The 72089-nt window shown below is 40.0% G+C and overlaps 2 protein-coding genes across 3 annotated transcripts; one reads left to right on the forward strand and one right to left on the reverse strand.

Moving 5' to 3' along the window:
* Window positions 1-3179: 3179 nt before the first annotated feature.
* On the reverse strand, window positions 3180-24380 carry ABHD17B (abhydrolase domain containing 17B). Its single transcript, XM_030969139.1, has 4 exons — window positions 24190-24380; window positions 18029-18503; window positions 7293-7472; window positions 3180-6838 (listed from the first exon to the last, which is right to left on the reverse strand). Exons 2-4 carry the CDS (start codon window positions 18493-18495, stop codon window positions 6619-6621), a joined length of 867 nt encoding a protein of 288 aa, XP_030824999.1. The 5' UTR covers window positions 18496-18503; window positions 24190-24380; the 3' UTR covers window positions 3180-6618.
* Window positions 24381-24500: 120 nt separating this feature from the next.
* Window positions 24501-39354, forward strand: CZH9orf85 (chromosome Z C9orf85 homolog). 2 transcript variants are annotated; one of them, XM_030969394.1, is made up of 4 exons: window positions 24501-24627; window positions 34003-34109; window positions 36338-36451; window positions 37252-39354. In XM_030969394.1, the coding sequence occupies exons 1-4, from the start codon at window positions 24526-24528 to the stop codon at window positions 37427-37429; spliced, it is 501 nt and encodes a 166-aa protein (XP_030825254.1). In that variant the 5' UTR covers window positions 24501-24525; the 3' UTR covers window positions 37430-39354. The 2 variants fall into 2 exon arrangements, with proteins under 2 accessions (XP_030825254.1, XP_030825255.1); XM_030969395.1 differs by lacking the exons at window positions 36338-36451; window positions 37252-39354 and adding an exon at window positions 34726-35623 and having other exon boundaries at window positions 24503-24627.
* Window positions 39355-72089: the final 32735 nt, after the last annotated feature.

Below are 72089 nucleotides of genomic sequence, written 5' to 3' on the forward strand. Positions count from 1 at the left end.
GCTTACCTTATCTGTATTAATGTTTACCTTATCTGCATTATTCTGGAGTTGCCTCCGGGACTGCATATTCAGATTTGCCAGTCCTTGTGGTTTTATCATGCCTTGTGATGTCATATGCCTCTGAAGAACTCTAGTTACTGGCAAGTGAATCTCAACTTCTCCTTGAAACAGAACCCTCAAGATTTTGTGACTACAAAGAAACACATAAAATACAGCCTACATATCATCCTAACTTCTAGATTACTCAAATTGTCATCTGTAATCCAAAATGTTGTTGTATTCCAGATCTATTTGTACCCAAAATTGTTCCTGTCTCTTTCTGACCTGCAGCCAGGAAGCTGCGGTGTGAGGTGCTATTGGGCGCTTTTTAAGTTGGCTGTCACAAGCAGCTCATCCCCTCTTGCCGTGTGGGTTTTGGCTTGCTGACTTCCTGGTCTTTGCCCAGACAGAGACGTTTCCTTTTGGGATTCTCGTTCGTTTTTTTTTTTCTCTCGTGTTGGAGAGTCTGCAGTTGGTAGTTTTGAGCTCCATGGAAGAGAATTCCACACGTGTTGAGTGGAACAGGAACTCATACGTTTTTTCAAGTCTGCATTTTTTGTCTACCTTCCTGTTCTGGCTCTAAGCATGTGGTTTGTGTTCTAGCACTTCAGAGGACACAAAATCTCTGACAGGAAGAAACTTACATTAAATCTTGTTGCCAACTAGAAATGATACTACAACACAAAAAGAATTCTGATAGATACAACACAAACAGAATTCTGATAAGTAAGTCATACATCCCTTTGCTTTTCTCTATGCAGCGCAGTATGATACACTTGGCCAAATACATGAAAAAGAAGTAAAGTATATATTTAACTAGTACTATCTTGAGAAGCACAGACTTCTGAAAACTGAAATGCCTCATCAGCACTTAGATTTTTCCACCCAAATATTTTGTGAACATTTTTCTAATGGATTAAAGTGTTGCCTTGAATGTAAAAAAACAGCACCATCCTGGGAGGCTGTTTTAAACCAGAGACCAGATATTTCTGTTCCTGTTTTGAAGAGTGTGCAGCATCTACCAAATGGACCTAGCAAACTTTTTTAGGAAATATTTGGGGCAAAATCAGAATGCATCATATGTGTCTCCAAATCAGTAATGCTCTCATAAAGCTGCTGGTGATTTTTATACATACACTCCTTGCTCTCCTTAGAATGACTTACATAAATGTACAACATTTATGTTGAAAGTGTACTTATACCTTGAAAAGCAGATGAGTTGGCCAATCAAGTGCCTTTGCAATACTTCAGGTGCTGGATAAATAGTTGCAGTGCCATTATGTGCCCTTGAGCTACTAGATGAATTACTGATTAAATGACTTAAAATGCTGTTCTAGCTTTATTCGGATCGTTGGTTCAGTTCAGTTTTAGAATTTTAGTCAATCTACTATTTACCTGACTCCAGAAAAACACATCTGGCAAAAACTTTTGTGGCTTTGGAAAATTAAAAATGTCCCAGTATGACAGCCTGATCACATCCGTATTACATCCACCCAAAGCTCTAGGGGAGAAGGTACAGTTACCTACTTGAGGTGCGCACAGCTTCTAGCCTAATATGAAGCTATATTGACTGTCTCATCAACGTCTCTCTCATGTCTTCTGTGCAGTGCTCAATGAAAGTTAGAAAGCTATTTGCCCACTTTAAACCAAAAAATTTGAAAATTAAACATTAAAATGACAACCATTTGTATGATGCCTCCTTGACCAACCACAAAACCTCTTCTAAGCAACAAGACCATTTCAAGGTTTTCCCATTATTTCGAAAGATGTTATTAGACTAAGACAACCTACTAATGCCCCTGCGAAAAAGTTAATGCTGAGATAATTTTTTATGGCTGGCCCTTCCTCACTGGAAGATTAATCTGTTGTTAAGATCACGTCTTTTACAAAGTTGTCTTTCTTGAAACATTTTTCTTGGCATTTTACCAGAAGTTTGCAAAGATTATACTCCCTTTCACAGAAAGAAGACATCTTAACTGAGAAATAAATAAAAAAGGGAAGCAGATACAGTATAGAAATCATTATCATACAATAGAATTTATTAGGTAATCATTGTTTATTTTTATGCCTATTTTACAAGTTCAATATGTCAAGAGCTCTAAGGTAATGTCATGATAACATTTCAATCTGGTGGTACTCAAGCTGAATGGGTTTTCACACTACCTTATAACAATCAGAGTTATCTGAACTGTACCAGTGATGGTGAGCAAGTCTGACACAGAGTTACTAGCTCATGACAAACTTGCCCACAAACAATTTTTCATTTCATTAATCAGGTAAAGTAAAACCAACTTTATTACCCAATTTTATTGAAACAACCCAAAACAACTGTATCTCATAACTTAATAGTAGCTGTGAATGCAACACTTCCATCTTTGACAATGTTTAAGATATCTATCAAGCATTTTTTTCAGAATAGCATGCTTATACCTTACTTCTAGCTTTTCAACCTTCCATTTGTAGTACACTGTAGCAATCTGTGATCTTTGATGACACTGTCTGTGGTATAAAAGTTGGTATTAGTCTGACTCAGCAGCAGTGCATCAAACAATGATGGTCTCAGGACCAAGAGAAAAAGGGCTTTCTGTTGCTTTAAAATAAAGAGTCAAGAGTAGGGAACACCAAATGAAGATAATTCTTTTAAATAAATAAACACTCTCCACTTCTGAGCTGGTGTACACACAATGACAGATGTTGAAAGGAACCTTTTGAGAATATCTACTTGTGTGCTCAGAGCAGGCTCAGCTACAGCAGGTTACCTAAAGTTGTGTTCAGCTGAATTCTGACTATGTGTAAAGATGAGAACTACACAGTCAGTCCCAGTGTTCGATCTGCCTCACAAAAAAAATTACAACAAAACCAACCAACCAACCAACCAACCAAACAACAAAACAAAAACAAAAACAAAACCCCACAAACAAACAAACACACCCCCAAAAAAAAAAAACAAAAAAAAACCACCCCAAAAACTCAATTTGCTTTCTAATTTCAGATAACATTTTTTGGTATTTAGTGTGTAATCATAGGCTCTTGCCCTCTCAGAGGGTAGTACAGGGAAATGTTCAGCTCTCTCCACTCCCTCCCTCAGATATTCACACATAATAGTTAATATCCTGCCAAACTTCAAACTTTTTCTTCCCCAGGATGAACAGCCCCAGCTCTCTCAGCATCTCTTCCTATGCTGGATGGTCCAGTCCTTCAGTCATAGCTGTGGCCCTGCACTGGACTTCCTTCAATACATCCCAATCTTCCTCATGCAAAAGCCCAGAGTTAGACTCAGCATTTCACACACATCTGCACTCACAGAGCAGAGAGGAGAGGTAGGATCACTTCCCATGATCTGCTGGCAGGCCTCTGCCTATCAGGCCTGGAATGGTCTCGTTTGCCTTTGGCATAAGGGTGCACTGCTGGTTCATGTGCAGCCTGTTGCAGCAGGGTCCCCAACTCCTTTTCTGCAAAGTTTTCAACCAATCAGCCTCCTATTTACATACTATTTACCTTATTTGTGATGTTAAGGTATTAACAACGCCTACAGAGTAGTGAGAAAATTAGGACCTGTAGGACCTGGCATATTCCATATGAGCAGTACCTTGTTGCCCAATGTCACCCAATTAAAGGAGCCCAAAAATAAACATGCAATATTTTTCCCCAATTAAAAAAATCTTGAAAAGGAAAGTAAGTTTAGAATCAATCAATAAGAGTATCTAACTGAACATACACTAGAATTCTTTGGTGCCAGAAGTGGACAGTAAAGAGAGGGGAGTTTTATGGAGTTGTGAATGTAAAAGCAAAACATGTCCCAAATAGACCCCACCTTTAGAAGGTAATCACATATTTTACATATATGAAGTTGTTTTGAAAGCTGATTTGCCAAGGTTTCCAGAACTGAAAAAGACAGCTTACTGTCAAATACATCTCTTAAAAAAAACAAACCAGGAATGACACCATGAAGCTTACAAAACACTCTTTTCTTTTTCCCTAAAATACAGGCATTGTCTTTTCAATGAATGCTGAATCAACTTTGTTTATCAGGAGACAATTGCATCTGTAACATTAAACAACAGCCCATTGTCAATTTGACCAAAATGATGGTATAAGGACAAGACAATCAGCCTGTCAAATGTTTTCCTCATCGTTGCAACAGCTCAGAGTTGCTTTCTGTCACTAACAAGTTTGCTGCCATAATACAATCTGCACCACAGGCTAAGCTATGCCTAAAACCCATTTAAATTTCTTCACATATACAACTCATCTGTAAAAATACAAGTATAAAACATAAATCAGCACAAAACGGCAATAATTAACCACGCATAAATGGTGCAAGAGACCAGAATCTCCACTCACCAGTGCAATCCAGCACAGCTGCACATACTGAAGTCAAAACACTGTTAGTCAGGCCTTTCGTTCAGCTTCAACAAAATACAGAAACAAAAGGAGCAAAACTACTATGACACCTTTTCTGTCTTTTTCAATTACAGGGTGCCACAATATCCCCTGGCACAATCAGATAGTTCTTGTGGTGACAGTTGATCATTTGCCTGCAAGGGGCAGGCAACCAAACTGCAGCCAATATATATCACTTAACACTGCACTTCTACACTCCTTATTTCTGAATTCCTGAAGGTGAATCTCAAAACAGGCTCCATTCATCACAAAGAAAGCACTTAAACATTTAATGGCAAGGACATCCATTGGAGATAGTGGCTAGTGGCTACCTCCTTACTAAGGTAGTAAGAAAAGGAAATCAAACAACGTATTAAATACGATGTTAATAAAGCTGAGTTACACACCTGTATCCAAAAGCCTTGAACTAGGATGAAAATGCTTAAGTCTAATGTTGCTGTTTCTGAATATACTCTGAATTTCAGAACTCACTGAAACATCCTTGATCAAAAAATCACACAGAAACCTAGTTGCTTGGGAACAAATTTCTTTCTACTCAATTAACTCAACAGAGTGCAAAAGACAATAATTCATTTTAATTTCAAAGAAGGAGATAGTAGAATTCATTACAGAAAAAAAAGTTTACAAGCAGCTTTGCAGCAGAAAGCCCGTGTCCTGAATGGCAAATTGTAGTAAGGTGAGGCATGGGGATAGAAGGGTGATCAGAACAGTAGCTGCTGATCACCCTGATCACAGTAGCTAAGAAATGTACTGGGGATTCAGAACAATGAGTTATTGCTTTTGATGTCAGATTTCCTTGAATAAATGGGAAGTTGCTAAGTATTTTGATACTGCAAGCAACTGCTGCTATTACTTTGAATAAAAAGAAAAAACTGCAAGTTTGTGGAATATTGTTTACTGTTAATCAACACATCTTAACCAAAGTCTTCACAATACTCAAAGCTACATTTAAGTATACAATAGTCTCAATCACAAAAAACAAGCACAACAATTAAACTATGTAAGGCCTTAAAAGCACAGTGTGTATTGTTGGAATATTATTTTGTTCAAAATTAGGCTACATATAATTAAGTTTATTTTTCATAGTTTTATTCACGTAAAATGCATTCAAGGGAAAGGCAACATAAGTTTATTTTATGATGAATTAATAGAAAAATGTCAATATTCTCTTCTTGTCACTCCTCCCACCCCACACAGGCCCAATTAGTAAAATTTCCATACAATACTCAAAACCAATAGGCTTTTACACTAAACATCCAAAATTAGACTGATCAGACAACTGCTAAGTTGCAAACTCTTTATTACAATGTTGGATAAACTTCAAGGTTCTTCTTAATGACATGTTGTGGCTCTAAAAAATCAGTGTTTAAAACTACATGGTTCAAGAAGTCTTCTAGGTCTTAAGTCTGGTTTCAAAGAGGTATTTTGTGGCCTCAGTAGCAATCATGTGAATGATACTTGCATTACCACAATGATAATTTGTGGAATTATTCTGGCAAGATTAGGACTCCTGAGAACATGAGTGGATACATTTTATTATCCTGAAAGCTAAGAGACAATACAAGTACAAAATAACTAAAGGAAAACTAAGCCCAAAAGAAATAAAAAATATGGGAAAAGATATCTATTTTTCCTCCCTCTCCCTGTAACAGGGCATGACTAATTTCCAGTGACTGTTTATTCTCATTACATACATTAGTATTTGCTCAAATTTCATGGCTATTACATTTTTACAGAACAACAGTTTAGAAGTCAGTTTTTTAATTACACCTGTGCAACAGAGTAAGTCACAGTACACTTTGAGATGTTTAAAAAATATTTATAAACTTGGTTTTGATATGCTAAAGCACTTGGCAACACTTTTACAGCATTTGGTTTTATATAATTAAATTTTCTTACAGTACTCCTTGTGATTTTTTTTCTTTATATCTAAGAAGAAAAAACTCACACAAAGAAATACGAACTGCCAGTCTGACTGCATGATCATGTAATTCCAGTTTATAATGCTGACATTAAAACCTTCATTAATTATGTTGACAAATCATTACCTGTAGATTTAATGAAGGCAACCAAGATGATTTGAAAACACAACATTCAGGTTTTAAGTTATATATTTATCAAAGTGTGCAGTTCTGCAGTGAAATGAAAAAAAAACATGTAAATACACAATGAAAGTTACAAGTTCACCAGTTCCTGTGACACAAAATGTTTTAATCTTTCAAGGTACTGTCCATAGAGTTCCACATCATTATGGCCTGCTCCTTCTACCCACAGTGGTTCTACAGGTCTCTGGCAACGCTCAAATAATGCCAGGCCATGTGAAAAGTCAATTACTTCATCTTCAGTTCCATGGATTATTAAGACAGGAGATGTTATTTTAGAAATTTTGTCAATGCTGTAAAGAAAAAGATTATATCTATGAAAACAATAATATAGTTCTGAAATACAACAGAAATTTTCTTCAGTTAAGATTTACTTAGTTTTTCAGTCTTATAGAAACATATTGCAAATGACTTTGTTCACAGTTACCGAGACTAACAATTCACTGGACAGAACTACTTGTTAAAACTAGGGATTTACATGTTATATACAGGAAAATTAATTACTTCTTTACAGATATCCACTAAAATGATTAGAGATACAAAGTGCCTAGAAGGTTTACAAAGTTTTGTAAACTTCTTCAAATCAAGTGCTCCTCTTCAATGTTATTCACTGATTTTTCTCCAATTCTTTTATTAAACTTTTGAAAATAATTTCAGATAATATGCCAGACTACTTCTTTCTCTAGTTGAGAACTTCTGTTATAGAGAAAATGCATGCTGAAAAAAAATAAATATCCTACAACTTACTTTGGGAATGCATCAAAGCAGTAAGTCTTCTTTGTATCAGGAAAAGCTACTCGCATTCCTGAGGTCAGTGGAGAATGAAGAATTACAGCAGCACTTTCATACCTAGCAGCAAGATCCACAGACGGTACCGTTCCTATACTCTGGCCATATATAATCACATTTTCAGGGCGAATTCCATACCTAGAAAATTAGAAATGTTTAAAAAGTGGCATATAAAGTGAAACAGACACAAACTACAGAGCAAGGCAAAAAAAGCATTTCTGAAGACAAAAATTTTCACAAGGCTATCAACTATGAAATAGGAGCTGGTAGAAGAACAAGCAAGTTTGTTCTATGACATTCCTGACTAAAACACACAATTATTTATTTACTCTCTATTTGCAGTAATTTTTTCCCTATGCCTGAATGATATTGGAATAATGATTTAAATTTTTAAATATGGATTTGTGAATGCAGTGTGGCTAGTTAAAGTCTTTACTTTTAACTCCAGTGGACCTACAACAGAAAACTGATTAGAATCTTAATAACTCTTTGGTTATCATCACATGAAGCATAATCAAGCCTGCAAAAATTTGGTCAGCTTTACTCTTCTGCTATCTGATAAAACCTGCAAGCTGGTACATTGTTTATAAATTTAGTGAGACTTAAAGCTTGCACATACTGACAATGAGCAGTATAATGGTATTGATCATTCCACATAACAGCCAAGAAGCTTGTTCTTATCAAACTAATCCACAAGCAAGACAGCCCAGCAGGGAATATAGAACTGAAATCAAAGGCTTTCTCCTAGTAAGATGCAACTAATAGGGGCAAACAAAAGAAACATCTAGTTAACACTCATACAAGTAATTTTGATATATTTTTCAGCATTTGTGTGAATGCAAAAAGCAATTGCTACCCAAGTTACATGGGAAAAGCCTCTGAAGAGAACAATAATGTGGCCAAGAACAGTGCCTGCAAAAAAAGTGAACTGATCCACTGCCCTGTACCCCTAACCAGGTACTCTTAGCACAGGTCAGACTGCAGCAGTGTATCTAAACTTGGGAAAGGAAGTACCTTGAATAGGGAGGGATACCACATTGCACCCAAGAAAACCCCATACACAAAAAACCCCAAAACCAACAACTACCCTTCCCAAAACCCCCCAAAACCCCATTTCACACCAAACAAACAAACTCCTCCCCATCATCTCTAAAAAAAGTCCAAAGCCCCCAAACTAAACCAAAAAACCCAAACCCAAATCATTGTTCTCATGCATTATTAAAAACTTGTTCAATTTTTAAAGTAAGAGCAGCCTAGCCTAACATCACCGTGGAACAGCAGGAGGTAGGTTTGACATTTGCCACTTTAAAAGGAATGAAAATCAAGTGTAGGGAAGTGCACCTGTCACCTTGTCTACAATAAAGGCATGCGTATTTTCTGTAAACATCATATAACAACACACATAGCCACAAAGAAGTTATCCAATTTCTATATTTTGCATATCTCCAGTAAAGTCAGGGGAGCAGAAGTATGAAAGAAATTCACAAGTATCTTATAAACATGGGTAAATAACTGTATGGATAACCAAACACTAAAATCAGTAAAGTCTAAGAGACTAAAGATCAGGAACATTAGGAAAAAAAGTGTTTCATGTGTATCAAGACATTCAATTACCAACCAACAAAACAGCTCCCTCCAAATCCACAAGAACCTCTTAATAAGTCAGAAAAAATTTCTTCTAAGTTGCATTCATATATAATAAACAGTTAATAAAAAATATATATCAAGGGAGATTTCAAGATTGTAGTATTACCTACATGTTACCAGAACTCATTAGGCATGCCATTAACTTGCTAAATTCGGTCTAAACCCACTATTCACATCTATATAAACCCACTATTCACATCTATATTTGTCAATTTAATATTTGTCTGTTTATTTAAATTGAGTTCTGATAAAGTGAAATGTAAAAGGTTTGAAAGTATTAGCAAGAGGTAGACTCTGCCTGACACAGGAATCTTGCTGCCTCACGACTACTAAATCACTATCAGTGTTTCCTAGAAAGAGTTTCTAGTCATAATCAGATCAGATCAAATTAAGACTTCTAAAACTCTGAGTCTGCATCATCAGCCTGGAACTACTAACAGGCCCTTCATATCACAACAGTTCTCAAAGAAAAAGCAATTTCAAGCATTAACAAGATTTTCTGAAAATTCCAACACACATAAATAAAATAAATTAAAGCTTTGAAACAAAAGACAAATCTGAGGTCATCATTATTTCTGCATCTCTTCTGAAACACCTGAGAACATAGCACCTATCCTTTCAAAATTCATCTCTCAATTCACATCACATTTGTCTACTATGAAAGTACAGGACAGCCTTCCCTCCTTCCAACATAATCTGAACAAAACTTGCATTGCATTAATGCGTTGCATCACTAGTATAGCATGCAGTTTGCACAGCACATTATGATAAAACAGTTTTCAAATAATAAACCTTGCCAATTACCACACTTGCGTTTCCTTGAATGTTGACTTTTACAAGATACAGGCCATTACACAGGAATTCAAAGTACAACTTAAAACCTGTATTTCAGAACATATATTCTCCTCTTTCTCATTATCCTTTCCCATATTTTTTGATCAAATTCCTTCAGCCTGAAGATAGATAAATGACAGCTACAAAAAATAAGCCAAGAAAAGTGTTTACAATATCTGGATTAAAGTAATCCTTACTCCATCACAGTCAAATAGATTGCCTCACAGTGCCCACCAGAAAATACATGCTTTGCAATCAGTAAACTAAAGAAGTCAATAACCCAAAGCGGTAGTTCAAAGTACACTTCTGAATATTCTGGCTTGAATAGGATGGAAACCTAAATAATCAACCCCTCCCTCCCAAAGAAAAAACTCCAAGCAGCTTGGAAAACAGATTACATCTGCTCATTCCAGTCTTCCCTTTTCTCTTGAAAAGGTTTAGTGGGCTGATCCTGGTTGGGTGCCAAGCACCCACCAAAGCAGCTCTCTCTCTCATTCTGCTTCACAGCTGGACAGGGGAGAGAAAATTTAATGAAGGGATCATGGGCTGAGGTAAGGACTGGGAGAGATGGTTCATCAAATACCATCTCTGGATGTAGAGATATTAATTGAATTGATTACTAACAAAATCCGAGCAGGATAATGAGATGTAAAACACACCCTAAAAACACCTTTCCCCCACCCTCTCTCCTTCCCAGCTCTACCTCTCCCCCAGCAGCACAGGGACACAGGGAATGGGGGTTATGCTCAGTTCATCCCATGTTGTTTCTCTCGCTGCTCGGGGTGAGGAGTCCTTCCCCAGCTCACCATGGCATCCCCCTCATAGGAGGCGGTTCTCCATGAACTTCTCCGATATGAGTCTGTCCCACAGGCAACAGTCCCCCTCAAACTGCTGCAGGGTGGGTCGCTCTTCCATGGGGTGCAGTCCCTCAAGGACAGGCTGCTCCAGCGTGCGCTCCTCTCTCCACAGGTCTCCTATCAGGCATCCCCCCCTGCTCTGGTGTGGGGCTCCTCTGGTGCCTGGAGCACCTCCTGCCCCTCCTTCCCACTGACCCTGGTGTCTGCAGTGCTGTTCCCATCACATGTTCTCCTTTCACTCTTTTCTGGCTGAAATTACAACTGTGCAAGGATTTATTTTTCCCCTCTTCTTAAATATGCTATCCCAGAGGCACTACCATAATTTCTGATTGGCCCAGCCTTGGCCAGTGGCACAGCCATCTTTGGGGCTGACAGAGATTGGCTCTCCCAGAAATGGAGGAAGCCTCTGGCAGCTTCTCAGAGAAGGCACCCCTGTAGGCCCCTGCTACCAAAGCTTGGCCATGCAAGCCCAATGTAATAGGCTTCAGAAATATTTAGAAAAAAGAAAGAGACCAGCTGTCCCTCTGTTGCTATCTCTCAAAAGTACCACTTCAAAATCTACAACAGAAAAAATATTGAAAAGGTAACTGTTTCTAAGTTTCCTACTCATAAAATTTACTTCTTTTGACAGACTCATAGTCTGTTAAACTCCAAGAAGTTTTGTGTCAAATTATCAGATGACCATCTCTGGTCTCCCAAAGGAGGAGTGTCAGATCAAGAGAAAAAGTCGCAGTAACATTGTTCTCTTAACCAGTGCCTTATAAGTACAGGCCATCCTGAGGAAGAGGAACATGACACTTACAGAGACATATGCTTCAACTGGTTCCTCTGGTTACAAGAGGTCAAAGACATGCTGTAAAGACTGTTGCTATCTTTGAAAGCTCATTATGTTGATAATAGGACTAATGTAAACACTGTTGTCGACTCCAGTAATCTTAGATAACCTGTGTCAGCATAGACGGACCATCAATGTGCGGGTGAAGGTAATGAAGGGTGTTTTTAGGTTTGGGGATTTTTTTTTAAAGCCATAATCACCAAAAAGGACCTTGGAAGAAAACCTTAAAAGTAGCTATACATGTACCAGTGTGCTGGTTTTGCAGAGAAAGCACTATTCTTCATGGACAAGGTATTCTGGGCAGAACCTGGTACAAAACTTGATAGATATTTTCTGCAGTTTGAAGGCTGGCTGCAACATCTTTCTCTTTCCCAGGGCAACTGAGATTTCAATTCCTTTCAATACCCAATTCATCCTTTATGTTCACATACTTAAAGGTTACCTGCCTGGAAAGCAGAAGGAATCTAAAGAGGGGATTAGATTCAGACACAGAACCTGTAAGCTTCCTGACATCCTCACAGAGTGTCTGAGCACTCACTAATTTCTGCCTCATTGCCACACTAAAGGCACAGGTTAACGTCACTACAAAGCTAAGCTATAGCTGAACAGAAAAAACCACTTTCGTATTTGCAGCTTCAGCAATGCATTCCCCCTCATTAGGCTTTAACAGTTAATGAAAGGAACTGAATAAACCTTGTCTGGGAGTAGTGGAGCAATTGCTTTAGCGCTCCTTTGTGCTGCCTGTGTTCAGGGACAGGCAGGAAACAGCATGCCACTGTTGGGTGAGGAAGGAGCAAGCCAATAAGGAGTTGTAGCTGTGCCAGACTGTTCCAGTGCCTGGAACCAGGGCCCAAGATAACACTAATGAGGCCAGTATTCTTTCCTGTGGCCCTATATATGCTGACCAGATGTAGATGGTCTCCTGTAAAAGAGGTAATCCTAAATACTCCTGATCTGATCTTTTCAGCTTCTGGTAGGCGAAGAACTGCTAAACAATAATGAAATATTCTTTTTTCCCCTTGGTGATGAACTTCATGTGATTTAGCAGAAACTCTTTTCACCATTTCTTTGATATTTCTGTCTTTGTAGCAAGACCTTTCCTGCACTTAACTAAACACTTCTCTTACTGGTGGTCCACCTTTTCTCTGCCCCTCCATTCTCTTTTTCTCTTCATGGAATCATAGAGCAGTTTAGGTTGGAATGTAATATAGTCCACACCCTTGCCATAGGGAGGTAATATTTCACTGAATCAAGTTGCTCAAAGCACTGTCTGACCCCTAAACACTTTAATTGGATGTACATCACTTACATTGGATATTAACCTTATTTTATATTTTCACTCGGTATTTACCATATTACCATGATATGCAATAAGAAAACTACAAAATGCATGTCTGGCTGTGACAATGTAGGTAGAGGTTTTTTGTTTCTTTGGGTTTTTTCCTTTGTTTTTGGTTTTTAACTTCAGTTACCTTTAAGAAACAAATACCAGCAGAAATTACCATGCTACAGTGTCAGGCTCTTAAAAAATACCCGCCATTTTGATCTGGATATACATAAGGGAGACAAAGTAATTTATATTTACTTCTGAACTACTGCTCTTAATCTAGAAGACTTGATTGCTTTACAATAATGAAATAAAGTATTGACAAGATCAAGCTTAGAAGAGTACATTTTCCATAGCACCTCTTTAGGCTTACACTACATGCTGTAGAGAGGCTTCAGTTTGCAAAGCTATTGCAACACATACATTTAGAAACCTGACACAGTACCTGGGGCACATGAACAAGGGGGAACATACTGAGGGAATTTTCAGTGCACATTCAGAATCTTCTGTCATCATGGACATAACACATGAAATTACAGCTGCAAGTTGCAGAACATGAAGGGCATGAACCTCATCCACACCTGTAACTCTCAACATTTTAGGCCATGAATAAAATTAAGGAGCATACAGCTCTGCCTCAAATGATGTAGGCATCCCCCTGCATACAATATTTTACAAAGCGTCCACATTATACCAACAAACTGCACCTTCTCTGCCTCTCTCACAGTTTCGCCTTTCTAAATTTTAAAATGCTACCAGTACACTTGTTCTATTGTCAAGATTTCTCTTCCACAATAATTGAGCTACTTTTCCCTATCAATTTAAAGAAAACCTCAATTTCCCTCCAAATGTACAAACCTAGAGTACATCAACTTCTAGCTGAACTCCCCCCCTTCTACTTCTGAATGAAAAAAACCAAAAACAGTAGTATGTGAATCGTGAAATGAACACTTTTGGTCAACATCTGAAGACACAGTATTATTCCTATACCTGGCTGTTCAATTTATGGACATTCTGTCCACTTTGACACATTGTCTGATGGTGAGATTTACCCTTCAATTTTTCAATTATTATGCAGTCCATGATAAGTAACAATGAAAGGGCTATTTTGCTTCTTACAAGTAAATCTGGTCATGAGGCAACTCTGGCACATCTTCAGAGATTTCTGAATGAGTGCCACTTGCCCTGCATTTGCCTGGGGCTGGTTAAACCTTTCCACCCTTGCTAGGGTGTCATCAAAGGCCTTCAGAGACCAGAACGGCAGAAAATAGGCGTATCCCAAAATGACTCCTGGCATTTCAACACTTGTTAGTTATGACAGCTGGAAAAAGAATGTCCTTACTTGCAGCTTTTATACAGTCCCATGCACATGAATATGCAACAATGTACAACTTTTCCAAAATTGATGAAGGCAGTGAATCACACCACCTTCTTTCATGGCCATCATCGACTGCTTCCTATTAACATCTTCAAAGGAGGTAAAGAATATGGACACAACTCAGCATCTACATCTGCTGTTTACCTGTTCTGATAGGATGCCAAACTAGTTTTATGTATTCATTTCATGAATATTAATATTCACAGCAAAATCTCATCATCACCCTCTGTATGAGTTCCAGACTATTTCACTCCAGGTGTCCAGTCCCCACTGGACAGCTGTGCTGATTTACAGGAGAGTATGTGGATTGTCTTCCCAAGGCACAAAACTTAAGATTTGTATCTTAAGTTTTATCACTAGTATCTTAAATAAAGACTAGCAAGTCTTTACCACAAGTGGTTTTGTTGGCTGTAGAATTAAGTCTGTATCAGCATTTCAATTACCCCAGAAACACCTTTTAATGTTGAATTCTATGATTTCATATTTCACAACAGGGAGTGCAGGGAGCTATGGCTGTGATCAATCTCTGAAGGTAACTTCTCCATTCTTTTCTTCATCACATCACAAACTGGGAGGCAGAGTTTAAAACTTTCTGATCCTTTCTTATCTCATCAACAAGAATTTCCAAGGAGTTACAGCTATACTCACATTTATCCTGCAAACAAACCATTGAATTACTTTGTTTTTGCAGAATTAGTTAGAAATGTTAAAGAGTGTACCAATGTGAAACTGACAGGACAAGCTATGTTATGGAAGTGAATCAAGGCTGCAGCAAATGCTCAAAGGCTCTGCTCTGGTCCAGATATACATTCAGTATTTTAACACAGCTGAGCACTGTCTTAGGGCTCAAGAGAATGCCATAGCTGGATAACCAAACTGTGAGCTGGTATATCCAGAGTCAAGTGCTGAACTTCCCCCTGACACATCCAGCATTCAGATACAAGGATGAGACCAGGTCAGCCAATTGGAAAGCTGTTCTAAGTACTACAGGTATAACTGGTAATACCAACCTCTTTTTCAGCAGTAGACCAAATTCTGTTCACGCGTGTGAAATTCACAAGTGAGCAGACCAATGCAAGCTTTGTACACTCTACCGAATTACCTAATTGCTACAGGAGGTGAAATAATAATTAAAAAAAAAAAGCAGACAAAAAAAGGGACCAAGGTGAGGTCATTCTTGAACATAAGAATATCTTATAAGATATTTTAGAGGTGTCCCCAACAACGTCTGCTGACGAATGAGCACACTTATATGGGACATTACAATCAGAGAATAGTTTGGGTAAGGGACTTTTAAATACCCTGTAATTCTATCTTCCCTGCCATGGGCAGGGCTACTTTCCACTAGGCCAATCTGATGAAAGTTCCATTCAACCTGGCCTTGAACACTTCCTGGGATGGGGAAGTTGACCACAGTTTCTCTGGACAACTGGTTCTTCTCGTGGCAACTTCTCTGGCAACTTGTTCCTGTGCTTTATCATCCTCACAGAAAAGAATTTATTTCCTATATCTAATCTCAATCTACCCTCTTTCAGTTTAAAGCCATTAGCCTGTGTCCTATCAATTATGAACAATCTTATTTGTTTAGAGAAAATACACTTCATTGCTTAAGAATAGTGGTGAGAATTCAAATTGCAATTACATTTCCTTGCAGATTTTATATTCAGACATTCATTAAGAGGAAGAAGAAATAACAATTACAAATTAGTTTATAAAACAGAGCCTGTAAACTGACATAAAGTATTATGTTTCACCATCTAGCTCTCTTCCATTTTCTGTTACATTTAAATAGTTCAGACTGTCTTCCAAATTGTTCACAAACCACATTATGTTTTTGGTAAATGTCACCGGTTACTTCACTGAGTAGCTAATCACCTACCAGCTACAAACCATAGTCAACAGTGCACCTGTTGCAGCTTTCGGCTTATGGAACAGCCATATCTCAACCTTCCACTGTAATAAAAATAAATACCAAAAGCTAATCTAACAACCTAGTTTTCATGTTTCTGAATAGATGAAGCTGAAAACCTGTCTCCAGTGGTTGAGTGAGGTTTATGATAATAAGCTTTTCCCCTATTTAATACATGGATAACATATGCTTCTTTGAAAAGAAGTATCATACTATTGTTGTAATGTAAAAAGAGCACAAGACTAAATGTGTATTTAAAGTAATGAAAAGGGGTAATCTGCTCATTAATACTACATTGATGAAGTTCTCAACTCACTGTGACAATTACCAGGATCCAGGATTTAAAGCCCACATGCCCTTACACTAAGTCATATCCCTGATACTATAATTATTAAACAGGATGCTCAAGTTGCAATGTTGAGCCATAACAACACACTTCAGGTTTTTATACCTTTTTGATATAAAGTACACAGTGTGCTGGGATTTTCTGGTGGGCAGTTATTCTTATGATAGAATACTATTTTTAAAATAGTATTTATAGTCTGGGTATTTGTAACCATGAGAAGACTATTGAGCTAAATGGAAAAAATTACGTGAAAATTGCTCTCAAATTAGACAAGCTGCACTTATTTGGTGTGGGATTCTGTAGGATTCTCACTTATATCAGTGAATGCATTCGCAGTCTTTCATCTTGCTCTTTTATGTCCCACAAAACCAGAGGCTTAGAACACAGAAATTGCTGAAATAACATCTTTCCATTTGTATTTTTTTCTTGTCCATTTGTATTCTGCTTGAGTTAACACCACTGCTCCAAATTCCTCTTTTTTTGTTCCCACCATAAGGTATTTCCACAGATCTGTTACAAACTCTCCCACACATTATGTTTTGTGAAGCTAGCTTTCTATATAAAGCAAAAAGATGTTTTCTCTCTTTGCAAATGCTGTAGCTGCTAGTCAGAATTCTGAAACAAAAGGTGATCTCAACACCATACAGAAGTAAGAGTCTCACCAAGTTCTCTTGTACCAGCTTTTACTCTGCCCCTCCCTACAAAAAAAGTAGGTGATGGAAATTATCTGAAGAAACAACCTGCATCTTCTCACATCCACATCACAACAGTGGGTTAATTACTGGGGTATCAATTATTATAGACTTTTCCCAATTTTTTAATTTTTGCAGCTGAGAAGATTCCAAACTATGACAATAAGGAAGTGTTTTGCGGAGAAAGAGAGAAAACTCTACAACTTTGCGAAATTTGTAAAGCTGGTATATTTATTGCAGCGCTGGACACATGCGGAGATTGCTCTCCTTAAAAGGTATGAGTACCTCTGGGAACTCTAGAGCTCTTTTTATTTTTTTCTCAAATACATATGCATACAATTTCACAATAAGTTCATACATATTTATTTTTACGAATACACGTGACATTAGCTGCTAGTTCTTCTTTATCAGAAAGAATTCTTAGGTCAAGCTGACCTGCTCTTGCAGCAGTTCTGTCTCTCTTTATCTGTCTCCTTCTGTCTCTTCCTTTATCTCTGACTTTCATTGACGCAGTTTTCTTTTTAGCTTAGGCTTTGCAGGCAGGCTACACAGAATTAAAGATGTACATTTCACCTAAATCAAAATGGATTTTTACTCTGGGGGGTTTTTACTCTGTTTCAGAAGATACTCTAATTGTTCAAGACTAAACCACAGCTTATTAAATTTAATTTCAATTTTCCAGTACGTAAGTAATATATACTGATCCTGCTTAATACTGACAATGCCTTCAACATCAGGCATCACCAGTCAGCTTGGATATGAATCCATTAATTCTAAATCACAGCATTGCTGTTTTAACTACCAATGCACGTGAAATAAAACCATTTGACAAGAATGCTGTAAAAGAAAAATGGCAACCAATGTCTTACCTCGTTCTAAGAGCCACCCAAGCAGCATCAATGTCAGCATATAGATTCTTTTCTGTAGGTTTCCCAGAACTTGCACCATATCCAGAATAATCATAGGAGAATATGTTGCAATTAATCCGTGAACCCAGTCCTATGTAAAAGCTGCTCATCTGACCCAGGTCAACAGCATTTCCATGTGAGAAGAGCAAAGTGTACTTGGCATTAGGTGAGCAACGCACGAACATACAGGCAATCCTGTTGCCTTTACATGTTCTAGTCATGAAGCACTCAATGGCATCTTTTTCTCTAGAAGAATATTGCCAGTCTGCTCGCTCTGAGAGATGTAAAGTCCAGCGACTGCCACTCTCATCACACATCAGTGTGTATGTGGGATCAGGAGGTAAGAATGCCAGCTTAGAGGCAATTTTCCCTGGGCATGGTGGACAACAGAACAGGCAACACAGTTCACTAAACGAAAGATTATTCATCTTCTAGTCTGAAATGGGAAGAGAGAATAGTATCAGTTTCCAGGTACAATCTGATATTAAAAAAATCCAATTCACAAAAAAAAAGTGAACACAATATCTCTAGGAAATAATGCATAACTTCTGAACATTTAACAAAACAAATACTTAAAGACATATATGTATATTTCAATATAATATTCAATTTTATATTATTAGTTACTTCACAATGAGTGCATTAGTAAAGGGGAGTGATAACTCCAAAGCCCTGCCAGATATCAAAAGTAAAACATGATTACCCAGAGAAGGAACAAGTATGAGTTTTCAACTTTCTTTGGAGGAAATGAAGTTCCTCATCTTAAGACATTAAGAAAAATGTTCTTCCCATTGACAAACACATATGTGATAAAGAACAATTAAAGTACGTTGCAGAGTTGCAGCATACTAAGGTTTTGCAGATTTCTGCAGCTAAAAGTCACTACAGCATCTCCTAAATACAAAGAAAGTATATTGTAATCATGGGGTATGGGCTCCTGCAAGCACTATCAGAAGTATGAAGGGTGCATGACGGTCAAAACGTAGAAGACAAAATAAGATGATGCTTCTGGATTAGCAAACACTCTAGAGCTTTGGTACACAAAAATGTAGCCATAAACTTATCTTCACTCCTCATACTTGCTGACATATTTTGAAAACCTTCAAAGAAGTTCTTAGCTGTATTGCCCATAGGAATTGGGATTGAATAAATGACACAATTGGTTTTTTTTTCCATGCTTCAAAAAACACCTCCCTAACTAAATGCTCTATCACAGATATTTGTTAAGGTAACATAATCTATAGCACCAATTCAAAGCATTGGTTTTAATAGTGGTGGGGGGAAATAAACACACCTACACCTAAAGCAAGATAGGTAAAGATACAGTTGTCCTTAAAATAGACATTGTGTTCACTTAATTTAGAGCAGTGAGAATGGAGTGGGGGGAAATCTTTTGTTGCGGCAATACTTTTTCTCAGAGATAGAAAGAGCAATTAAATTTGACAAGTATCATGCTGGAAATCAGCACACCAAAGATAAGCATTTACTCTACTTTCCTTGTGCTAAGGCATCTGACATTTCATCTTAACTTAAACAACTTTTTCACACCAAATCTACCTACAAGTCTCAAGTTTATCTCCTGACAGTTCCCTGTGAACATAAACACAGTTTCACATACTGACTTTGACTCAAGCTTTCAGTTGTCTACAGTTCCATGCTGTTCCAGAAGTATTCGGGTCATCCAACACTAAAATCTTCCTGCTAACTATGACACCTAACAATATTTATATATCTATTTCAAATTTTGTCCTTAAATTTGTACAGAAGCATAGCTTTCATATGTAAATTTCTTTTTAAAGAAGTTTCAAGGACAGTGCTGCAAAAACACTTTAACATGTATCATAGAACAACTATCTGTATTTTTGGATGCATGAATGGTCTCTTCCTGGTGGTACAGTACGAAAACATACTGCAAACATGTTACATGGAGCATACCTTTAGAGCAGCAAAACCAGGCACAGTGAGACAGTCTGACAAACACACAAGCATTCGTGGAATACCACAAAAAAAGAGACTGCCACAGTTAAGGTTTTTCACCCCAGGTCTCCAGTTTTCTTCAAAACAGAGGAAAACCACAGAGGTTTAGACATGGGAGATCAACACTTCCAATTTAGAGGACATGGCAGGAAGTACTGACCAGCTCCCTTAAGAAGGTAGATAGGCTCTTAAAGAAGATCCTGGATAAAGGACCATATTCCTGACAGCTGAAGTAACAATAATATTGTATTTCAGCACAAATAGTCACTCAAATATGGAATAACTCACCTCTGTCAGATGAGATTATGTGAACATTAAGTTTCAGTTATACCCACAAGTCAGGATAAGTGGATGGAGTCTATGGAGGAAGTCAAACTATTAGCAAAAGGTTTAGATTGTCCTATGCAAAGTAAAAATCCTATTGTTTTGGGGGGTGGTGGTGGTGTGTATTTGTACCTTCTTCACTTCTTTTGCAATTATGAGCACCAAAGAAGCAACTTCTTTCACCTCTACTTAATGAGTTCATCTTCACAGTCCAGCCTCAACATGCTTTTTTTCCAAGTACTTATAACACAATACTCAAAATCATTTCTATTTCTGTCAGAAACTATTAAATGGATCAATTCTGAGTGAGTTTTCCCACCCTTACAGAAATGCTGAAGGTAAAGTTAGATATTATACTTTATTCTAAAGGGATGATTATTATTTTTTGTGAAAAATTTAAAAGAATTTATACCTCCAAAAGTGAGATACAAATAGTTTGTTTTCGCCAGGAACAGCAGACTGCACTCTTACCAGCATACAACGAGAACTACAGAATTTCTTATTTCTTCCAAATCCACTTGTCAGAAAGAATTAGAACAGGAGTTTACATTATTTGAAAGTATAAGCAGCCCAGCAACACTACAAATATGATCTCACTCATAAAATATTTGCTATTTACCCAAGTAATTTCAGAAGACTGGAACCTGGTCTGCAGGATTCACACATAGGGCAGTACAGCAGTAAACCATAGTGAATTAGCTGATGTGGTGGTACTGTCCCCCAAGATAGATTAAATGTGCTAAAAATGGGTTGTCACCAGATATGGCAAATGACATGCTGAAGACAGCAGATGAAGTATTATTCCTCCCCTGTGCTAGACTAATGCAGGCTTTATGTATTGATCTTTTAATCCAATGGAAAATATGCCTACTGAAACAAAAGATTCTGATTCATTCTCCAACTAAATCACGGCTAATAACAACTCTCTTCTTTAAAACAAACACATGCTACTTTCTTCACTCAGAAGACCCAAGACAACCAGCAGGTCACTAACTGAGCCAATTTGATACAAAACAACTTCCACACGAGAATATCTCCAACTAAATACAAACAATGTTTCTATTATACTGGAACTGGTTTGTCTTCCACTGTGATGGATTGTATTCACATGAGAGTGTGAATAAGCTGTATGCATGCTTTATCTGGATTCTTAGTGAAGCTGAGGCAAAACCAACTCTGACTAGATTACTTTAAGCATATGGTTCCACAAGTACAGATGAGTTACTTTAATGGGACTCATTTGACTAAGATATGCTGCGAATACCTAAGGTATAGTCTGACACCTTCTAAGCATGTATGATGTAAATCTCTGTGCTCATTACAGCATAATCAGATTCTGAGAGCAACACATCCCAACAACATAACTATCTCACCTTCTACTTGACATTTCAGTAGTAACAAAAGTGCCAGTGCCGTTCTGCAAACACAGTTCCTACAGCTGGTAAAATAGACTAACAACAAAATGAATATGATAAAGAAATATACACCCCCTTTAAAATTATACTGCACTTTTCATAGTAAATAAGTATGAAAATTCTGTAGAAGAAACTGCAAAAACCTTTTCTATTGCAGCAATAGAGGCTAAGAAATAAAACAGACCCAAGCTATACTACTTATCCCTTCTGAGATAGCTTTTAAAAGGAAAGCAAGAGCATTTTATCAATTTTATCTCTTTAACTCTCTTATGAATAAAGACTTAACATACAAAATTACAAATGTAAAATTGCCCACAGGCAGTGATTTCAATTCATTCTGTGGCAATTAGCCTTTTCATAAAGGCTGACAGAAGTGGGAAAATGTCTATTTAATCTTAGAGAACATCTCAAGTATTTATCTTGTGCTTCCTAGGATAACACAAATATTTTTTCACATGAGTATTTATTCCTGTCCTCCTATCTCTCTGTACATAATAACAAGACAGTGGAACCTATTATTCACATCTTTGAATACTTCACTATGTATTAGTCTCAAAACCATCCCAACCTTGCAAACACTTATCTAGAAATCTTGTATTTACATTAAACAGAAATTATTCTAATTGTTTATTTAAATTAAATTGCCTATTTCATGGGAACTATTCACAAGAACAAAGTCAAACTCATAAATATAGCTGCTGGTTTGGAACTTTAAGTGTTGTTCAAACCATAACGGGCAAGATATTAAAACTGTTGGGGTTTTTTTTATTTGTTTGTTTTGGTTGGTGGTTTTGTTTTGTTTTTTTTTTTTTTTTATTTGTGTGTATTTTGGTTGTGGGTTTGTTGTTTGATTAGGGTTTTTTTTCATCTTTATTGTTCATTATCTACTCCTGAAACAAGAAATTCTAAAGCATTTTTCCTCACACTTTCATTGAGCACAATGCAGTAAGAACCTGAGTCCAAGCCGCTACTGAAGTACCGATACTTATTTCAACACCTGTATAATATTAAAAATGGAACAGAATGATATGAACATCCTTTAACTAGTCCAACAGTTAAAGCAACAAAATGTTCAGAGAAAAAAAACATTAGTGTCTGATTCAGTACCACATAAAAAGATTAAGAGAATATTAAGAAAGAATATGCAGTAAGTCCAGAAAACAACACAAAGGAAGTATATTCAATTATGAAAAGGCTATATTAAGAAATACTGTGAAGTAAGTGTTTAACATAGTTTTCAATGGACAAAGTTGGCTACATGAAAACAGAGAAGCCTGATCAAACCAAAACTTTACTTTGGTTAATTTGATTCTAAACAAATAAACACTCCTTCTAGTCTTACAAATTCTATCTATTTTAACTCATATCATTTATTTATCCTCTGCTGGTTACTTTGTGTATATCAAAACCTAAGGGCACAGTTGAAAAAAGAAAGGGAATACAGGAAACATTAACTGAAAAATCCAGACATTCTTTATCAACCGAAGAACAAACGAAACTTCTAAAGGCTCCAGATAGACAACTGCGGGATTAAGCCGATTACATAATGCCTTGCATGCTCTAAGCAAGCCTCTGCCCCCGGAGCTGCCCTGCTGAAGGCACCCGACGGCTGCTGGCGCTGAAGCCCCGGCCCGGTGTGCCGGGCGCAGGCCGGCCGGCCGCCAGCACCGAGCTCCGCCCTCAACGCCGCTCTGCGCCCAGGTACTTCTACTCTGATTTCCGCAGCCATGAACTTTCCTACTTAATGACCGACCAAACACTTTACATTTTTATATTAATAATACCGGAGAGCAGTGTTGAGGCCAGCGTCACTCCCACCATCTACAGGAGAAGCTGAAGGAATAAATTTAACCAGGCTGGCGGGAGCTAAATTAACTCCTCAGGTGTCCGCATCTGAAAAGGGCTTCGCCGAAGTCCTCAGCAGTGACTCAAAGGCACTGTTCGGACCCCGAAAAGCCAGACTTTAACACGCGTGTCACAAGCCAGTGCGCCCGTTTCCAACAAAGGAGTCCAGGGCAAGACCACGGAGACGGGAGCATCGGACAGATAGCCCACAGCACCTGGGCACCCCGAGGCAGGCTTAACCTCCGGAGACCCCCGAGCCCAGCGACACAGGGACGCGGGCAGGAGGCTGGTGGGGTCGGCAGCTCCCCCGCCCGGTTCGTGCCGCAGACCGAAGCCGCGCCGCCCGCCTCTCTGAGGAAACGCCGGCGGCTGCCGTGGGCCCTTCCGCTCGCCCCAGGGGCCGCCACACGCCTGCGCCAGGCGGCGCGGACGGGCCGCGGGTCCGAGCGGGGCAAGAGACAGGGACGGAGCCGCGAGGGGGAAACAACTCGCCCACACGCCGCGGTAGCTGGTCACCCGCACACCGTCCATCCCCGCAACGCCGGGGGAGGACAGCCCTACCTGCACCTGGCGCTCCGCTCGGCGGCCCCGTGCTCTCCCGACTGCCGGGTCGGCGGGCCGTGGGGACGCCGGCTGTGCTGAGTAACGGCGTGGCGGGAGGCGGCCGTCAGGGCCCCGGCCCCGGCCGGAGAACGCGCGGCCCTGGCAGCGCTGAGCCCGCCCCGCGCAGCCTCCGGAGCGGCGCCAGCCTCGCCTCGCCCGCAGACTGCACCGGCGCGGGGGGCGACCGGGGCGGGGCCCCTCGGGCCGCAGCGCCAATGGGGGCGCAGCCGCGGCGGCGCCGCCCAGCGCGGGCGGGCCGGGGAGCGGTTCCGGGGCACGCGGCGGCGGCCCGCAATGAGCTCGGAGCGGGGGAACGTGTCCCGCACGCGGCCCCAGCGGTACCAGAACGCGCACGCCTTCAAGAATGACAAGTACGACACCAGCGCTCGGTGCAAGGTAGGCGGGGGCGGGCCCGGGCCGGGACACACGGGGCTGTCGCGGCCTCAAGAGCCACCCCTGTACAGGCAATGCAGCGCTTGGGGCCGGAGCTGGGAAGGGCTTCTTGCCGAAATCGTGGGCACGTCCCCCCACGGCCTCTGAAGCCATGCCCTGTCCGTGTGAGGTCTGGGACCAGGTCTTGATGCGCTTCGGGATCGCGAAGGAAGTCACGTGGCGCTGGATGCCGAGGGACCGTTTCAGGGATGGCGGTACCTCTGGCCCGGGTCCGCCCGCACCAGGCAGTGCTGCTAGGAGAGAATCGTAACAAGACATTTTAGACAGTTGTCATTGTAGGCAAATGTGTAGTGTGAGACTTGAATCATACTTATGACATGAAAGGACCTAGTTAAGCCAAAGAATTGTAAGAGGAAGACTGAAATAAAGCGCTTACATTTGTGCAGTGAGTGCAGCAATTAAGTGTTCAATGGCGTGTTATCCATATGACTTCTTGAAAGGCATTATCCATATGACATCTTTTCTTTGGTCTTCTCAAAGTTTGTGACTCTGTTGTCATAACTCAGAAGTCTTGATGTTTAGAAAGCTTCGTTTGAACAGCTTTCCCCCATCTCACATAAACACCCAGCTTCAGTTGGCATACATTTGAGATAACTTTCATGTGTGCTTTAATGTGAGCTCTTCAGATTAGTTAGATAGAAAGGTGTGTTCAGCTAGTCTTGTCATCACTTTTGCTACAAAAGTTATCATCTTCACTCTGTTGTTCCAGAAGACTGTTTTGTCTTTTTTGGTACTAAGTAGGGAAGGGGAAATGGTCTACAATATATTCTTGAAATATGCTCTGCGCTTTTAGTTTTGGTAACATAATATGCGGAAGGGGCTGAAGAACTCGATGTGTCTGAGCAGTAACACCACCGAAGTGCAATGTTTCATCTTGCAGGCTAAACCGGGAAGGTGACTAAGACAAAACGGAGGATGAACAATCTAGGAGAGTTTATCTGGTGCTGTTGTTGTCATATCGATATCCCTTTAACTGAACCTGCCTGGCTTGTCAAAAAGAGCTGGGAGGAGGGGAACAAAGTAGTAAGTTAAAGCCTTGATGCCAAAGAGGGAGGTTTGGGTTTTTTGTGAGTTTGTTTTGGTTGGTTTTTGAGATTTTTTTTTAGGACCGGTTCTGCAAGTTGAACAGGCTGCTTTCCTGGGATTCTAAGCAGTGACAGTATTATTTATTGTATGAGTCACTGCATGACCTCTCATAGGAGAGTATTTTCTGTCTGGTACAAACACACACACACACACACACAAAAATGTTGTAGAGAGCTGGTCTATCAAAAAAGTTTTCAAAGAGAAACTGAATTCTGGTATCTGTTTTGTAACTGAAGTAATCACTTTAATACACACGTGACTGTTTTTCTGTTTTCTTCCCTTTGACAATAATTGATATCCTATAGGACTGGCTGCATGATGTCATGCACTCAAGAAAATATTTTTTTTAATGTGGCCAAGGTTAGCTGTGGACATCAACTTGTCTTTTTTTTTTTTCCATTTAAAGCAAATTATTTCTTTTCTCTCTGTTCCTGCTGGGTCATGGAGAGGGCTGAGTGTATGGAAGTAGCATCCTGAAGAATGTGCATCCTATTGTGGGGTTAGGTAATGTTTGGTAAGGGGAAAGGATATGTTCCTTTTTCTTAGGGCATCCTGTCATGTACAAATTCAAGTCCTAAGGTACTGCCGTGTTTTAGGAATTATATTCCCCAGTTTAGTGTTGTAACTGAAACGCTCTAAACCATGCACCACTCACTCACCTCTCTCCCTGCATAGCCCTGGAGAAGAGAATTGGAGGCACAAAAGGCAAGGATCACAGGTTCAGATAAGGACAATTTACTGGAAACAGCAAATGAAATAAGAAAACAGTCACAGCAACCGTGTAGAAGAGATGATTCACACACAGGCGTTCACTATGTGGGACCCCTGGCAGTACCAGACCACACCATGCTATGTGACCTGAAAGGGACCCCTCCCTCCACTCCTGCAAAATGATGTGAGGTGGTATGGAATAACCTTAGTGTCCTAGCCTAGAAAAATTAACCCTGGCTTGGCCAGAACCAGGGCCGGGATACACAGGGATCAGTATAATGATGCTGGCCCCCTTTTGCTGTTTTGAAGAAGTTAGACTAGCAAAGATTAAGTTGTGATTAATGTCATAGTTTAGATATGGACTATGCTAAATGATGACGGTCTTGCATCTCTGTCTTTTGCAGTCCTTGATGATCACATATATAATGGATGTTCAAGGTGTGATGAGGAAAAGGAAGAAATCATAGAAAGTCTGTTGTAGGGACTGATAAAGGAGTGGGACATACTTCTTTCTATCTCTCATTAGCTCAGTAGATCAAAAGAATGCTTAAAGCTTCTCAAAGAAAATGGATCTCCTGCAAATCACTGTTAAACATGTGGGGGATTTTGTGTTTAGCCTGTCTTCTGTTGTGCGCTGTCCAATGCAATGCTATCTTGAAAGGCTGCAAAATGCTTATCAGCTTAAAATTTGGATCCTGCTGCAATTGTACACTGCATTAACAATGTTGAATATTTACTACAATAGCTTCAGGTTGTACAGTGGGTGGAGTTGAGGTAGTTAATTATGGTGTTATTGCTATTTCTTTCAGTGAAGCAGTCTCTGTAGAGGACATTAATCTAATAGGATTTTGACTTTTCTCTGCTGGCAGCCATTATCCAGTTGTTTTTTTGGTGTTTTGAACTGTTTTGTGCTTTTTGTCTGACACTGACCGTGGCATCCATTTTCTAATCTTAGAGGCCACAGACCTGATTACTTGAGAACATGCTAGAAGATCCACCTGTCTTTCCTCTAATGATCAGTCTTTACTACAGCATTACTACAGCATTGCTCTTGAGGCTTGTTGAGGTGAAACATCCTTGCAACAAAGTACACTGCCTCTCTACTGTATTTGGGAAACAGCTACAACAGTGCTGGAAAAGTGTGCATCTTAGGATGACCTGAAGAAGGAATAGCCAGGACAGGGTAAGACACTGTCTTGTTAGTTACTGAATCTTGGAATTTGTTTACTGGTGTTTGCATTACATGGTATATTCCAGAATAGCTCTTTGCAGCACTGAGCTGAGGAATATACATTATGTTATATGAATATACATTTTATGTAAAGTATATTACATAAGTCATCATGAAAACTGCAGTAGTTCTAGAAATGAAAGCAAGTATCATTTAATGAGAAGATTTAGAATTCCATTGTAGTAAGATGGTAAACCACAAAGCGATTCGTATTTACACTCAAAGGACTGATTTGTTTCTCCATTTCGTTCCTTTCTTTAAGATGATAATTCATATTTCCCTAAATTTCAGGGGTTATTACCTTTGAACCTCACCTTTACCACAGTGTTAATGTCAGTTCCTTTTCTAGCCAGGTGCATGGATAAATCACTTGTTTTAGTTGAAACACTGGTTTGGACTGTGGGAAAGCGCTAGGTAGAGAACAGCTGAATGTAGAGCTTAAATGCTGAGTCAGTAATCATATTTTGAAACACAGAAGGGAGATAGAGATAAACCAGTGGCCAACTGGAATTGTTAGATAACCATATTGCAGTTTTTTAGATAACGTTCTTGCTGCAATGTAGAGTAGCGTGGTAGGCTGAAGTCTACTCTCTAGCCACTCCTTTTACTCTGGGTTCAGAAGTACATTCAGTTTTGGGTTGTAGCCTTTCATGTAGGGAGAATAGGAGTAAAGATAATATCTGCTCTGGACTCTAACCTAACTCTGGAGGTGGGGCACAGAGTGAGAGAAAGAATGTGTGGGTACGTGCAGGAGGTGTGTCTGGTGTGTGTGTATGTGTCTTTGTGTATTTTCCATTCTTTCTGGGGGAGATGATGAGAGTCTTTCCAGTGCTCTCTTAAATGCTATATGCATATGTTGCTTAAGTTTTGAAATACACTTGATGAGAAAACGTCTGTAGAAAAAGGATTTTCAAGTAATGCTGATACAATATGGGAGCAAGCGAAGCTCTGTGGAGGACAATTTCAGCCTGTGTAATGTGTACTGGAACCCTGAAATCTGGCATCTGGTAGCTCAGTTTCACATTTGTCAGTCTGCAGTGACCTTCTTTACCTGCTTAGTAGTCATGCGCTGGAGGTCCTGTGGAGTTTTGGTTTTTTGATGAGTTCATTTGTTCAGAAATCCTGCATTCACCCTTGTGCTGCATTCAGCCTTACTGGTTGAAGCAGTGCCACCTGTGTTTCTGACAAGGAAGTTTATGGGTGACATTAACATTACACTCAGTTACAGCAGAATGGACCACTGATATGTGCTCATTAGAAGGAATCTGCTTCCAGTAGAGGAAGTCAAAATACCCATAGGTTCACACATAATTAGAAGCTTACAAACAGATGGTGAAGCTTCTTTGCAGCCCTGTCATTACATCCTACCTGTGAGTGCTTTAATGCTAGTTTTAGCTAGGGATTATTTTGTGTGCCAGGTTAGTAGGTGTAGGTGCATTCGTTTACTTTAATACATTCTGAACTGCTTTTGGCAGGTTGTTATGTGATTTAATGTTAGGTTATGTGATCAGAGGATGTTGATTTGTTAATGTACAACTGAATGTGCTTATAGTGTGCACATGGAGCATTTTGTGGCATCATACCTTAAGGCTGCTTAGGTATGTCTGTATTGCATAACTGTAGTTTCCCTGGTGAATGTATAGATGTACCACAAGCACTGGATGAGTTGCACTTTTCCTTGGAGCAAAGTATGCTAAAGAAAAGAGAGCTATTGACTAAAACAGGGAAATGAGCATAAAGAAAACCCCAGAGAAACTGCTGCAACAGGAACATAATCTAACATGTTGGAGTAGTTTTCACTCCAAGAAGTTAGTTTTACACCAAGAAATTAATTTCAAGCACTACCTCCTATTTGTGTATGAGGCCCTGACTACCTGCATAAAAGCTGGGTAGAAAAGTTGGAAAAGAATAATGAAGTTTACTACCTTTTTTCAGGGCTTTGTGGGCTGTTAGGTTTTTTAATACCCTCAAGGAAAAGCAAGCTATTAAATGGGCAAAAGGAAAAAAATATGAGTTTGTGAGAGTTTAAACAATATACAAAATACATTAAAAAGTAAATATTAATAGGAAAAGTAAGCACTAGTGGAGTTTATTTGACTTCCCCATTCTGACTGGGAACTGAGAAACAAGAAAATTTGTCTTCAGGTTTATTATGAGAACTTCTCTCACATGCTTTTTTAGCATTTTCAAAAATCTGAGAAAACAGACTATTCAAATCTTTCATTAGAGACGTCCTTCTTTACTTCTTCAAGTCTGTATTGCTTTTGAAAGTGGTGTGTTATGGTCAGGGGAGATGCTGAATGAAGTGTAAAAAAACACAGTAAATTAACAATTTGTTTTAGTAATGGTAGCACATAAATACCATGCCTTTTTTTCTGAGCAAAATAAATCTAAAAGACAAACACAAGTTAAACTCTCTAACTGCTTTCTTTACATCAATTAATTCTCTATTGACTTTCTAAACCAACTGCCTGATAGGGTTGTAAAGTCTTAGTGGCTCTTGTATTCAGATGTGCTGAGCCAATGATTAATTACAACGCCCCATACTTGAGGCATCAAAATTTAGTAAAAAATACAGGAAATTGCTGAAGAGGGGGAATGTGCTCTATGTGTGCCCCTTAGAAGGAGGAAGTTAGAACTTAAAGCTGTTGTCTTTCTTCCAGTCTGTGACCTTTTGAGCAGATGCAATGTGATTCCTTTATGAATAGCTGTGTAAGATTTGTGCTATTACCATGTTGAAACTTCCAGGTATCTTAACGCCTGGATCAGGATACTTAAAGTGATTTTTGATGCACACGAATGTGATGACGGAATCATATAATGGTTTGGGTTGAAAGGGACCTTAAAGATCATCTAGTTCCAATCCCCCTCTCTTGAGCAGAGACACCTCCCTCTAGACCAGGTTGCTCAGAGCCCCATCCAGCCTGGTCTTGAACACTGCCAAGGGTGGGACATCCACAGCTTCAATGGGGAAGCTGTTCCAGTGCCTCACCACCCACACAGTAAAGAATTTTTTCCTAAGATCTGGTCTAAACTTACAGTCTTTCATTTTGAAGCCATTCCCCCTTGGCTTGTGACTATGTCCTTTTGTAAAAGTCCCTCTCCAGCTATCTCGTAGCCCCCTTCTGGTACTGGGAGGTGCTCTAAGGTCTTCCCAGAGCCTTCTCCAGGCTGAACAGCTTCAACTCTCAGCCTGCCTTCGCAGGAAAGGTGCTCTAGTCCTTCTGCTAGGAAGGGTGGTCTACCTAGTGACCTTCCTTTGGACTTGCTCTGACAAGTCTGTGTCTTTCTTGTGTTGTCTCATCATCCAGATCTGAATGCTTATATGGTGTCTCGCAAGAGCAGTGTGAAGGGGCAGAATCCCTGTGCCTGTGCTTTAGCTTTCCTAACCATCTCCTTGGCTCGATTCCTTCCAGACTACTTTCCCCTCCTCATGCCCTCTGTAAGCTAGCTGTTTAAATTTCTCCAGGAGCTCTTTGTCCACCCATGCAGGCATCTCAGTTTTCTTTCTTGATTTCCTCTTTGTAGGGATGCATTGCAATTGAACCTGAAGGAGACAACTCTTCAATATCATCCAGCTCTTTTGGGCTGCTCTTCCCTCCATGGTTCTACCCCATGGCACTCTACTAAGAATATCCTTGAAAATCCTGAAGTCTGCTCTCTTGTAGTCCAGGGTAGTGATCTTCTTCCCAAGCTCCTGACTGTCCCAAGGTCCTTAAAATCCACTGCTTCATGGTTACTGCAGCTCAGGCTGCCCTTGAGCTTCACCTTCACCAGCTCCTCCTTGTTGGTGAGAACAGGGTCCAGCACAGCACCTCTGCTTGTTGGCTCCCCTCTCACTTGGAGAAGGTGGTTGTCATCAGTGTACGTGAGGCACCTCTTGGATTGCCTATGCCTTGCTGTACTGTCCCTTCATCTTTGGCATCTTCAGCTTTTGGGATGGTCAGTGTTTCAGTTTGATTGGAAAAAGAAGAAAAAAGAAATACAATCCCTCTGTGATTCTTGTGTATGGGGAAGAGCTTTATAAAGCTCCATGAACAATAACTATGTGTATTTACTTGTTCCATAGCAAATATTAAGCAGAATTTTTAATAGGCTGCCTGTTTGATGAACTTTGGATTTGCTTCAGATAAGAGGTTTCTGAAGTAGTTTCTGATCATTCTTCAGGGTGTGCAGTCCTGAACACAGACTCTTGCATTCCAGGAGCTTTAGGCTTTGCTGAGCCTGCCTCTGGATCACTCCGTGGCACAGCTCCCAACCCCAGCCCCAGCTGTGATGTCAGGATGTGTTAAGGGAAAATACGTAATTTTCATCCAGGAGGCTAACTGCTTCTTTGGAAGGACAGCCATCTCCCTTCAGCTTAAGCTTCTGCAGTCTTTTGACTTTCACTGGATTCTGCCTTAGCAAAACTAAAAACAGCTGGTAACAATAAATGTATCCCTACCTGGAAAAACAAATTAGAGTGTATCTTACTGGCCTCCTGCATTACCAGTCAGTGCAAGTCAGGGGAGTGAGGGGAAGCGCTGGGAAGTTCATGCTAATTTGCAGGTTGTGGGGAGCTTGTGGGCTATAGTGCTCAGAGCCTTATTTCATGCTGGACAAGTGCTGAAAACAAGGCTTGTCTTTGAATTGCATGAATTTTGAAAGACTGAACACAGGCACTGCTCACAGCAGTTTGAATTGCAAGATATTGAATTGTGAGATATTAAATTGCCTTTAACGGATATCTACTGGGAACTTACTGATGATTTTCTTCTCTCAGAAATTTTGCACATTAAGCAATTGTTGGTATTTTTTGGAAAATATATCCACAATGCATCGGAACCACATCTTTCTGTATTCAAAATTCAAGCAGTATGCAAAATCTTGTTTGGTTGGCTTCTTAATATGCCAAGTCTGTATTTGATCATTTAGAACATAATTTTCTTCTAACTGAAGCAGCCAGAAAGCACCACACATTCAGTTAACCACACCACAGGAACACTCATATTGAATGAGCAAGTTTAATAAAAAATGAGACAATGGAACACAAGTCACAGAGTATAGTCTCACTTGAAAGCAGCGTCTCCTCTGCCATATGATTTTTTTTGGAATAGAATAAGATACTGTGTTTTTAAAGCTTGCCTTGTTTTTTTGGTCTTATGTATTGAAGTAGAGCTTTGTGGAGTAGTAAGAAACTCTTGTGAGTCATAAAAGGAGGAAATTACTTCAGAAGATGCTGTATTGGTAGAGTAATTTTTTTTCAGTTTATTTGTGAAAAAGTAACATCAGTTGAAGTCCCAATTAATGCAGAATGACTCCTTTTAGGTATGCTAAGAAGTAGATGTGGTTTAAACAATTTTAATAATGCAATGTTGATATGGTAGCCATTTTTAAACTATCTTAAAAAATACATTTTTTATTATATGAGGTTTTTAACCCTGAAATTTCTAGTTTTAAATTTCTCAATTAATATGAACACCCATATGATAGACAACATTAGTGCTGGCATTCTTAAATAGAGAAGAAATAAAATTGGATTGAGCTTACAAGGACAAAGCTTGTTATTTAAGGTAAAAGTGTAGTTTGGTACCATTTCCCATCTCAGAATACCTTCTCTTGTGTAAATACTACTAGCCGGTTGACATTTTATATTTCTGAGAAAGCTAAACACAAAATGTTGTAGGAGATATTAAGGTAAATTTTTCATTGTCTCAAAAATGTACCATGGTTTAAATTACCATTTAAAAAAAGTTATCTTAGATGCAGAGAACAGAAATGTTTTTCATAAAGGGAGGCTAGGATTAGAGAGAGATTGAATAATTTGACTGCAAGTAGTGTGTGGATTCTACTTTGTGGTTATCTGAGGAAAAATCCTGAGACTATTGAAACTATGTAGTATAGTGATAGCTTAAGCAATAATAAGTTAAATGCTACATCTTGTAAGTTGTCTTTTTTAGTCAAAAGCTGCGTATTTCAGGGCTTATTTCTTCTTTAATCCATTTTGTAAAATTTATAGAGATGAAAAGAATTAAATACCTACAGTAATCAATTCTCAGCAATATAACAGAAAGAAGTACGACTATTAAGATAATTAAAATCATCATCATCATCATCTATTCTTTAATTTCAAGGTATCCTTTCCATTGAAGAAAATCTGTAGACAAATGTATATGAAAAGCTTAATGTTAATACCAAGCAAACATGTTTATAGTACTGTATCAATTATAAGATGGGTAAAAATGCTTTCTAAGCAAGATTTTACTCTTTACCGCAGGAAGTCATTAATGTATTTTTTTTTACTTATTCAGAAAATAAATGCTAAGCTTCATGATGGAGTGTGTCAGCATTGCAAAGGTATCTTGGAGTGGCGAGTAAAATTCAGAAAGTACAAGCTACTGACAAAACCTAAAAAATGGTGAGTAAATATATTTTTTGTTAATTGTTGGTCATGTAGTTTGTGAGCTTTTGGAAAATATTCTGGCTTTGGAAACTCAGAAGAAGAAGCTACTTTTATGCAATATTTTTAAAATGTGTAGTCTGAAATGACAACATATAGGCAATGTTAATTTTCTAATTCATAAGTCTTTTGTTGTAAACTTCTGAAAAGAAGACACAGAGGAAGAGCAACTGCTTCCGTCTTTGCTGTTAAAACTGGTTGAACTGTGGACCTGTAGGTTTCCAATACTGTCAGTGTCCTCCTGAACAAAAAGTCCTACCTGAACATGTAACACAATTTTCTAAGGTCTTGTTTCACATCTGTATTAGAGGGATCTGCACATCTCTTGCCTTCTGTACTTTGCTAATGTTTGCAATACATGCATTTCATTACCTCTTAGCACGTTTTCTCCTTTTCTCTAAGAAACTATAATCCTAAGTAGCAAATGTTGGGATTGTTTGCATAGAGTTCTGTATTGCTTGTTTTTGTGTAACTCTATGACAAAGATGATAAATACTTTAACCTATCACAAACATATAATTTTAATTTTCTGAAGGAGATGCTCTCTGCTTCCTTCTTATTTGCTCTGTTGCAGAGGTCCTTACCTCCTGTGGTAGCAGACACAGCCAGTGTTTCAGCAATGAAACATAGAACTCACAGAAACCACAGCTGGGCTGTGGTGCACAATACAGCCAGGTTTGTCACAGTAGCTTGTATTTTGGTATTAGTAACCAGTGTCACCCTTTCATGTAAAGAACAAATGATTAGGTAGAAGGCTTGCTGAATAAAAAATAAGAATTCTATGTTCTGTGCCCCACAGATGAAGTTGAGTTTTCCACTTTTTCCTCAAATAACTATGTTATTTGTGCATCCTGTTTTGTTTTGTTTTGTTTTTCCCAAAGGGAAGAGAGCAGGCAAAAACCCCATGTAAATCAGGGAAGCATTGGGCAGCTTCTTAATTGTTCTGAACAACTGTTTAAAGAACTGTTTAAACAACTGTTTTGAAGAACTGTTCTGAATGTTCTAAAGTGGCATTTTAGAACAGCAGCTTATAAAAGAATATGTGATGTTCTCTCTCATATTTTTGAATGAAGAAGTTGTTCCTCAGAGCATTCTAGCTTTACAGATGATGATTTCTATGCCAGCAGTACAATGGCTGGATGAGCCATTGTTCTGCAAGGACAAGACTAGGAAAATTTTCAACAGATGAAACTTCTGGGTGAAGTAAAAGCCTAATAGACATTAAAAATGTGACGATTTAAAAAAAAAGTAATCTTTGTATTGCAAAAGATGGGGATGGAGGACTTCCCTGTACCTTGAATAATACCTCAATTATTTTTAGTTTTGTAACATCTTTAAAATTATGAGTCTTAGTACAACCACAAGTATACCCTACTTTACTTCTGAGTGTTTAGTTATTAGAAGTCAAACTATTTTTAAAAAAATATATACATCTGCCTTGCATTGGTATTGCCTCTGTTTAGTATGACATGTCTGGGAAGAACTTTTGAGGCATTAAAAATTACTGTCAAGAGAGCAGCATTACATGGGGTATATTGTTCCAGTTATATTCTCCAGATATACAAGGTTTTAGAAATGTCAGCTGAATGTTAAGCCACAGAATTTTGGAAATTACAAAATCCACAGAATATTATCACATTTTGAAAAGGAATGGCCCAAGCCCTCTACCTTATTAGGTTGGGTTTGTTGAGAATACTGTTCCATGCAGGCTTGTGTTCATAGAAAACAAAGTCTAGGACTGACTCAGTTTATACTGTGAGAAGTTCAAGAGGAAGTAATTTCAGTGTTTCAACCGAAAGCTTTTTATTTGTAAAGTCCATGTACTTTTTTATGCCATATGCTGCTTTTATCATTAAACCGGAAGTTGTGCAATTTTAAAGTAAAAACTGCCTACTGAAATGAACGGAAATATTTGTTCTGTCAACTTAAATATAAAATTCTTTATTTAATGTTTCTTTTTCAATACTTGTTTTATTAATTCTTCCTGAGGAAAGTAAGGGAGAAGGGTGAATGGCAATGATTTTGATTATGCTACTTGATAAAACACTGAGTGTTTAATTTGAAATCAGCCTAAGATGTGTTGTTCCTCTTTTGTGTTTGTTCCTCTTTTGTATATTGTATTTGAACACAGAATGTTTAGTAAGTGTCCACAATATTTTTTAATCATATTTTCTTTCTCTTCGCAGTGTGAAATGCCTCCAGAAGACTGTAAAAGATCCTTATCATATTATTTGTCGACCATGTGCTGGTAAACTAGAAATCTGTGCTAAGTGTGGGAAACAAGAAGAAATAGTGATTCCGTAAGTAGCTCATAGAGTACATAGTTTCAGTCTTGTACTGATAATTCCCCTTGTAATAAGCCTTGTTTGGAAACTGGCGAGAAGTTGTCATAATTTATGCCATTTTCTCAATTATCCCAACATGAATCAGTAGGAGTCATTTTCCTCACTTTCTTCAGATGCATCTGGGGGTAAAATGCTTATTGATGTTAGTGAGGCTGAGACAACAAAAGTCCTACTTGGATAAGGCATTTTAGCACCAATGGGTAAATTGTATTTCTTCTTAACAGAGCACTTCAAAATGGGTTTTGATGTAGAGCATCATAAAATATGCACAAGCCACTTTACTGCTGGCATTTTGTCTGCCACTTGATGATTCAGTTAGTAGTGAACAGAAGAACTAAACAAGGACTGATATTAAGCACAGTTACCACAGTACATTTAGCAGGCTTTTGGCTTTTTGGCTTTTTTTGCTGGTGCTCTCTATTAAGCATGATACATAAAACATTAATTTACTAGTTTGTGACAACAATCCAGCAGTTGCTTACTTGGTCAAGTTGTTCAAATATTTACTTTTCCTTCTTTGCAGTCTCTTCTGTACTAAAGACTATTTTATGCATACTTTACTGTGTTTTATATCCTTCCTATTTAGTGTGAAGTAACTCTGGGGACTTTTACTGCCCCTCTCCTCCTTCTTCCCACCTCCTGCCATCTTCCATCCTACATTGGGATGGAATGCCAGGAGGATATTCTATCCTCTGTCTCATTCTTGTTTAAATTCCAGAAATAGGTGCTGATAATATCCCTCTTGCTTTCTACAGGATTGATAAAGGACAAGACAGAACTGACAGTGAGACTTCTAAAAATGACCAAGAGAGCAGTAAATTGAAGGATGAGCTGGATTTTGATACAAATTTCACTAGTGCAGACAGTGATGAAGATTCTGATGCGCTTGAAGAACAATTTAAAAGTATGAATTTTGAAAAAACAGAGATCTAAAAAGCTGTGTTTATGGAAGAGTTTATATGCCATCAAATATGGTAAACCAGTGCTTGCCCTTAAACTACTCCAAACCCTAATTAGACATCTAAGGTCCTTGTATGTTAATTTTGGCATTGTCTATGATGATGCATGTGGGGATTTGTATTAATACACATTTTTATGTATTAGGAACAGAATTTCTTTGAAAATATTCAGAAAATATTCAATATCCTATCTGTAAGCATAGTTATTTATTTCATACATATAACAACTTCCTGTTTTTATGGAATAAAGTCTCTTTGTGTAATTGTTCGAAATTCAGTATTATGTGACCATTTGAAGTGCTATTGCTACCTGGAAACCTGCCTGAAAGTCTAGAGCAAACACGGATAGGAAGAGCTAAAGCAGCTATAACAGTTTTCTGAAGGAAGAACTTGCAGCATTCTGTCAATGAGTTTCCAAATGGGATCTTACCGTAGGCCAAGGTTTTAGTTCATTTTTTTTCCCCACAAAAAAGAAACAAGTGTGTAAATGCCATCACCAGTACAGTTCATGAGCAGTTAAAGCTTATTTACCATGTATAAGTGCGCATTACAGATTTGTGACCTTGTTACTACCAATATTTTGTAAAGAAGAAACCTGCAGACTGTAGAATTTCTCATCACACTTTAGTTTCATTTTCAGAATTCAGAGATTCATCTGGATCTGATGTGATATGAAAAGACTTGCATAGTGGAGTGATGCATATAAAGTTACTCCCTTCCCAGTTTCTATTCCAGTGTTGATTAAGCTGTACAAAGAACTTAACTGAAGCTGCAGTAACTGTCTTTACAGGATTTAGGATGGTCTGATTTCTTTTGTCTTCCTACTCTTGACATTTAACTAACAGTATATATATACATTAACCTGTGACAATATGATATGCCACATCTGCTTTGGTGCTTTGCCTGATTTGCAATACTGAGCATGGAAAAACTTGATTCTCAAACTACATTTTTCAAATGCTCTGTGAGGAAGTTCAGCTCTGAGGTTGTTGCCCATCCCTGCCTTGGAATGAAGGAAATACTGAAACTTGATTCTTTGGGTGCAGATAGGCACCCGATGTCTGTCCTGTCAAGCTGGAAAACACCAAGAAGTGTTCAGTGGCAGAAAAGGAGTTGTCAGGTGTGTTCAGAAGTGTTGGATCTGAAGGTTATCTGAAGGTTTCATTGACAGATAAGTCTTCCCAACAGGACAGCAATGATATCTGACTTAGTGTCACATCTGTTGTCCTGCCAGTTGACGTCAACAATGGCAGAGTAAACAAGGAATATCCCATGCACACACTGCAGATGACCAGGTAGGAGGGTGCATGGAAAGAAGTTAATAAGTAAGATGGAGTAATAGCTTCAGAAAGGGTCTCTCTGTAGGAAGAACCAAAATTGAATTTGGCTTTTGAAAGTGCCATACGTATGGGAAATGTTCATCCAGTTGGAAAAATTTATAACGGCCTTGTTCTTTGTTGAAAGGTGAGAGGAAATCCTGGAATGATAGGAAAGCATGTGATGGAACTGGCAGAAACTGGATAATGAGAAAATAAGGGGAAGAATTCTCTTCTCATAGTGGTGACACAACCTGTCAGTACCAGGAGTGAGCAGAGTGACAGAGATAAACAATGTGTTGCAACACAGTACAAAAATGTTTGTACAATGGGAAAGTCTGTGAAGTCTTCATGTCACACTCCTGATACTCTGTTCAGAGCTGGTACTATCGCTGATGAAACTGTGCTCTGAGTGAGTACAGCTGCAGTGGTGGCTGGCTGGTATTAGTCCAGCCTGCCTGCAGACAGTTTTGGTTCTGGCAAGCCTTCTGTCTTTGGTTGTAGCTGTGGATGAAGGATATACTGCTGGAAATAATTTCTGCAACACCATTTAACATGGTGGTTGTGAGTCAGCTTATAAAATGGCAGCTTTGCAAGGGAAAAGGAGTTTGCATTTTACTGAAGATTAGGATATATTTGGAACTGCATTAAGCTATTATAACTCATACTATAAGAGTTCTGGGTATCAGGGGTTTGGTTTTGTTTCTTTTTGAGGAACTTATTGAACAGAGGATGATGCAGGAGTAGGACCCCTTTAAATGCTGATCTTCAGGATAATCATATAGAAATAAGAATATTTTTTTAAAAGGTGATCAAAAGTCATCAAAGATTTTTGAGATCTTCAGGGTAGTCATCTAGATGGAATGATTTTTAGTTTTTAATAGAGGTTTTGAAACCTTTCTGCCTATTCTTTCACAAATAATAATGAGTTTGTGTCTATAAACATCAAGGAAATGAAAAATACCGCAGTGCCTGCAGGATACTGAGATGCAGTTTAAACAGTGTTACTGATTGGAGGTTCCAGGATTTGTCTGGACCTTGCAATGCCTCACCAAGTAAATTACTTGAAGAAGAAAATGATAGATGTTAATTAGTCATCTGAAGAATACTTGATGCATCACTAGTGATGCAGTGATGTTGCTGACAGCTGAGTTCCTGTTACGAGGTTGTCCTTAGCAGTGTCATTTGCCATGACTCAACACTGAAGTAATTAATTAGGTAGTGGACTGCCGGTATGTGTGAGGCAGGCATGCCAGATGATTCTTACTCCACAAGGGGAAATGCTCATCGTAGCTGGAGCTGCCAGAATTCAACATGCTTGACTTGCACACATTTCTGGGAACCAAATTCCTATGTATAAGGATTTCTTGGGACAACCTGGATTCATTGCATAATGATGAGAGTCTGATGTGGGCACAGTGCTACGTTCTAGAGTAATTCCTTAACAATCTTCTCTGTCAAAGTTCACAGGCATCTCTGAGACATCCTATCATCAAATGTTTTGAAGGATCAGGTAATGCAAAAAACATAGCCCCATGATTTTACTTCCAGTTTTGCATGGCCTGAGCTCTTCTATTCTTGTCTTGGGTACTGGTTAATCTGTATTCCTCCAAAATACTGTAATAATACCAGCCTCTGAAGGTTTATAGAACTACCGGTTAATTAAGAAAAGTACAGCTTGCTTTCTCCCTGTAATGGGCATGTACTTGGATGTTGAGATGTAAATCACAGCATTAGCAAGGAAAATAGAGGAAAATATAGCTGGTCATCAAATGTGAGCCACCTTGTAAACCTATAATTATGTATGTTTTCTTTGTTTAGGAGTTCTCATAAGTAAATGTATGCTGGTAGGAAATGCAAAACTAAGTGATTATTGGAAGCATCAACCTGACTTACAGAGTTAATGAGGAAAGCTTTGTAAGTGACAGGGAGAGATGCTTTTCTTAATCAGATGCTTAGGGAGCTGCTCATGCAAACTGCCAGCATTAATTTCCTGCCTACCTTTCATCTGAAAGCTAATACAATTCAAAACTCTTGGTGAAAAAACAAGCCATGAACTCTGCATACATACTCATCACATTCAGTGAGTTTATAAAGTAGGATTCCTAAACTTTGAAACTGTTGAAATGAGATCTTTCTGTGGCTTGATAACACATTCGCAGACGAATCACCTGTAACAGACTAGAAATAAAATATTTGGCTTATTTCAAATAGCAGACTTTCCTGCTGGAGCCTCTAACAATAGTTAAGATGAAGTCACATTAAAATTCTCTTTTTTTCTGAAGCCAATAAGAAAACATGTATTTGTAATAATAGGAGTAATACTCATAATTCAGTCATCAATAATAATTTGAGGACATGAAAACAAGAGCCAAAGGCTCCTGCAAGGTGAGATTTTATCTGAAGAATCTCTCCTTGCATTTCCCTCTGACATAACTTCAGAAATCCAAATTGAAGGGATCAGATGTATTCTTATAAGTGCTTTGAAAACAGCACTTAATAGTTTATTAATTTGCTTTTAAACTGCAACAGAGAATACCATGTTTTTATACAAAAACCAAAAAAGGTTTATGCCTGTTACTGAATGGCAGCACTCACTTGAAATCTCTCTTTTAAGGACATCTTGCATTTTTGGGCCTCAAGATAGTACTATCTCTTCTTCTTGCGCTTGACTTGCAGTTTCCCTAATCTTATGTGAGCAAATATGGCACAGTGTGTCAAAATTATCTATGGAAAGTATCCGTAGGTTAATTATTACTAAATGTATCATCAGTGAAACTTGTAGCATTTATTGAATACTATGTAGTGGTAAAGCTACATGTGTAACAGCTAGATTTTTTTTTTTTCCTCCTGACTATTATGTTCCTTTTAGAGTTATTTAGTATTCTTTTCCCAGAGCCGCTGCACTGTGGAAGTTTCTAGCTGCATCAGAGCTGTACAGCCTCTGACTGTCAGCAACAATGTATTACTCTGGGTTATTCCCCGTAGAAGGAACAGAATTGATGCCAGAAACAAAAACAGAAACAAACTGCTCTACTTTGTGGGTCCACCGTGGAGGTGGACTATATAGGCTTCATCAGACGCAGGGGAAGATGGTAGATCAGCTTCTCAGAAAGATCAACCCTGTAGCACCCACACTACCCAAACCTTGCCATGCAAACCCAATACAAAATACACTTACAAGGTGAATGTGAAGTGAAATAAAGCCATGGGTCTTGGGGGGGAAAAGATTAAAAGGTGCCATGTGATGGTTGTCACAAGGGTTCTTGGGTGAAGGAAGAGACGAGATCCTTGACTCCATTATCAGAAGGCTTGATTTATTTTTTTATGATATATACATATGCTATAACTATACTAAAAAGAAAAAAGCAGGACAGCTTTTCAGAAGCTTGCCAAGCTAAGAATAGAAAAGTAAAGAAGAATGATAACCAACCCTGCTTTCTCGGACTGTGTCCGAGCGAGCTCAGTTCTGGATTCGCCATTGTTTCTAAACATCCAAGCTGGGCCAATCCAGACGGACCTGTTGCATTCCACAGCAGCAGATAACCTATTGTTTACATCTTGTTGCTGAACTTCTCAGCTTCAGCAGGAAAAATCCTGAGAGAGGATTTTTCATAAAAGAAATGTCTGTGACAGTGCTACAGTATTTTTTATAGAATTAGAGAAATGCAGAATAATCCCAAAGCTTCCGTATCCAAGGAAAAATAAGACCCATAAAACCAGACAACTTCTATTCTTTTAAGCAACAGCAGATTTACTATTACCTACATGACAAAGATTTTAAAAGTCTCTCTGGAAATGGCTAATATCTCATTCTCCACAGAAAATAACTCTTCAGTAGCAGCTTAGTCTTTCTGACAATAAATTAGTGATGGAACCTTCCAGAAGGAAGCAAGGTTGTACCTGCATTACTCAGAGAAAAGTCATAATACAATGTTTATGTTATAAAACTGATCTTGTGCTTTTAAAAGATCACAAGGAATTTTCCTAGAAAACACCTAGAAAGACTGAAGCTGTATTGCTATAATCTTTCCATTTTAGGAAATTGTTGCCTTAAGGCTTAAGCCATCCCAAAACTATGCAGGGACAGAACCTCAGAGCTATGGTTTTCACTGTGTTTCAGCAGGAAGTTTTTCTTTATTTCCAGTTCTTGAGGTGTGTTTGGATATTAGTAATTCTGACATTATGAACTCTCCCTTCAATTCTTTCCCTTCAGCAAGAATTGCATTTTGGATCATTACACCTAACTGGTTGCTTCTTTCTCATCCTCATCTCATGACTGCACCTAAGGTCTGCGGAGACCAGGTACAGGTGCTGGCTGGCTATGTTACTTCAAAAAATCACATTACCAGCTGACTGGTTGTGAACACCCCTACCTCCCCACCCCACCACAAAAGAACCAAAAAAAACAAAACACCAAAGAGACCTCTCCCAAATGAAATGAAACTCAAAAATAAAAAAATCAAAACAAAAATGAACACAACAATAACAACAATATCCCCTGTCCTGTGCTGGAGCACTTACCCAGGACACTCAGAATAAGTCCTGTTGGGCATTCTTGTTCCTTGCCAATAACATGTACCATTAATGAGAACAGAGTGTGTGGTTCTAAAGGAAGGGTAATGCTTTAGTCCTGAAATGGAGAGAAGGGCCTCTGTCAAATATCTGACAGTGCCAAGCAGGGTTGTTCAGCCAAGTTTGTCCAAAATGCCATTTAGAGGCAGAGGGTGGGGGGAAGGTGGGAAGAAGGGGAAGAGGGTGTGGCAGGAAACAACTTGTGAGTATGGAAGTACAGAAGTTCGCACAGCCTGTACTTGTTTTTAAAAGACCGATCCGGATTAAGAATCCCACTCATAGAACTGAAGCTAGACCTTCAAAGTGACAAAACACAGTTATCACTACTTTACCTTCGTAGTTTGATACACTTTTTAGTGAGCTTTTGTTTGGGTTTTTTGTTTGGGTTTTTTTATGAGGGGTTCAGGTGTTGATAAGGTTTTCTTAACATTAAAGCATTTTACCATTAGTGACTCTGTTGAGTGTAGATCTTTTCTTCACAGAGCTACTGCTTAAGTAGCTCTGAGTTTTGTTAGTCTGCAACTGGGGAATGTGTTGTGGCTCAACCCGAGACAGCAGTCAAGCCCCAGGTAGTGCTTACTCACTGCCCCACCTGCAGGACTGGGGAGAGAATCAGAAGGGGAAAGGCTAGAGAACTCTCTCGTAGGCTGAGATGCAGGCAGTTTGATAGGAAAGCAAAACTCACACACACAAGCAAAGCCAAGTAAGGAATTAATCGACTGCTCCCCACAGGCAGGCAGGTGTTCAGCCATCTCCAGGAGAGCAGGGCCCCATGGCACATGATGGTGACTTGGGAAGAACACCATCACTCCAAATGTCCTCCCTTTCTCCTTCTTCTCCCCACTTTATATACTGAGAATGATGATCTGGAATATCCCTTTGGTCAGTTTGGGTCACCTGTTCTGGCTCTGTTTCTTCCAATTCTCCCATGCACTCCTACCCTACCACTGTAGCAGCACAAAGAGCAGAAAACACCTTGGCTTTGTGTAACATGTGCTCAGAAATAACAACCACCTCTGTATAATGAACCCTCTGTTCAGCACAAGCCCAAAACACAGCCCCATGACAGCCAGTGTAAAGAAAATTAGCTCTACCCCAGGTAGAGGGTAACTCTACCTGGTTACCCCATCCTGTCTAACCAGGACAGAATGTTGTGCTCCTTCTGGAAGGTAAATGATGTTTGAAGGGAGCTTGATTTACTGACCTTGAGTAAACTATACTGGTAGTTAAATATGTCTTCCCTAATTGATTTAACATCAAGATAGCCCTGTGGGCTTCATGTTTGACATACTTCAATGAAGAATTGGATTCGATTTTTTTCATTTATATTTAGAGGACTGCTTTGCTGTCTCGTTGTAGAGAAGGTTCCCAAAACTGTGTGACAGTTGTTGCTCCAGAGTGTAATGCATACATAAATCATCTAAAGTAGATCCACGAAGTCACAGATACTCCTTTTTTTATTTTTTCCCAGTTAGTAAATGTGGAAGGAAGAAAGCAGAGCTGAAAAAACCCTGTGTTTACAAATTGGAACATTTGTTTGTCAGTGCCAAAGTACAAGCTTTATGTTGCTGCTTTTACCGACGTCCTCACATTTCTCTCTAACTTGCAACACCAGGTGTCACTGTAGCAAAGTGGAAAGGTTTGCTTGCAAGTTAGCTTCGCGCTGCTCGGTGGTACACCAGGCTGGGCATCTCTGGGGGGCTTTGTTTTCACCCCTCAGAATTGGCTGGCCAGCTGCTATCTCACAGGGACGCGGCCCCCCTTGGTCTGCGCGCTGAGCTGCGACCCGGACCATCTACACTCCAGCAAGCTTCTGAGGGGAGGAGCTCGGGATCAAGGGCAGACACCTGAGCCAGAAATCCTGCTTTTAATGTGAAGTTTGTTTGTAGGGAAAGCTTAAAAGGCTGTACTTCCCAGCCTGGCAGCCTGGCTAACCCACCTGCAGCTGCAGTAGCACAAGCAGGCGAGTGCTGAGTTTCCAAAAGTCAGAGCTACCAACTTCATACTGTATGTTTGCCTCTTATAATGTGACTATTTAATTAATTAGAACATACACGTGCAAACAAAAATAAAATCCATACCAACCAACCAAACAAGTGAACACTGCACAAACACAATAAATTACACAAATCAAAAGATTACACATAGTTAGATTAAGCTCAGCTCCTTAATTTCCCCAGAAATCTTGGAGAACCTGGTGTAGAGTTGTTGAGAGAGAAAGAAACCTGAAAATGAAAATGTACTGCCAGCATGTCACATTTAACCAAGAACTCCCATTTTCCACGGCAGCTTCTCAGGAGCAACCCTGAGTTGCTAGTTGAGAGGACATGGAGGTGTGTGTCAGGACCACACAGAAAATTTTTAATTTTCTCTTTAGTTAGGGAGAAAAAAAGAAAAAGTAGGTAGAAAAGGAAAAGAGTTAGTCTGCCTTCCTGTTACGAATTCCTTCTCAAAAATCACTTGCTCATTCACCATGGTGGGCTAGCCATAACTGAGAGCCAAATGCTCACTCAGCTTTGTTTTCACACAGCCAAATGCTTCCTAGCTTTGTTCTCTGCAACATGGGAAAAGGTAGAAGAAATGTAAGGAGACTTGTGAGATAATTACAGCTTAATTGAGACCCAACCCTAATCCCAATCCTAACCCTGAAAGTAAAATATAAAGTAAACGATGGGTGTTGGGGCAGTGCAAATCAAAAAGGGAAATACACTTTCCACTTCCAGGAGCTGTTTAGTTGCTACCAGAAGAGCGGGGTTTTCCCATGAGTAACACTTGTGGGTTGCTATAGAGAACATCAGCTCCATGTCAGCCAGACCCAATACATTCAGGTACTGCATGTGCTTTCTGAATTGTTTCAGTGTCACAGCAAACTCAGCTCTGAGCACCAAAACCTTAAATTATTGTAAAACATTCAGTGCAGACCTTTGCTGACACACACTGAACAAATTTGTAAGAAGCTAGATCAGCATACACCTGGGGATCCATATGTACCAATATAATAAAATGTTTGCCTCTCACTAAAAGTAAGTCACAGTGTTCACTGTGGGGTATAATGCATGACAAGCATTTCTTTCCTTGAAAGAAAGATTTGAATCTGTACTTTAAAAAGAATTAATGTCTTCTTCATCAGTCAGCAACTGGAAGACTGTCAGCAAAATACACAAAAAATAGTAAAGTGCTAAATATTTAGGATACGGTTATTTGGAATCATTTGAATTTGAGAGCAGCAGCAACATTTGAATTTGTGGTTTGTCTTTTTCTCTTTTGGAGGTTCCTCAATCCCTTCACTTCATGAATGTGTGTGTGTGTGTGTCCTGGAGAGCATTGAGTTTGAGTGGTCATGAGAGGGACAAAGTACAATCATAAGTGCTTAGGGATAGAGACCTGAAAACTATTTATGGGCCACTCCTCCTCAGAGGTTTTCAGACCTCCTTGTTATTTCTTCCACAATTAATTTCAGACTTTGACTGGTGATCTCTAGCAGATAATTATGTGCATGAGAGCATTCAAATCCATGCCACCATATTGGTTTATTTAGTATTAAGGTCTGTATTACAATAGAGCAGCTTTACAGAACAGCACTGCGCCAGGTATCTTTCTGAAGTACTAGAGGACTTTCTGAGACATAGCAAGTTGTTAATTTATCTCAGGTGTCCTGGTTTTTTGGCTGGATAAATGTTAGTTTTCTTCCTAGTAGTTGGTACAGTGCAGTGGTTTGAATTTATGTTTTTGTAAGAAAGAAGAAGAGTTTAAAGGGTTTAACACCAGCAACTAAGCTCTAAACAGCCACTGGCTCATTCTGCTCTTCCCACTTCTCCTCTTTCCTCCTCATTTTCTGGTGGGATAAGGGAGAAAATCAGAGTAAAAAAGAAAAAGCATGGGTAGAGATAAAGACAGTGTAAAATGTACAGCAAAAAGGTAAAGAGAAAGGTAAAGCAAAAGACACACACACGCGCAAAGAAAACCAAGGAATTAGTTTACTGCTTCCCATGAGCAGGCAGGTGTTTATTCCTCTCCAGCAGACCAAGATTCCATTACAGGTGATGGTGACTTGGAAGACAAGCGCCGTCACTCCAAAGGTCCCTCTCTTCCCCTTTCTGCCTCCACTTCATATACGTAGCATGATGTCCTGTGGTGTGGAGTATCTCTTTGGTCAGTGGGGCTCAGCTCTCCTGGTGGTGTCCTTTCCCCAGCCCCTCTCTGGCTGCGTGGGGTGAGAAGCAGAAAAGAGCCTGGTCCTGTGTAAGCACTGCATCAAATTCAGACTGTATAAAAATCAGTGGGAATCTCAGTAATAAATCTAATGAGGTCTGGATCAGACATTTTCCAATCTCTACTGTGCTAAAGGTGACTTTGAATATGAAGCCTTCTGCATTGCAGGCACGCAGATCAGATCTTGCTCCTGCTGAGAAGACCTTGTGGTTCACATGGATTCTCACTATAATGAGATGGTTCACAAGCATATCCACAAGTGCTTGTTTATCCAAATTGGTCACACAGAAGCTGTTTTGAAAATCTGTTATTGCAGTGTTTATTTCTGATGTGAATTTCTCTTGCTGGAAAAGCCATTGTACCTAAGGAGGTCTTAAGTCTCAGAAAAGGTAGATTTGGGGGTAAAATTTTTTTCAGCCCAACAAATAGGTGTAGTTCCTGTTTATCCCAAAAGTGAATTTTCTGACCTAAATCTTGGGAGCTGAAGGATTCATCTTCCAGTGGTCTAAGACAGGTAGACACAGAGGAGTTGAATAAGACAGCTACCAGCAATTCTTCTGTTTTTCTAGACTTTTCTCAGGTAGAGCTAAAGATTTCAAACATGCCTTCTCTGCTAACTTGACTGTTTTTTTGACTCTCAGGGTATTTTGTGTATTGAAAACAAAATAGATGAAATTTAACAGCATCTGTTGAATCTTCCCTAAATTCCCCCATAATTTTTGTTGCAAACTTAAATGATTTCTATGGTAACAGCAGAAGAGTGTTTCTAAATTTATAACATCACATTGTGGGTGGGCATCAGTGCTCTTCTCTGCTGAAAGATATTTGCAATTGAACCATTATAGGTAAAGTCTAAGATTTGCTTAAAACAAATTATGTATTTTTATTGTTTTACTTTTTAGGGCTGGTACAATAGGCAAAAAGTTCATTTTTGTTCACAATTCAGCTATGAATCACTTGCCTTGGCTGCAATAAATGTGGTGACTGGATTAGCTGTACCAGCAGTGTTCAGGTGTCAAGAACTCTTCCTTTACATAATGTTAATCATAAAAGTGTCAAAATCAAATATCTGGTCACAGACATATGTCTGGTCATAACTGATGGCTTAACCATGGTTTACAGTGTGAGCATTTATAATTAAAGACCAAATCAACAGCATGAAATGAAAACAATTGAAAGCTACAGCTTTCACAATACTGTTGTCATTTAGTAACAGTACTAATATTGAATTAAATTAGGTAAAATTAGTATTTGTTATCACAGAAAAAATCTAGGGGTTCTTGATACCTAATCTAAGTAGGCATATCCCTAGTGTTTTTTGAAATGGATAAGGTAGTTACTAGGTCTGTATTAAAAGCTGAAAGTAGCTTTTTTCTGAGGAATATCTGAATTTGATCTACAGTGTTTCCTGAATTGCAAAAGACTCTGCAGTAAAAGGCACAGGCCATCATGTAAGTCAATTGTATATGGAACAAAGTAAAGTGCATGGATAAGGAACAAGATATGTTTTGTAAAGAGATGTAATATAATGTTTTAGGAGTTGGAGGCTACATTGGAAAAAATCTTTCTGAAATCTCTTTCTGGTGTACATGAAGTAACATCAAAACATAAAATGATTTGGGTTGGAAAGACCTTAAAAACCATCTAGTTACAACCCCCCTAGCATGGGCAGGGACACCTTCCTCTCCCAGAACTACCAGCTCTTTTCTCTCCTAATTTGGAGTGAGTAGATGAGAGTTTGAGCAAATGGACAAGAAGAGAGAAATCTTGTCCTTTCTTTATCCAGTAGATAGAAATTAATAGACAGAAATACTGTTTTCAACAACATTTTCCTAATCATATTTTTCAGACACTGCCTTCCTTACTAGCAATTTATTTCCTCATGCAAAAACAGCTACAAGGTCAAAAACATCAGTGCAGAAGGTCTAGAAAATATTCCATGTACCGTAAAACACTTACTTTAAGAGCTTAAATAGTCCTTGTGGCCTTGTGCTGGCAAACAGCTGGAGTCCTAATTCACCTTCTGAAAAATATCAAATCTATTTTTGTGCGATCTTAAAAAAAACCCCAACAAACCCACTTTGACTCTGACTTGGTCAGTTCATTTTTTACAATTGCTGTTTGCAGCGTGCAGGAATTAATCACTCTGATTAATGTCTATGGTATCTCACATCAAATGCAGGCCTGTTTCTTTGAACAGTTTTTACTGAAGTGGGTCCAACTCAGAACACAATGTAGTTTCAATAAGGCAGGTCAGTTTAAAGATATAAATTATATATTCCCTCCCTGTTTCTGGCTTAGAAGCAAGTAACCATGGTGACTGGAAAAGCTTAACTTCTGCACATGTTCTGAGATTGTCACCTTTCACAGCTTTATTCCCTTCTTAGCCCCCCAAAAAGAATTACCTTGCCAAAATAACTTCATTACTTCATAAAGCGATGCCAATAGAAAAGCTTCTTGCCATTCAGCCTAACTCCAAACTGCTGTTCTTGTACCACACAGCAGGTTATTTCTAATCTCATATGTGCATGGCAGGTCTGATGACAAACTGGAAAAAAAAAAAAAGCTGACCAAACAAGTCCAAAGGACATTCTCCATATGAAAGATAAGACTTTCAAAAACACCCCTGTGCCCAGGGAGCCTGGCCTGTGCTGACTCCTTGACACAGGGAATTTACTGTTGTAAATTTCTGTAAATTATTGTTGTACTGCCCTGTGGAGCTCACACAGGTGGCACAGGGTCAGCCAGCGCTTGGCAGGTTTGTACTCAACCCAGGATCACCACTGTGCTGGGAAGTCCAGCTTGGAAAGCCCAGGAGGGAGTCAATGCCCAGGAGGAGACAGAATGGGGGCTGCTGGTGATGGAGTCCCTTGCCTCACCCTATCCAGCTGTGACACTGCCACCGCCAAGCCCCCGAGCAGGCCCTGCCCAGCAAGGGGCACCACCTCCCTTCATCTGGGGCTGCACAGGGGGGTTCTTGACCAGTGAGCCATCATCCTCACACTAACAAATAGTCCCCCAAAAGCTGTTCTTCTGTAGGCCCGATATTTACATCATGTACATCAATGTGGATTGTGCATGGTCACCCCACAAAAAAATCATGGACTGATCTCCACATCTTCCGCCCCAATATAAATGCATAAAGACAGGTGTATTTCATCAGTATTACCTTAAAATGCATAGGTCCCTAAATTATTCTTACCATAAAGGGATGTCTGCTAGTGAGGTGGTCTTCCTATAGGAAGTGCACTCAGAGGTATCACTTCATGGGGCTCTGTCTGACAAAACTGGAGCAACAACAGTTCCACCTGATTAGCTGGTCTAGGATTGTTATGATGGCTGAGACCAGCTGTCGAGAAAGTATATTCCTTTATTTTTTCCTTGCTTCTATATACTGTGTACTTTTTGGAAGAGTAAAGAAGGCATTTTGGCATGTGCTTATACTCAGCATCATACATTCTCTTAGTTCTTCAGTTTCAGTTGGTTAGTCTGAAAATACGTCTTATCTTATAAAGCCTTGTCAAAAAGAAGAAGTTCAAGTATCAAGATAGACAGGGCACCACTTTCCAAAATCACTTTGCAAAGAAGCCTCCAAATCTTTAACTACTTTTGGTATACAGCCATTCTAAAAAAATGAGAAAAAAACTTGAAGCAAGGTTGTAACAAAGATCCCATAGTAATTCTGTTTTGTATCTGTATAATGTATTTCTTTGAACTGTTTCAGTACAACTCTTTTTAGAAAGAGCAAAAGTTCACTCAACTATACTTCATGGAACAAAATCTCAGCTGAGGAGAAAACTTGCATTTTAAGTGTCTGCTGGACCATGACTGCAAAATGGAAATTGAGGCTGCTGATTCCTGTAATCCAAATCAAGTTTTAAAGCTGAAAGTGCTCACTTTTTCAGGGCTTTGACTGTATTAACACCAGACCTGGACATAGTGCCAGATTAGTGCATTTTGATAGAGTGAGAAACAGAAGGATGCTGCTGCTAGATACAAGGTCTTTTCCTGAAGGCACAGTAAATCACACCCACAATACAGGGAATCTCTGGACTGTTGATAAAAATTGTATTTTGTTGTTCTACTAATAGGAACATATTAAATTTTCATTCCTTCATTGCTGGCAAATATAAACTGAATTTTGTAGCAGAAAGAAGTAGTAGTAGAAGTAAGAAAAGGTGGTGGGGAGCTCAATGTGATTTTGAGGGATCCAAGCAGGCTTTTGGGGTCCAGTCAAGATAAAGATTTTCTTCCTATTATGTGTTGTGAGTAGAGGGCTGGTTTGGGCAGACAGGCTGATGACCACTTCTCTTTGTCTACACCCAAAACCGGTGTAGAGTAAAACTGGGGATGCATGAGCATTCCCTTGTAAAAATAATGGATATAAACTGAAGTTTCACTCTTTTTGGAGTATGTCAAACCCTACCAGCCCCAAGCTAGGATTGTCTCTGGAAATACTTGCTGATGCCTGGTAGCTCACTTCTTGATTTAGGGAACCCCTGACACAGTTATCACTGATCTTTCCCAGAAGTTAAAATACCAGGTTAGACAACCATCCATCTGAAAATCCAATTCTTTTTTTTGTTCTTGTTTATAGTGCAAGCTTCTTTGGTGATTATGATGTTGTTTTAATCCTTGTAGTTCACAAGTGCAATGCAGTACATGACATACATACCCTTTGGCATTTCTGTGGTGTGATATCCAACTCAAACAATACTTGGGATTAAAAAAAGCAACTAAAAGTACTAAAAATTTAAAACCCTCTAGCCTGTAGGTGTTCCAGTTATTTTGTGTGGAAACTAAACACTAATATCTTCCTCTTCCACTTAAACAAATCTGGAGTAATTTTTGAGATGTATAATAAGAAATTTTCTAAGAAGTAGAAACCTTAGAAACCCTTTTTTTCCTATGCTCTCTGATCTACAATTAAAAATCCTGCACCCCAAAAATTTTAAATAATTATGTTGGTCTTTGAATTAATTATGTTGTGTTTTTCTCTTCCGAAAGTGCATGGATTAATTTGATTAATGAAGAGGGGTTTAAGGGGATGAGTCAACAAAATATATGAACTCAGAAAACCTGTGCTAGATTCTAAGGACATGTTTCACATTTCTGTTCTGCCCAAGGTTTTACCAAACTCTTCTGAAATTGGGGTGTGAGGGGTTGTTGGGGGAGGTATTTGGTGAAAGAGATGATTTCTGTTCTTTCTCTTTCTTTCTTTCCATCAAGAGATCTCTTGACCATCCAATCAGACAGAGCTGTATCTTTTCTGAGGTTTGATCTGGACTAGCTTGAAATTCTTTTAAGCCACAGCATTGCTGAGCCAAAATCTGTGCATTGCTTAACGTGCTTTATTAAATGAAATTAAAATTATTGCCTCTCTTACCTTCTCTTACCTACCTCAGGCATCAGCCCTGTTAGTGACTTTGTTCTGTGTTTGTAGCAGCCGCACAAATCAAAAGACTGACTGATGTCAGAAGCTACAGATTTTGTAAGGTTCGTTTGGTACTGTTGCATAAAAACCGTACAACTAAGACAGTGATATCCAGTGTGCAGCTGTTAGAAGGAATCAGACCGCAGTCACCTAACAGGTAACATCCTTCTAGAAAATCAATAACACATGTCTGGAAGGACCACAGTAGACTGGTTTTGACCTACAAAAGGAGGAAATAGTTTGGGCCAAACCTGCCAAATTTGTTTCTCTTTTCTTTTATCACAGTCGTCCTGAGCCTGGTCATCCTGACCTCAGAGACCTAAAGCCAGTCTACCCCGTGAATATCAAGTGCCAGAAAGGTGTACCAGACATGTGGTATGATGTACATAAGGCCTGACTAATGATGATTAACTTTTAGTTGCTAAGCATTGCCTAGTCTTTGAACATCAGTAAATACAGTCTGAAAGTTTTGAGGTTAGCCTGCTCCCATCACAGCAATCCACAGATGCCTAACAGAAACAGTTGGAACACCACCGAAATGCACTGCTGTTTATGTCTTCACAAGGGTCTTTATACTTTAATACACTAGGGGCACAAGACAGACACTACTCAGGGAACACCTGAGGCACAAATTTTTCTCATAAATAATATCTTTTACAAGCACACATTAGCTGCCCTGATAAATCTATTTTACAGTGCTATGCATGCTAATATTCCAATCCTTCACAGGCCTCAGAGAATGTAAATTCTATTGTGAGAACAATGGTTACATTATCACAATTTAGCCTTGCAGATGGCTTTCAAAAACTCTAGTTTCAAAAACTGGTTTTAGCAGAACAGATAAGCTATTCATGAAGTCTAATTGTAATCAATTAGATTTCATGAAATCTAGTTGATTAATTAGACTGTATCTATGTCTCAGCCTTGTATGGTAAGCTACCTGATTTAGTAGGACAAGGTTTTTCTGACTGTGCTTTCAAAGACTAGAAAAGATCAAAATTTACTTTACGACTGACAGAATGCTGCTGATGTCTGGTGATTTTTCCCTCTCACCACTGTCAGTCACCTTGGCCTGGACCACATCACCATCATCATAGCACAGCCTTCAGCAAAGACTCTGGGCCCTGCTGCACCCCTGCTGCCGACAGCACCCTGTCCCTCTGAGGTGGCTTCATTCCCTATGACCTGGCAGCTCTTGCAGCCTTATACCCAAAATCCTGCTTATGGGATGGAGGGATCATAGCTTTTACGTGCAAGTAAAGTTAGAAATGTATTGTTAGGATGATGGAAATCCTAAAAGACTGACTCATGAATCTTTAATCATCTGTTGGATAAGAGGGATGGTAACCTGGCTGTGGGATCTGATATGCCACTGATTGCACGGGTTGATCTGACTGATCTGCCTAGCTTAGGCAGGTGTGCCCTCTCTTCCTGACATTCCATATATGTTCCTCTTAATTATGTGTGCTTGGTTAATGAGTAGAGCCTCCCCAACAGACCATTGTTCATTGGTCAAAGGGGTGTGGTAGCTGTGCTCCACTGCTGGAAGCTCTAAGTAAGCTCAAGGTCCGTTTGTAGATAAATGTAGGGTAATCAAGTGCCCAATACTGAAGACACATCCAAATGAGAAACTGCATGCACTAGTCTGCCAGTGGATTTTTTAAAAAATAAAAATTTCTTAGGGCAATGAAGGGTCTGGAGAGTAAGTCATATGAGGAGTGGCTGAGGGAGCTGAGGTTGTTTAGTCTGGAGAAAAGGCTGTTCAGAGGGACCTTATCACTCTCTACAGCTACATGAAATGAGGTTGTAGCCTGGTGGGGTTGGTCTCTTCTCCCAGGCATTGAACAACAGAACAAGAGGAAATAGCCTCAAGTTGGACCAGGGGAGGCTCAGGCTGCACAACAGGAAGAATTTTTTTCACTAAAGAGGTTGTCAAGCTCTGAACAGACTGCTCAGTGAAAGTGTTTGAGAAATGACTGGACATGGCACTTACTGCTGTGGTCTAGTTGACATGTGGTGTTCAGTCAAAGGTTGGGCTCAGTGATCTTGGATGTCTTTTCTAATCTTAATGATTATATGATTCTGTGATCTAGATCTAATTATTACAGAATATGAGCTAATAAAATTTCAGTCAAATCCCTTCTATATGGTAAAGTCTTGGTAATAATAAAATTAAAATTGAAACACCCCCCTCTGTAGTTTTTATCCCCCCTTTCCTAGAGCTCATCTTCCCACTGCTCCCCTGCATCTTGAAGTCAACAGATCTGGGCCCCTAGAAAGGGCAGTGTCGGAAGCTGTCAGCCTCATGAATCACTCAGGAGGAAAATGATACTGATATCACTGGTTTCTTCTTTCTCCAGGAGTCACTTGAGGGCACTTGTACACTTTTTTTTACATATTCCTTTTTCTTCAATGGTATGTAGCATCATACTACATCCAAATTTACTATGTATGATGGTCTCTACATATGGCATATTTATTTGTTCTCTTCGTTATCTTTAAAACCAGTTCTGGCCAGCTCTGGGTCTGCATTTCTTTAACTGATCACCGGAGAGTTGTTTATAGACCTTGTTCCCCACTTTCTGTCACCCCGTGCCTGTACTGCTCTGCATCATACTGTGCATCTCTGCTTTTCAAGGCCTCTGCTATTGCACCAGACCTGGGTTTCTCTGCCTTATGCCATTGTGTCAGAGGTGTAACTACCCCATTCTTCATAGAGTGGCTGTTTGTTGCTGTTATCTGTAAAAAAAGAGTGGTTTGTACTATACACAAGTAAAACAGACTCATCACCAGCTCTTGCTCAATTAGAGGAGTTACTTTCACAGCTGAGACAATAAAAAGAAAGCTATAGGTCGACAAAAATTCAGCCAGAACAAGACTGACAATCTTCAGACCCAAGGTCTTGCAAATTCAATAAAAAGAGTAAGTGTGACAGGTATGAGCCCCTGTTAGCTGCTCTGAGGCACCGTGGAAATGGGGAAATATACCATTACTGCCATTTCTACCCTGAAAAAACCAACTACCAAGTGCTTTAGGAGCATGCTTATTCCTGAAACTCTTGACAGTAAGGAGGGGGGGAGTTGTCACTCCTCAAAGGTATTTCATGGAATAAGAATTTATGAAAGAGAGATATGAAGTTGTTAGAGAGGGTCCAAAGGAGGACCACGAAGATGGTGAAGGGCCTTGAGGGGAAGCCTTGTGAGGAGTGGCTGAGATACCTTGGTCTATTCAGCTTTGAGAGGAGGAGACTGAGGTGAGACTTCATCACAGCCTTCACCATCTTCATGAGGGGAAGCAGAGGGGCAGGCTCTGATCTCTTCTCTGCAGTGACCAGTGACTCAAGACAATGGGCTGAAGTTGTGTCAGGAGAGGTTTAGGCTGGATGTTAGGAAAAGCTTCTTCACCCAGAGGGTGGCTGGCCACTGGAACAGGCTCTCCAGAGACGTGGTCACAGCACCAAGCCTGGCAGAGCTGAAGAAGCATTTGGCCAGTGCTCTGAGGCCTCTGGTGTGGCTTTTTGGAATAGTGCTGTGCAGGGCCAAGAACTGGACTTAATGATCCTTGTGTGTCCTTTCCAACTCAGCATAGTTTGTGATTCTGTCACCTAGATGAAGTCACCTGTCACCTAATGCACCCTCAGCAAGTTTTCTGATGATCCCACACTGGGGGGAGTGGCTGCTCCACCTGAGGGCTGTGCTGACCTTCAGCAGGACCTTCACAGGCTGCAGATTTGGGTGGGGGGAACCCAATGAGGTTAAACATGGGCAAGTGTAGGGTGCTGCACCTGGTGAGGAATAACCCCAAGCACCAGCACAGGTCAGGGTCACCTGCCGGAGAGCAGCTCTGCAGAGAAGACCAGGGAGCCTTCGTGGATGACAAACCTGGCGAACATGAAGAGAGCACTTTTTCCATACATAGGAAGGTGATCACAGAATGTTAAGGGGTTGTTCTATCCCTATCCAGTGCTGTAGCCTCATCCTAGATAGATCACCAAATTCATCAGGCATGAATTCCCCTGTGTAAAGGTATATTGCCTGTCACCAATCGCCTCTTTGTTTTCCATGTGCCTTAGCAAAGTTTCCAGCAGAATTTGTTTAATGGTGTTTTCTGGCACTAAAGTGAGACTGACTGATCTTTAGTTCCCTGGGTCTTTTTTACTATTTTAAAAAATTCATGTTATATTTCCTTTTTTCCAGTCATCAGGGACTTCACCTGACTGCTATGTTTTCTCAAAAATTATGGACAGTGGCTTAGCCACTTCATCAGTCAGCTCCCTCAGGACCTATGGAGGAATCTCATTGGGTTCCATGGACTTGTTCCATGGACACACTCAGGTTCCTTAGGTGGTCTTGAAATGGATCCTCTCCTATGGTGGACCTAGGGATTTTATTCTCCCAATTCCTAAATTTTCTGTTCTGGGCTTGGAAGACGTGGCTGGAGAACATCAGAGGACAGACCTAGGACTTCAAGCATGAAAACTTTGCCTTTTTCAGAGAACTTATAGGTGGGATCTCATAGGAGGTGTCTGTGAAGTGAAAAGAATTCCAGCAAAGCTTGTTGGCCTTCAGGAACAGTGTTCTCCATGGGCAAGAATGGTCCATCCTCATGGAAACAAGGAGACATATCAGGAGGCCAGCTTGATGAAGCAAGCAAGTTTTGACACATCTTCAACAAAAAAAATGCAAATACAGGTTGGGGACAGGGGCATGATGCAGAGAAGGAATAAATAAAGAGTGCCAAGGCATGTAGAGGCAGAATAAGGGAAGCCAAAATTCCTCTGGCTTGCAAGAAATGTCAGGGGCAGTGGATGCTTTTACTACTACATTAGCCACAGGAGGCTGACCGTTGTAGTATGGGGTAGGCGATTCAGTGACAGCAGGCATGGATAAGACAGGTCTTCATCACCCTGCTTGTTGTCACCAGCAAAATCTGCCAGGCCTCTGCACTCAGTGAAGGAGGAGAGGAACTACCAGCCAAGTTTAATGGTCAGGTTATGGGTCATGCAGGAGCACTTAACACCCACACACGTCCTGGGACCTGTCCTGCTGCACCCCAGGGTGCTGAGCGAGGTACCTGGTGTCCTTGTACAACCAGTTTCCATCAGCTTTCCAAGGCTGTAGATACCAGGGAGAACCCCAACAAATAGAGAAAGTGAAGTGTCAGAGCTGCCTTCAAACATGGGCAAAAGCCACCTTGATATGCCTGCTGGCTGGCCATCAGTCTGGGGTAAAATCAAGGAGGGAGACATCCTGGAGCCTGCATCTGGGCATCTGAGAGAGAAGACAGCAATGGGGAGCAGTCAACAAAAATTTTCCAAGGGTATTTGCTGCTGCTGGAGGAAGATTCTCTGCAGTTAAACTCTTAATCCAAAGAATTTACATTTGCAGAAATAAACGAGCATGAATAAACATTCATTTGAAGTAAACATAAATTGAGCTACATGATGTTTATTTCAGCTGTGAAATTCTTACTTTTTAAGAGGTTGGTTGGTTGGAAAGTGGGAGCCAGTGCCAAATTCTTGTAACTCCCAAGACTAGATGGAAGATCACCTGATGATGTATTTATTCAACAGGAAAATGATTATACTTTTGCTGCATTTTATCCTTTTGTGTGGTGGCTGTATTGTGTGGGATGTTGAAATATGTACATAATGAACAAATTCTTAGGGATATAATCTGCAGAATGTCTCTTCTGCTGCTTTCTATCCATCAATATGTTTTCCTGAATACAATGAATGATCATTCTATGGAATTGTCAATATGTACCATTCTAGTAGCAGCACTAGCCACTCTCATTTCTAAAATGTTTCAGAAAATAAAATGTAATTTGCTTTCTCTTATTTCTCCTATTGCACAAGAGCTGGAAATACGTGGTTCAATAAAACACATTTGTTTGATAAGAGAAAGATCCGAAAAGGAAAGACCTGTAATAATATTTTAGATTCCTGAATATGCATTCCTCCTTTAGTGTTCACTGAGTCTTCAGGATGACAGACTGGAAATATGAAGCCTGATTTTCAACTAGTGGGAGTCAGCTCAGCTCCACTAAGGACCTATCTATGAGGCAAGGTGGCTTCTGAGTGTCAGGCTCAGTATAAATGCAACACTTAGAATCTTGAAAGGGAAATTCAGTTTAGATATGAAATTGATGTATTTTTATGAGCTGATATGAGACATGAGAGAAGGTCTTCCCCATTATTAAGAACAGAAATAAAATTTAATCACACTTCCCAAATAGTTAGCTCATTAAATAAAAACCAAAACAACACACTGAAAATGATGTTATTCTGAAGCAGAATAGTATGGAAACATATGTGATAATTCTACGGAGCTTCCCTAATGCAGAAAGCAGCAACTAATCTTTCAAGCCGTGTCTTTCAAATATAAAACTGAACAATTTCTCAAAAATCTGCCAAAGCGCCTGCAGAAGTAATGTTAGAAATAATGAAGAAACAGTTTTACTCAGTGTCCCAAAACAGAAAGAAGGGAATAATACAAAGAGAAAATTCCCTTCAGTTTCATTAACAAAAATGCCCTAATTTTTTTCCAGAATAAAATCATCAGCTTGTTTATTGGGTCCTTCTTTATTATGCTATTCACAGTACTCGTCACAAATCTTACAAATGCAGTCTTACTCTCCCCTTACTACTGCAGCTGCAGTGATGTGTAATTAGGGTTCATAGCAGATGGAAGTCTTTTTGCAACCTCCTTTTATGGAACTTCCAGTGGGAAATAAGGAAATTAGTTTGATGTGTTATTGTTTAGGAATGGTATTCTCCAGTGTGGTCCTCCCACTAAAACCGTGCACTGCTCACTCCCTCTCCCCTGCTCCAGTGCCGTGTGCTGGAGAGGGGAGCTGGGGCCACAAAAGGCAAAGACCACAGGCTGAGATAAGAACTATTTACTGGAAACAGCAATAAGATAAGAAAATGAACAGGAACAGCCACAATATCAATGACAGAATGTACAAAGGAGAATGATTCACATGTGAAATGCCACCTACAACCGTGACCAGGAGGAAGTCCTTCTCCCTGGAAGAGACTCCCTTCCCCCACTCCTGGTAATGAATTGAGGTAGTATAGAATAACTTCTGGGTTCTGGTCATGCCCCCTGGTTACTGCAAATAATGAACCCTGTCCTGACTGGAACCAGGATAGATGTGAAATAAGCTAATACATTTTTATTTTCTCCCTTCTTTTCTTGTCTTTCTGTTACTGAATTCCCAGATTCTTCATCCAAATTCTTCCAACCACAGTCTGTTGTAACTGGGGCCTTTGAAATGGCTTAGAGAACAGGTATATAACCTGAGGCTAGATCTTGACATGGTTGAAGTAGCTGCAGCCACTATAATTATGAAAGAACAATTTAATACCTGTAAGAACAACCTGAAAGAACAACTACTTGTGCAGGCCACTTCATAATAAGAGACAGGCTGACCTCAGTTTTGTCTCCTCACACTGTCCTCGAGAACTCTTCTTGAGGTAAAATTAAGCATCCAAATTTTCAAGTAGAAATCTCACAAGCCCTTTAAGAAGATACTTTGGGGGTAGGAGTTTCAGGGCTAGTATAATAAGCTGTTTCGCATCCTCCACATTGAAACCGCCTCTCTGAAATTTTTTATACCTCAGTTAGAGATCTGTTAAACAGAAAGCTATGAAAAAGCTCTTTTTTGGCAAGTACAGTGGTACTGTGCAAGCAAGTACCCGATGGAGATTGGACAGTCACAACAAAAAGAGCTGCTGCTAAGAGGAACATATAAATTCAGAAGCTTAAGTCAGAAAAAAGGGAGAAAGGCACAGAAGCAATGATTAGCTTGCACATACAAGCCTATCTGTAGCCTTTGTGAAATAGATATTGTCTTGGCAGGCACACTTTCAAAGCAAAGGCATATAATATGTAACCAATCTTAAAAAACCCTCAATACTATCTTTAATCAGGTGCATCTGAGCATGATTTAAAAGAATGAGTTATGAACAAAGTGGGTGTTTGCATGTGGGAAGTGAATGAAGTTATTCGGCAGCGAGGAGTTAACGAATTCTGGTGGGTGCTGCTATTTTTGTTTAAGGCACACTGAGTTGCTGTTAGTATTAATACGACCTTAAACTAATCAGTTGCTTAGTCTTCAACCAATACAGGGTATTAGAAAAGATATCTTCTCGCTCCCAAAAGTAGTTCAATTAAGTTGCCCGGAAAATGAGCTACAATCTGGCTTTTCTGATCAACTCCTTCACAGTACAAATTTGTTTCACAATATAAACATTCCTTCCCCCTAGAGAAAGAAATGTGTCCCTACCAGTAATAAAATAAGATTTTAATGTACACAAAATCTTGTATTTCTGCTGTACTATACTGCCAAAAGTATAGACAAGTATGTAATATGTAATGTAAAGTAATTCATGCTTAGATGGAAAATTTATAAAATAAAAAAATTGTAAAACAAATTCAACATCCAACAAGCCTCTGACCACGGACAACCTGGAGACAGATTACCACACCGAAGCTATGAAACTCCTGGTGGCAGAAGGAACGAATGCCTCATTAACAAGTAAAAGGCGTAGCTGGTGCGGACATAGGCTTACCCTGGAACCATTTGGGAACACCCAAGGACGATCAGTCCTTGATAAGTATCATCAATCGAGATAATCTAAGTCATCAAGAACGTCCATCTGAATATTCGACTTCGGTGCAATAGAGGTCGGATCCAGGTTCACCCAGCGCCGATCCCGGCCCGATATTGTCTCTTTGGCTGTGGGTTTTTGAGGATCGTATTTTGGTCGTGGAAATAAAATCTTTTGCATTTATTAATTTGGCTTTCTCGTTGGTCATGTATAACAACTGTAAGCCCCAGTTTCATCTTGTGATGTAAAATACAATTGCCCATTTTTGTTTTGTAGTTTGGCTGTGTCAAAATAGCCTGGCTTTTTCAGTTCAAACTTAACTGCTCAGCTGAGGAGTGAAAGATGCAGCTGAGGCTTTCTCTGCAGATCAGCCTTCCTTATGTTATAGGTACATATTATAATATTGGCTTTCTGCAAATGTTAAAATGGATTTTATATGTGCAGTGTTAAAGTAACTTTGTTATAAAGATATAGTTTTTACTTCTGTTGTTAATTAAGCTTAGACATAGTAGTGAAATAGCTATGCTTGTATTAAAATAACTGCTTGGATGGGATAATATCCAATGAACATAGAATGAGGACACCTGCTACAGATATGCCAGCTATCAGCTCTCACTGTCTGAAGGCAGTGTGGACCAAGGTCCGAACTGCAAGTGATAAAGAGAAGGAGCCAGAACCACAGCCAAGAGACAAACATGCTCTAAAAAGGTGGACCCAAGGAGGGGCCATGTAAAATAGCTCCTGGAAAATGTAAATTAGTTTATTGATATGCATGAGGGACTATGAATATGCAAAGAGCTGATGTAAGGGAAAAGGTCTTTAAAGGGTATCTCCAAAGATAACAGCGTGCTCTTGGCTGAGTGCCAAGATGCACCCGGCCGTAATAACCTTTGCTCTGTGGTCCTTGTTTTCTATTGTCCTTTATTAAACTTTAAAAATTTTCACAGGAGCATGAATGTGTTTTTCACACTTATAATTTGATATCATTTTTTTATAAATAAATTTTGTGATTCCATAGATGAGCTGAAATCAAGAAGTCTGACAGCAGCCATTTCAAAATCATTGTCCATTATTTCAGTTCAGCCAGTTCAAGATTCCTAAAACTACATGGGATTTAAGTTTTGCAACAGCAGAACATACTTTGAGGTCAGTGTTTGAGGAGCATCACCACTCATAGCAAGAAATCAGCAGGGGTAACCGAGAGGTCTATGATATTTTGCAGTCAGAAACTTGCTCAGATATTTTACATTTCTGCACAATTTCCCTGATGTGACACAACAGACCTGGCATTGCTGGAACATAGTTAATTATTGTTTAAAATGGTCTGGGTTTTGCTAGCACACGGCTCTGGAATAGCCCAGGCACATCCAGCTTTGTTGGTTTCCCAGCGTCCCCTGGCCACCTGCTGCGCTGTGCAAACACCTCTGGAGCAGCCATGTGTTTCCTAGAAACCAGAAGTTGCCACGCGTCTCTTGTACCCAGAGTGTTATAAACAAAATTCTGCCGATTTTTTTTTTTTTTGTAAAAAAGAGTTGAAAAACCAGTCAGACTAGTTGGTGCCGAGGTAGAATTTGTTATTGTAATCCTGGGTTGTTGTAACTAATTGCTCCTTTTGTATTGGTAAAGCCCTGCCTGAGGCTAAATTGTACTTCTCCCCAGACAGTGAGGGGAAAGGACGTGGGAAGGGGGGTATTAGAATATGCAGATTTCAGGACCAGTGTACTATGGGATGTGTCAGACTTGCCATAAAAACCCCAAAAACAACGAGCCAATGCAAGATTAAGAAATTAGAGTGATTCCTGGACATGAGGAACAGAGTCCTGCACTGGCTCAGCATCCTGAGAGATGTTGGGAGACCTCGGTGCCCCTCGCCCTGACTGCAGAAGTCGTCTGGAACGGTGACCCGGAGCCGGGAAGTAGGGAAAAGTGGAGGAATGCCGGAGTCCGCGCCCAGATGTTCCCGTGAGGACCGGACCCGCCAGCTCTGTCCCTAGTGGACAAAGCTGTACATATTCTCCTTTTCTGATCCACGCTGGGAAAGGAGGCGGAGACTGCAGGCCATCGAGTTTTCTAATCTTAAACTGATCACTTTTAATAAAGGCATTAAAAGGAGAAAAGTCTCCTGCCCTGTTGATTTCACAGACCACCGCCTAACTGCTCATAATCCTGTTTGGGATTGTGCCTGGGTGTTGGCAATCTTCTCTGCACAGTGAAGATGGCCTGCCCTCTTGGTAGTCATTACTGCAGTACAGGATACCAATTATATGACACTTTCAAAATCTGTCTGGCTTTATCATAGAATCTATCTACCCAGAGCCTTCACTGAAGAGTGGCACACATGCGTGACCTCTAATTTTGCAGGCTTGGGAGGTATGTAGTTGCTGCAAATACAGCTATAAACTTCCCTTCCCTTCCCTTCCCTTCCCTTCCCTTCCCTTCCCTTCCCTTCCCTTCCCTTCCCTTCCCTTCCCTTCCCTTCCCTTCCCTTCCCTTCCCTTCCCTTCCCTTCCCTTCCCTTCCCTTCCCTTCCCTTCCCTTCCCTTCCCTTCCCTTCCCTTCCCTTCCCTTCCCTTCCTCTCTTTTTGTTATAAATGCTCAATGAGAAAGCCAAATTAACAAATGCAAAAGATTTTATTTCCACGACCAAAATACGGTCCTCAATAGCCGCAGCCAAAGACAGTGTCGAGCCCGGGATCGGCGCTGGGTGAACCTGTATCCGACCTCTAGTGCGCCGGGTGTCCCTCTGTTCACAAATCCCATTTCCAGTGGGGCTGTTTTATACAGTTTCTTCTGCCTGAGGCAGAGGTGCCCTGATTTCTTTTGTAACCCCACATATGCATGAAGTTTCTTTCACTGTGCTGGGCTGGGCAATCGCTGTTTCCTGGGGGGTGGCGGTGCTGATCATGTCAGGGGAAGTCCAGTATTCAGACGGACGTGTTAGGTTATCTCGATTGATGATACTTATCAAAGACTGATCGTCCTTGGGTGTTCCCAAATGGTTCCAGGGTAAGCCTATGTCCGCACCAGCCACGCCTTTTACTTGTTAACGAGTCATTCATTCCCGCTGCCGCCAGGAGTTTCACAGCTTCGGTGTGGTAATCTGTCTCCAGGTTGTCCGTGGTCAGAGGCTTGTTGGATGTTGAATTTGTTTTACAATTTTTTTATTTTATAAATTTTCCATCTAAGAATGAATTACTTTACATTACATATTACATATCTTCTCTTTCTCTTTCTCTTCTCTTTCTCTCAGCCCAGCAGGTGTTTCTGCCTGTACTTGCCTTGGAAGCTGTACGGTTGGCACACAGCAAAACTTGTGTAGAGTCACAGAGTAGATGTTCTCTTTCTCAAATGATACGTCCAGAGCAGAAAGAGTATTTTTGACTGGTATTTACCTAGTTGTCCAGACATCCATTTCTCTCTTACTTGACAGAGCAATGGGATAAAACTCCTCTTCCCCTAGACAGTGAAGGACTCACTGAGAAACTGTGGTAGGCCATAGCTGTTTTTCTGTAGCTCTGCTTGGAGGACTGAGAAAAAGGAGCCTATTTGATTTGCATAAATTAACTGCCTTTTACAAAGGCTTAGTCGTGGTGGGGTTTTTTTTTCCCCTCCCTGTTGTATCTAATAGAAAAAAACCCAAATTACAGTGTTTTAACACTGATAGTGTGTGAATGAGTGTGACTTACCAGGGACCAAGATTCTCAAAGCAGACAATCCACTTTGCCTGCTCTGTCTTTCTGTCATGGTGTGCTATTTAAAGCTTCATACTTGCATATCAAAAGAGCCTGTGAGTCACGACAGAACATCTGAATCACAAAAAACCGTGCTTGTGCCATGGATGAAAAAAATAGCTTCACTGTGAATGCTGCCAGGCAGCAGATAGTTGAATACCTGTGTGTATGTGAGTAGATGCTGGAAGCAGAACTTCTGCATTCCCAGGAAGCAGGATAGTTGCCTGATAGTGGCAAGGGTCACAGGGCGGACCCATAAATACTAATAATACCTACTTTAAATACAGATGGCATTCTCCAATTCTGGAAGGGATGCCAGAAGCCCCTTAAGAGGCTGATGACATATTCTGCTTCTGCACACAGACTGTTCGGGTTAGGAAAGCTGGAGCCTGGAAAAGAGTTGGTAGAAAAAAAAAAGACAACTGCCTGGAAGCGAAGGGAGACTCTGGAGATCAGACGGCTGAGTGAAGATGAGTGCCAGGAGATGCCCAGAATTCCTAGCCAGCAACACACTAGAGAGGTACCTGCCAGAGGTGACACAGCAGGAACCTGTGTGACATTCTGGCTGACAGCACTGGGTCAGCAGTGACCTCCCTGCTGCAGACTGAGGTTGACAACTGGGAGCCTAATGCCGAGGGAAGCAAAGGTGTAAGTGCAGAGCTCAGTTCCCAGATCCTTGATGAGTTGTCATTCAATATGTCTCATCTGGGAAACCTTGACATGTTGCTTCATATTTTTAATTTAATGATTTTTAAAGAATTTCAGAGCAAAAATTTACTAATATGTGCCAGGTGGTGCAAACAGATGCTTTGGGTTAGAGATACCACTGCTCTTTCCCACAAGCATTAAAAGAAACAGTGAAAGGAAAAAAGCACAGTACGTATTTACTTCAATGATTTTGAGTGTTTTTATCTCTTTAATAAGATTTTTCTGCTATAGTGGAGTGAAAAAATTCTAAAAAACCTAAAATTTTAAAAAACTTCACACAGAATATTTAGCTAATCTGTTTTATCAGAAATAGCACAAGATCGGATACCATATACAATCTGTTTTTGACCATCTCACTAACTCATATGAGAATGACAGACCTCTAGCCACTTTTCATGTAGAAGTATATTATGGTATCTCCACAAGATTTGTGGAGATACTGATGCTGTGCTCCACATTCGTCTTACTAACCATTAAAAAATACAAATTTTCACTGTTACATTGTGCAAAATACACAGATAGGAAGAGTAGCAAATAATAGAATCCACTTCTGTGATCTGGACATCTTGACTGCTTTGTCTCAAGCAAATTGTGCATACATAGACAGACACAAATATAAGGTGTATGTTCATGAGTGATTATGTATATTGTATTTATTCTGCAGCTAGCTGAAACATAGGATTTATTGTGGTCTATAAGGCAACATGGCCTGTTGGTGCCATACTGCCTTATAGACCACAATAAATCCTATGTACAAGCAAAATGGCAAACATCAGGAAGAATTTCTTCATGGAAATGGTTTTTAAACATTGGAACAGACTGCCCAGGGAGATGGTGGAGTCATTATCCCCAGAGGTGTTCAAGAAACAACTGGATGTGGCACTCAGTTCTGTGGGCTAGTGGTAAGCAGTCAAAGGTTGGACTCAATGATCTTAGAGGCATTTTCCAGCCTAAAAGATTCTCTGTGTGATATGTAGGAGAAAGACTACAGCATAAAGAGGAGTCACATAAAAACAGAACTGAAAAAGTGCTATTAGTTACAATCTGGTCAACAAATTGAGGTGAGGAAGTAAAGAATGCCAAGCATGATGAAACAATGTTCTTGGACAACCCTTGGCTAAAAAGGACAAGTGATCCAATGCTTCTTCATTCATTCATTCATGGCCTCTACAACATTTCTTTGTGTCTTGGTGTTCTGCTCTGTGGTATGTTATGCATGTGTTCATAATGCTCCAGTCAGTAAAGTTTGTCCAGAGCTTTTGCGGATGCATTTCCAGCAAGACAATTTTTTCCTCAGCATTCCCTTTGGCAGTAGCTCTGTGATTGTTTTGTGAATTCTGTCAGGATACTCTTCTGGAGATGTCAACAAGAGCATGGGAATGTGACTCAGTATGTGTCCTTCATGCCAACTTAAGGTTCAAGAAGAGCAAGCATTCCATAAAATTGTGAATACTGTCATTACCTTCGGGGGAAAAAAAAGACTGATATCTTCAGAAGAAGGAAGATACTTAGAATCACAAAATGGTTTAGGGTTTCTTGACATTGAAACTCATCTAGACCAAACCCTCTACCACCTTCTACTAGTCCAGGCAGGGACACCTTCTACTAGTCCAGGTTACTCAAAACCCCATCCAACATGGTCTTGAACACCTCCAGAGATGGAGCATCCACAGCTTCTCAGTGAATCTGTTCCAGCGTCTCACCACCATTACAGTAGAAAATTTATTTCTTATGGCCAATCTCAACTGACAGTCTTTCAGTTTTAGATTGCTATCCCTTGTGCTACCACTAAAGGCTCAGGTAAAAATATTTCATATAAGAAAGAATTATATAAGATCACTGTAAGACAAATATATGTTGAAAAAGCACAATAAAATCCCTACTGGATTGTTTTCTTCTCCAGGCTAAACAATCTCAACTCTCTGTCTTCGCAGGAGGGGTGCTTCAGGCCACTCATCATCTTCATCACCTTCCTTTAACATGTCCTTGTCTTTTCTGCGCTGGTAACCCAAGAGCTGGATGCAGTACTGCAGGTGGAGTCACACAAGAGCAGAGCAAAGGGACAGAACCCTCTCCCTCACCCTGCTGGCCATGCTGCTTTTTGTTCAGCCCAGCATGCAACTGACTGTCAGGGCTGAAAGGGCATGCAGCAGATTCATATCTAACTTTTCGTCTACCTGTGTGCCCAAGTCATGCAGGGCTGCTCTCAATTCACAGCCTCTGCTGATGCTGGTGACTGCTCAAACCCACTGAGTACTGCTGAACTTCATGAGGTTCACATTGTCTCAGTCCTCAAGCCTGCCAAGGTCCCTCTTGATGGCATCCTGTCCCTTCAGCACATCAGCTGCACAGCTCACCTTAGTGTCATCTGCAAGCTTGGTGAGAATACACTCAATCAACGTTTCTGTCATTAATAAAGACATGATTTTACCAGTGCTGACACAGATCCCTGAGGCACACCTCTTGTTAGGGATCTCCTTCGGATACTGAGGCATTAAAATCAAATCCTTGGATACAGCCATCCAGCCAGTTTCTTATTCACCTAGTAGTCCACCAATGAAGCACATCTCTAATTTATCAACAAGGATGTTGTGTGAGACAGTGCCCTCAATGGATTAAGGCTCTCACCTTACCTATTGCCACAATTCAAAGTGTTGACCTGTGGTGGTGTTCACAGGGCTCCCAGGAAGAGGGAAGAGATGAGGATCTGACTCCATGTTTCAGAAGGCTTAATTTATTATTTTATTATCTATATATTATATTAAAACTATACTAAAAATAGAAGGATTTAATCAGAAGTCTAGCAACGAAAGGAAAGGAATGGAATGGAATAACAAAAGCCTGTGTCTGACCGAGAATCCGAAACAGCTGTGATTGGCCATTAATTAGAAACAACCACATGAGACCAATCACAGATCCACCTGCTGCATTCCACAGCAGCAGATAATCATTGTTTACATTTTGTTTCTGAGGCCTCTCAGCTTCTCAGGAGAAAAAATTCTAAGAAAAGGATTTTTCATACAACATGTCTGTGACATTGACCTGCTGGAGGGTAGGAAGGCCCCTCAGAGGGATCTGGGCAGGCTGGGACCAATGGCATGAGGTGCAACAAGGCCAGGTGCAGGATCTCACACTTCAATCACTACAATCCAGTGCAGCCCTGCAGGCTGGGGACAGGCTGGCTGGGAAGTGGCCCAGGGAAAAGCCCTGGGGATAATGATCAACAGCCAGCTGAGTGTGAGCCAGAGTGTGCCCAGGTGGCCAAGAAGGCCAATGGCATCCTCGTGCGTATCAATGTGGTGGTGAACAGGACTAGGGAAGCGATTTCCTCCTGTGCTTGATACAAATGAGACTGCATCTCAAATCCTGTGTTCAGTTCTGAGCCACTCAATTAAGGAAGGATTTGAGGTGTGGGAGCAGGTCCAGAGAAGGGCAATGAAATGGGTGAAGGTTATGGAGCACAAGTCCTATGAGATGCAGCTGAGGGAGCTGGGGGTGTTTAGTCTGGATGAAAGGAGGCTGAGGGGAGACCTTATCATTCTCCACAACTACCTGGAAGGAGGTTATAGCAGGATGGGGTCAGCCTCTTCTCCCAGGCAACCAGCAACAGGACCCAAAGACACAGTCTTAAGCTGTGCCAGGGAAAGTTTAGCTTGGGCATTAGGAAGAATTCCTTCACAGAAGGGGTATTTGGGCATTGGAATGAGCTGTCCAGGGAGATGGTGGAGTCACCATTCCTGGGGGTGCTTAAGGAAGGAGTGGGCATGGCACTGAGCTCTATGGTCTGTTTGACATGGTAGTGTTTGGTCACAGGCTGGACTCTGATATTTTCCAATGTAACTGACTCTGTGATTCTGTGATGGAAGCTTGATTTGGTGCTATCTGTTGTGGCTCTAGAATTGCATACCCAAGTTGTGCTTACCAGCAAATGATTTGATGCTAGCTGATGGTCATCAAATGCTCCATGCGTCCTTATCTAATGTGTCTGTACCTGATACCACACACCTTACCTGTCCATGCGTCTACACCTAATACATGATTGCTACATGAATAAATTTACAGATTGCATGTGAAACCAGATTTCTGTAGAAACCAGCTTAGATTTCCTAGTCTTTACTAAGAGAAAACTGCAAGTATAGAAAGAAACCTACTGGAGGACCTTGCAAACAGATTTCAGAATTTTTTTATGGCTTCATGTATGCAGTAATCATTAGCTCCCTTCAACCAAGAGGGAAGACATGGCAAACACACACAACTGGTCTCACAAGCAGACACTGCATTACTTGAAATGTAGATACAATACAAATCTACAACCAAAAACACAAACGCAGCTTGGAAAAGGGATATGAATTTGCAGCTCAATCTGCTCAAATTGCCAGCATAAACACATCTATTGGGTGTCCAGATGACACTTGTACTATGTTCAGCTTATATGATTGAGTGCTGAAGAGTCAGGAAGGTAGAAAAAACAGTGGTTTTATGAATAAGACACTATCAAAAATCTCTGAAATACTAAGCAAAATGTGGACAAAAACAAGGACTGAGGAAATGAATACAGAGAAGATTAAGGTATGTCCAAATCTGCAATTTTCTAGTGGTAGGCAATCATGTTTTTTCATGTTCACATGGTATTTACAGAGGGTACTGACCAGCAACCATAATGCTTCAAACTAGGTAAACAGCATCCCATGAAGCCCTGTTAGAAAAGGGAGAGGCTGGGAAGTGTTAGTGAAAGAGCAACACTACGATCAGCCTTTAAGTGATGAAGACTCCACTTTTTTCTCACTTGTCACATGTATTTGCCTTTTGGGGAAGTGAAGGGGCTTTTATCAACTTTTCAGATTGACCTTGGATAAATATGTGCCTCTACAAAATGTTGCTTCTTTTCTCTCATATTTCCTCCTTCCTTCCATTCTCTGTCCTTCCTTAAGAGGAACTATTGGGAAGTTCAAAATATTGTATACCTCAAATTAGAGACCACCACTTTTAGATGGCTTCAAAATCTTGTTTTGGATGCAAAGCAGGAAGTTTCTGTCAAGAAGTCATTGAAATAAATTCCTGTTCAATTTCAGAACTGGTAATCCATAAAATTATGTACCTGTGAATAAGTAAGTTAATTAGTTCAGTGTAAATGCATCACTATGACAAATGGAATTCAAAAGAGTTTGGTTATGTTTTAGATTCTCACAGTTTACATATACTATCTTCTGTAATGAAGGAATGGACTGTTATAAATGATCAAATCGGAAGCCAAAATTATAAGAAAATTTAACAAAGATTTATTAGATCAGCAGCAAAATAGAATTTCGAGGAAAAAAAAAAACCACCACAGCCAAGGCAGTGTCAACCCCGGCATCGGCGCTGGGTGAACCTGGATCCGACCGACAAAGTGTCAGCGTCTCCCCAGTGATTCACACTGACTGCTCCGTGTAGTGAGCTTATATACAGTTTATTCTGCCTGAGGCAGAGATGACCGAATGTGCCTTTGTGTCCCTTCACATGTAGAACTGGGGCCATACATGTGCAGGGATAGTCAAAAGTGATTCCAGGTGATTAGATGGTTGTCAGAACACTTCAGAAGAGTCCGCATTCACATGTGTGGTGCCCCGGTGCTTGAGTGTGGTAGATGCAATCATCCCAGGTGCAGCTCACTCTTGAGTGGCCCGGACATTCCAGGAAAGTCAGTGATCATGGCCCAGGAAGGTTCCATTCATACGTTAACAGACTTGATATTATCTTAACCTTGTGCGGGAACTAATTGAGTAAAAATAAGACCCTGCTCTCAGCGGGGTGGTCAAAGACATAGCTTGGTTTTTACAATATTTTATACATAAATAGCATGAATTATTTCTACCATATACTACAAACCCTCCCCATTTATTTCACCAATTTAATTCATGCTCATAAATTGCTAAATTTTTAATTTCCTACATCTGCCCATCACCATTAAGGGTTCCTCACAAACAGAGTACTCCTTTACACTATTCAGTACTCCTCTTGTGGGATGCCCTGATACACCATATTATTCATTTTCACAGCTG

The sequence above is a fragment of the Camarhynchus parvulus genome, chromosome Z (genome assembly GCF_901933205.1).
Source record: "Camarhynchus parvulus chromosome Z, STF_HiC, whole genome shotgun sequence".
In the NCBI taxonomy this organism is placed as follows: domain Eukaryota; kingdom Metazoa; phylum Chordata; class Aves; order Passeriformes; family Thraupidae; genus Camarhynchus; species Camarhynchus parvulus.

What these genes read in the sequence shown, in the direction of transcription:
- ABHD17B (XM_030969139.1), bottom strand. Translation starts at nt 18,495, where the DNA reads ATGAATAATCTTTCGTTTAGTGAACTGTGTTGCCTGTTCTGTTGTCCA. An exon ending in TGGGTGGCTCTTAGAACGAG is followed by an intron (nt 7,473 to 18,028) that starts GTAAGACATTGG and finishes CTAATTTTCTAG; the next exon opens with GTATGGAATTCGCCCTGAAA. An exon ending in TGCTTTGATGCATTCCCAAA is followed by an intron (nt 6,839 to 7,292) that starts GTAAGTTGTAGG and finishes TTTTCTTTACAG; the next exon opens with CATTGACAAAATTTCTAAAA.
- CZH9orf85 (XM_030969394.1), top strand. Translation starts at nt 24,526, where the DNA reads ATGAGCTCGGAGCGGGGGAACGTGTCCCGCACGCGGCCCCAGCGGTAC. An exon ending in ACACCAGCGCTCGGTGCAAG is followed by an intron (nt 24,628 to 34,002) that starts GTAGGCGGGGGC and finishes TTACTTATTCAG; the next exon opens with AAAATAAATGCTAAGCTTCA. An exon ending in CTGACAAAACCTAAAAAATG is followed by an intron (nt 34,110 to 36,337) that starts GTGAGTAAATAT and finishes TTCTCTTCGCAG; the next exon opens with TGTGAAATGCCTCCAGAAGA.